Here is a 64015-nt window from a genome sequence, read left to right as displayed (position 1 = left end):
ACGCTAACACTGTTTTTATTAAAATGACACAAAATATATATATATATATATATATATAAAATTATAATAAATTGCTCAGGCAGATTAAGTTATTTATTTAATAATTCATTCGTTCATTTATTTATTTTTTTAAAAAGTGGATCAATATGATCCACTATCACATATGCAATAAACTTTATATGCAATAAACTTGCAACTTCAGATATTTGACATTAATTTAACATTTTCATTGCTTTAATTATTTTGGTACCACTAACATTCTCTTCAGCTTTAGATTAATGATTATATGGACCAAAAAATGGCAGTTGTATCTGTATTATAGCTGTATGTTTGTTTGTTTGTTTATTTATTTTACATACTTTCAAATCCATGCTTATTAACTGGCTCTGGTTGTGTAAACAATTAGACCATGTTTAAAAAAAAATCATATCCAATTAAAAAATTCTAATTTATTTTCCAGATGTTTTTCTTAGAATCAGTAACAATTGTGACTTGTTGGCTTTTGTAAGTTGATGAACAAATCCTAGCCCTGGTGAATAATGATCTTTTCTTTTTAAATAAATAAACAGGGAATTGTATGGTCACTTTATAACTGTTGGGGGTTACAATCCTTCTGTCTAAGTGGACATGTATATACATGAGGTACAGAAGCCATTATTTCCCTGCTAATGTAGTGCACTTATAGCAAGAGTACTGAGCCACTTGGGATTCATTGTCAGCGAGAGTGGTGCCAGTATGAGAGAGCTGGGGTCAACCCCAACAACCCCCCCCCACACACACACACACTCCCTATACATACACCACACAATGGGTCTGCTTATTATCAGACTCGCTCCACAGCAGCACACAAATTAACGACAGGCCTGGGGTTTGTCATAAAGCAGCGTTTATGCCGGATTAGGGCACACGTCGGGGTGAAAAGGCAGACGTTCAGGCTTTTATGGTTTAGCAATAAAAACACAAAGTACAAAAAGTTTTAGCCCAAATTATCCACCTTTCTCTCACACTCAACTACTATACACAGTTTGAAAAGTAAACTTAAAGGTAAAACTATATACTATATAAGGATGATGAGTGCATGTGTGTGTGTGTGTGTGTGAGAGAGAGAGAGAGAGAGAGAGAGAGAGAGAGAGAGATTAGGTGTTTTATTTTTGTCCTCAGTGAATGTGTTATCTAACAACATCATCGAGCTGAAAAATTATGCAAAAAGTGTTAAGTGTAGAACTGAGAAGCGTTTGCACCTGGCACTGCTCTCCTACGTTTGGCAGTCAAATCAAACCACCAACGATAAAAATGTGGCTGGAGAAGTGTGTGTGTGCAGAGCAGATACAGAAGGCACAGAGGAGAGGCTTCCATGTCTCAATTTTGATTGGGCAGAAGGAGTTGATTCATTTCCTATAACAGCACTACAAGTTTAATAAATGTTTAAATAAAAAATTAAAATGTACTACAAATGTAACTGTATAGCACACCACAAAACTTTACAATGTTACAACATACTACAAAACTTAACTGTTCAACACACTGCAAAACTTTATAATGTTTTAATATACTGTACTACTTAAAGTAAATATATAACACATACAAAACTTAATTTTACATCATACTACAAAACTTAAGAACTTTTCTAGAAAACTTTGCAACTTTATAATGCACTATAAACCCCACACTACAAATCCTCCAACTTTATAAAATCATATGAAATTTTACAACATAATACAAAATATACTACAAAATGTAATACAAATCTTAACTGTATAGCACACTACAAAATTGAACTCTACAGCATACTACAAAACTTAACAACTTTACAGCATAATACAAAATGTAACTGTACAACACACTACAAAATCCAACTTTGCAGCAGACTACAACGCATTACAATTTTACAACATACTAATAAACTTGACAGCACACTACAAACCTCATACTACAAAACCTTACAACTTTGCAACATACTACAAAACTTTACATCATTCTACAAACCTAATACTACAAAACCTTACAACATACTATAAAACTTTGCAGCAGACTACGAACCTGATACTACAAAAACTTACCAAACACTACCAAACTTAACATTACAACATATTAAAAAACCATACAAAGTTATAACATACTGCAAAACTTTACAGCTTTACAACACACTAAAAAACACCATACTACAAAACTTAACTGTACAACACAATACAAAACTTTATAATGTTACAACATACTACAAAACATATTTGTACAACATACTACTAAACTTTACAGCATACTACGAACCTCATACTACAAAATCTTACAACTTTACAACATCACAAAACTTAACTTTATAACATATTAAAAACCTTACACAGTTACAACATACTTCAAAACTTTACAACTTTACAACATACTACAAAACATATTGTTACAAAGCAGTGACACTGGTGATGAAAATCATCTAGTTAAAAAAAAACCTTCAACAATCACACACATTTTTAAAATCTGTTCATTTGTAAGCCCGCTGTACAAGTCGCTGTGAATGAGCTGTTAGTACTGTATGGAAAAAATAATGTATTATAATGAGTGCATTAATGTAAACCTGTGACTTGAAATACGGTGACTTGATTACTTGTAAACCGAAACTGTAACTGGATGTGACTGTATGTAGTGAGTATGCTGATGGCCAAGTGTGTGTATGCAACCATTAGCACCATGCCACCATACACATTGCAATGTAATTAAGCCTCATTAAGGGGACAGTGTGCGTTGAGGGTGCTCATGTGTGATGTAAGAGATGTTTTCAGTGTAACTTTTGGAACTTAAATGGCTCACCGTGCTGCACTGTGGATGACTCAGCCACCACCGTTACCACGGAAACCAGCCTCCCTTGCAATGAGTCTCTTGGTAACACTATTGTTGCCAAGTAACAGCATGTGTGTGTGTGTGTGTGTGTGTGTGTGTGTGTGTGTGTGTGTGCGCGTGTGCGTGTGTGTGTGTGTGTGTGTATTTTGAGTTACATTTAGATCTATATCTAATTACGCAGTCATCCTGGCCGACTGTTTTCTGATTAGTTCATTTCAGGTGATAATTATAGAGCAGTTGAGGAAAAGTGTAGAAAGAGAGTTTAGTGTGTGCCATGAAATCACTCGGATTCCTGTCAGAGGCTCAGGTTTGTCCGTGGAATTCCATTTGATTTAATCAAATTAGGAGCAAGCTTTGATTGAGGAATTAATTAGTTAACGCAGCAGTTAATCGCATTATCTGCATGTGGGCATGGACATATATAATTGTAAATGATTTTACACACACGCACACACACACACAGTTCTGTTTACTAATTAGCATTAATAGGTTGTCTTATTATGCTTGTTTTTTCTGTTTTACACTATTGTGACATGTAACATATAACATTTAACATAAATGATATAAATGTATATTCGATATAATGCTATAATTATAATATATAGATTTCTTGATTGATTGATTTTGAGAAATTCCATAGCAATTTAAGTTTTTTATTAGCTCCACCCCAAACCTTGTCATTTACACCCACTATATCTTCTTTTTTGTTGCTGTTTACGTATTTGTTTTGTTTTCTTTTGGCAATTTGACCACTGATTATCAGCAAAATAAAAGTTTTTGAAACGCAACACAAAACATTCAAAACTTTAACTTGAGGATTGTCATGATTTCAAATACATTCAAGTGTATGACATAAGACATGATGGCATGAAAAGATCATGACAAAATGTCTTTGTTTATTTCTTTCTTGTTTCAGGATACACCATCCATCCATCCATCCATCTTCTACCGCTTACTCCTTTTCAGGGTCACGGGGAACCTGGAGCCTATCCCATCAGGCACAAGGCGGGGTACACCCTGAACAGGGTGCCAGTCCATCGCGGGGCACAATCACATACACACTCACACACCCATTCATACACTACAGACACATTAGATATGCCAATCAGCCTACCATGCATGTCTTTGGACTGGGGGAGGAAACCGGAGTACCCGGATGAAACCCCCGAAGCACAGGGAGGTGTGAGGCGAATGTACTAACCACTAAGTCACCGTGTGCCCCAGGATACACCCACATTTATTTCCTTTTCCTTTTTTCCTCACCTAGACAATATTGGAGGTGTAAACTTTTGCACTGGACTGAATGAGATGGACAGAATGTGTGTAGTATTTATAAAAATCATGCATGTTCCAAAGAACATTCCAGAAAATGTTAATTTTCTGCCAGCAAGCTGGTTTAAACCCGGACAGAGCACAAGGGTTAAATATTTTTGTTGTTTTTCCTCTGTTCATTCATAAAGGCCGAGGCGGTCCACCTACACCAATCAATCTCTCTCTCTCTCTCTCTCTCTCTCTCTCAGACGACGTCAGAGATGACGCACGGCGCCCCAAGTGGCTCGCGGATCAAAGGCAATCCATGAGCATGGCTCAAAAAAAAAAAAAAAGAAATATTTTTAGCAAGTGCTAGAGAAGGGAGGGTGGGAGGGAGTGAAGGAGGAAGGGAGGGTGGATGGAGGATGGAGGATGGAGGCGGCTGCTCTTTGTCTAGTCCCCTTTACACAGAATGTGTAGCTGTGCTCCTAGTTTTGCTTTTTTCTCCCTCCTCGATCTGTCCATCTTCCGGTCTCTGTGCATACTAGGTCAAAGTGAACTGGATTTGATCTCCATAGTCTTTACTTTGCTTTCTTCAGCATGAGTGGTTTTGGAAAGAACACACACACACACACACACACACACACACACACACACACACACACACAGAGAGAGAACATAATTTACCCCCAAACAGGCTGTGTGTGTCTGTGTGTGTGTGTGTGTGTGTGTGTGGGTGTGTGTGTGTGTGTGTGTGTGTGTGTGCGCGTGTGGAAGGAAGTGTGTGCGTGCAATTCAAAGAGAACTGTTTATCTTCACTGGAAGAAGAGAAAGCTGGACAGATGGTGTCACTACTCAATAACCGCCTTGCGCCTCACATTGCCAGATTTGTGCAAACATACAGCAAATGGGAAGTTACATGTAATACGACAAATCTGACAATAAAACTGGCGGAATGGAGCATTTTGTAAAGCTGTTGATTCAGAATGTGAGCTCTATAAATCCAGTCATGGTTTTTTTCAAATTGCTATATCTTACCACAACATTTTCGATTTCTCAATTCTGATTGGTTTATATGAATACCTTCAAATACGTTATCGTTTCTGTAGTAACAACTCATGCACAGGGGTTTGTATGGGTGATGCTCCATATTGTGTACTTATTGATATGGTGTTTATAGACTGTTTATAGCTGCTATAACGGAAGAGCTAGCAGGAACAAGAAAATGTAGTGTTACTGTAAATGGATAAAAACTGTTATGTTGTTCTTTAATTAAAAAAAAAAAAAGATTCCTGAGGAAAATGATTAACAACATGGTAATAGCAATAACTCCACTTCATCACACTAATCCAACAATCCTTACTTAACCGCTCCAGTATTTACATCATGCATAATGATTCCTCTCTCTCTCTCTCTCTCTCTCTCTCTCTCTCTCTCTATATATATATATATATATATATATATATATATATATACACATACATACATGTGCATACAGGTATGTATTTACAGATACTGTGTATTATATATAATTATATTGTCTCAGTATTAGTTGTATTGTCCAAGCCACTGTACTGGCTGAAATAGTGAGCTGTATATATGCATATATATATATATATATATATATATATATATATATATATATATATATATATATATATATATATATATATATATATATATATATATATATATATATGTAATTTATTTAGTTTAGTTTATATTATACATAAGTATTTATGCATTATTTTTATGGATGCACAAAAAGCACTGAATTAAACTACAGTCCTAAATAAATAATATATATTCTGGTCTGGGTGTATTAGGTTCTTAAATTAGGTTCAGTAAATAGTACTGAAAGTTTTCCCCGCCCATCCAATTAATCTGTATATATAAATAATCAGCCAACTAATCAATTATGAAAATAATTGTTAGTTGCAGCCCTAACTGTGATATAAGATCATGAAAATCTCAATTTATCTTTTTAAACTGAAATTTAGAAGACAAAAATTATAAGCTTTGAGACTAAAAAGCCAGTTCAGCAAGCAGTGTTGCAGTTTTATGAAAATCAGAGTGCTACTACAAAATGTAAATTCATTGAGAAATTAATAGTTTTACTGACTTTTACAGTAAAAGACATACAGTAGGTGTGTCACTACATTTGTTGATGGTAGTACTGTAGTTATTTGTTTGTTTATTTATTTCATAATGTTTAAATTTTCTTTTAATGATTATTTGGATTCATCTCTCCACTAAAAGTTTCAGTTTTGTTGTAATTATAAATGTATAAATGTAAAAATAAAATATCATTAGGTTATATTAGTGTCATTCTCATATTCATTGTCATGAACACACACAGTCTGTTTACAATGTCTGCCAGGGTGATAAGAATATGTAGTTAAATTAAAGTTAGTGAAGTATTTAAACTAGTCAAATTAGCTCTTGGTGATGTGATTTTTTTTTTTTTTTTTTTTTTTTTACATTTAAGCCCCTGACCCCGAGGAATTCTTTGCATGTGCCTGTGAAAAAACAACATTATTTATGACTAACTGAATCTTCCTTGTGGTTGGTGTCGTATGTCGCAATAGAAATAAACACATTCATGAAGAATGATCTTTCTCATATTATTAAAACTGTGTGTATGCTTATTTAAGATAATTAACAGTGTCACAATGACATCATAATCAGACAAAGAATAACTATATTAAAGGATGGGGTCGGGGATTTATTAAAGCCTGAACACTGTTTAGATATTTTTACTCAGTAATAAAAAGGTAACTAAAAAATAAAATAATAAAAAATAACTGATTGAACCTTTAATGTATGTATGCTGAGAATTATATGTAATAGATTTCTGCAATTACTATATAAATTAGATATGATATGTTCGAATGGTTTCTTGGTCCTATCCCATGGTGCGTCTAGTCCAACGTTTCTTCAGTTTCCCACTCACAAATCTGAGGAATAGTGAAGGTTCTTGGTTTGAGTTTGTTGGGCTAGTTATGAGAGAGTTGTGAAAGCCGTTAAGTGACACCAGCAACTTGACACAAACTAGAAGCTTCACAGCAACAATGGCTTTGCATCATTACATCGTGACAGATGGAAGTCAGTGTAGTCGTTATCCACGGCACTAGATGGCAGCAGAGGAAAGCGCCTGACTTTTTCATTTCCTCCATGAGCAGGACACTTCACTGAAGTTCATAAAGACCTTATTCATAATAAATGATGTCTTTTATAGACTCCGTTTAAATCCCAACATCATGAAATTGCATTGAATTATGGACATAAATGTAGAGCAAAGCAGAGGAGGGACTGAAAGCTCTCTGTTCATTTGAACACTTTCAAGCAAATGTTTAAAAAATATATATTTAAAAAAAAATATATATATATATATATATATAGCCAAATTCTTAAGATGGTACAGAAAATTATGTTGAATTGGTTCTTTTAGATATCCAAATATCACATATTAAATAAATAAATAAATAAATAAATAAATAAATTTTCTGTCTGTAGGAATACCACAAGTTAAAAAAAAAAAAGAGAAAAAAAAGAAAAAAAAGATAAAACATACCTGACATTAAAAAAAGATTCTTCCAAACTTGTTAACATTCAGGTCTAAAGATGACCAAAATGATACAAAATATAACAATATTTTTTGTCATGTACAAAATGTATGCACTTTGGGATTGTTACATGATGTAGCTGATTTTATATGTTTAAAAAAATGATAAAATTTTAAAAATTAAAAAAGCAACAAAAAAAAACCCCCTTGTGCTAATTGGAATCTGAAATATTAATATTTTATAATGATATATCAGATATATCCAGCAAATATTTAAGAGATTGCAGTTTCTTACAATGTAAAATGTTTGCATCTCTGAAAGCTTTAAAGATAAAAAAAAAAAAATTCCTGCAAAAGTTTTGTAGAAACTCTTGTTTTTAGAGTGTAGATGGAAATATAAATCAGTCTGATGTCAGAAAATGATGCTGAAAGAGTGAAGGAAATTTGTGTTCTCGCTGAGTCAGTGTTTGTACTGATTAAATCATCTCTCAGTCATGTTGTTGAATGCACTTCCCCATTTTCTGATTTTACGAATAACTCTGCTTTTTCTGCTTTTTTATGAAATCCTGATTGGTCAGTGTTTACTTAGACCTAACCGTGTACTCTAATGTTTTCAGTTCATCAATTTATCATTATATCAGTTATTATTTAAGATGCTAGATGCCTCTTAATACACGATTACATCTAAATTGTTGAACTTGCATCATTTTACTGGCTCGTGACTTCACATTTCTGAGCAGCAGCATTTACTCCAACCCCCGTGTTGAGCTCTCTAAGAGTGTGTGTGAGTTCATTCGTGATTCTTCCTACAGCTCCTTTCTATTCAGTGGAAATTTGGTCCTGATATCATTATAACAGCTTGATAAAAGCACACCCCAGATGAATAAACGGAGATGCCATTGAGGTAAAGTAGGCTACGGCTCTTAAGTAAGGAGGGCACACTAATGTAAAAGAGGAGAGCTAAAAAGGAGTCTTCTGGGTGCTGATAGTCATCCAATTGAGACAGGTAAGGGAAGAAGGGGAAGTTAAGTTTTTCACTTCCAAGTTTTTTTTTTGTTTTTTTTTAAACCTGCAGGCATTTCCCAAAACTCTCTCCAGTGTGTTCATAAAGTGCTGGCTGAAAAAAAGTTAAAATATGATGGAATTCATTTTGCACTTTAAGCTTTTAACTTCAGCTTCAGGAAGTAAAAGAGAGTTCAGGAAATAATATCCACCTCTTACGAGATAATAACCTAACAAATCTGGAAGCATTTTTTAGTAAAATATAATAATAATAATAATAAAAAAACATTCCAGTATTAGTTTAATTTCTTGCCCCTTACCTAGATTTGCAGTCTCCAGTGTATGTGTTTTGAGAGAGAGAGAGAGAGAGAGAGAGCAAACGAGAAAGAGAATGTCACGTTTTTAACGTAATGAATGTTAGGACGGATGCAAGTGCAGATAAAAGCTTTTAATAAAGAGAGGCAGGCAAACAAATCCAAATCATGAGACAATGGCGTGGTCAAGAAACAGGCAATGGGTCAGGTGATCTGTAAACAGGCATGGCAAGAATTGAGAACGAGGAACAAGAAGCAAGATCAATGAACATAAAACAAAACAAGGAACAGGGTACAAACGCAGGGTACGGTGATAACAGTCAATACTTCGCAAAGTCATAGTGTTAAAAAAGCCTATTACATAGAGTGGAGTGAGGGAGTGTTAGATTGGCAACAGGTGTGTGTGTGATTAGAATTCCAGAGAAGGTGAACGTGTGCGTGTGTGTTCTGGGAATTGCAGTCCATGACAAAGAGGCTGATGAGGGAATGACTGTTTATAACTGCTATAACATAAGTCATAATAGGAAGGAATTTGTCTTTGATGAATCCATTTCAGAATGGTAGCGGTAATTCCGTTTCATCACATCTCTCTGTCACTGATTATTTTCCTATGACAGTAGAACAGTGCACTGTTACGTTACTTACTTCATGCATTGTTAGCATCTTTTCCTTTGAGTACTATACTGCAGTTTTTTTACTTTATTGTAGTGTTGCTTTTTCTGTCATGTCCTCCAAAAAATCTCTTGATTCAATAGCCCCCCCCGCCGCCACACACACACACACACACACACACACACACACACACACACACACACACACACACACACACTCACACTCACACACACTCCAAGTGGCCATCCAAACTAGAGCTTTAACAAACTCTAGCCAGTAAAACAAAAGAAACCGATGCTCTAAATATAGGCAGGCTAAAAGACTAAATGAGAACATAATATTGGTGCCATATGGATAACGGCACTAAGAGAGACTAAAGAGATTAATCCATGCCTGAAATGAATAGTATTCATTAGGCTGCCCAGCTGTTGGAGAACCGCCTAAATAATCATTATAGCATTACTCGGAGCTGGGGGAATATTATTTTAGGCACTGCCTAAAGTGCTGCGATAGTTTGGAAAGCTTCACAAAGCTCCTTTTAAAGGTTAAATAGCCTCATGGCGGCTGCGGCATAGATGAATCACTTGATTCAACTGTTCCTCAGCCTTAAATGTAACAATAAATGGATAAAAAAACATTATATAATTTATTAATAAATTAGAAATTGTAGTCTTTTGTGGTATAACTCTTCAGAAAAAAGAATCCATTTCAATTTGTAAACGGAGCTCCACTGCATCATGCTATCGTTGATTATTTTCCTATCATTGATTATTTTCCTTTAACAGCATGGAACAGAGCATTTTATTTGCTACTTTTTAATCTGCTGGTAGGATTTTTGTTAATTTAAATGAGATTAATAACCAGGTCAAAACTGGACAAAATGGATGAATAACTGAGTCACGAGTCTGAGTTGCTAATGAGTCTCTCAGTCTGACTCATTAAACAATCAAGTCTGTTGATCTGATGAGAGAACAAATGAGAGCCAATAATAATGTTATGATTGATGTCAATTCAGTGTGTAATCTTGCCGTGTTGTGCATTATGCACAGTGACGGGCCATACAGCTGGCTAACAAGTCATCAGTAAGTGGTGCTTCAGTGAGCAAGGACACCTCATGTGGAAAATGTGTCACATCGATTCCTATTTCCTTGAATTCCATTCTTGAATGTCTTCCTGACCTCTTCAGTGAGAGAACCGAAGACAGAAGGAAATGATGCTAGGCAAGAAACAGAGAAGTAGTTAACGAGATGACCAGAAACTTCTGAATCAGAGAGCCAGTGAATCTCTGAATCTAAATCATAGAGCTGGAGAATATCTGAATCGTATAACCAGTGAATTTATGAATCTGAATCAGAGAGCTAGTGAATCTGTGAATCTGAATCAGAGAGCCAGTGAATCTCTGAATATGAATCATACAGTCAGTGAATATCTGATTCTTTTAGCCAGTGATTCTCTGAATCTGAATCTTTTAGCCAGTGAATCTCTGAATCTGAATCATATAGCCAGTGAATTTCTGAATCTGAATCATATAGCCAGTGAATTTCTGAATCTGAATCATATAGCCAGTGAGTCTCTCAATCTGAATCATAGAGCTGGAGAATATCTGAATCGTATAACCAGTGTATTTCTGAATCATTTAAAAAGTGATCTTTGAATCTCTGAGTCTGTATTAGATCCAGCAGAAGATCCTAAACAATTTAGTAGCCATTACCCATCAGACGGTCACTTCGTCTATTGATGTTCTGATCCATGGTTTCACATCAGTGCTCTGTGAGGTCAAAGTTCAGGAGAGGTTGATAACGGCTGGTCTGCTGAAAAATCAGAACACAGCTTTACTCCATAGTGACTGGCAATGATGGCACATGACATGGTAACCTTTAATGTGCCACTGGGCCTCTCTCTATCTCACTTCTGACATTTCAGCTATTATGGAATACACTGAAAACTAACTCATTGTGGCACTTTTTATGGTGATATAAACCTTTTCTTAAGTATTGAAAAAGTAGCATTGTTCCACCTGGACCTCATTAGGTAAAAAGCACCCAGTGACATTTTGCATGATTGGCCAGGTACAGTGGTTTCACAAATGGACAATTTGTATGTAAAATGACACAACATTCCATTGTGGAATGGAAAGGAAGAAGTTATGTGAATCTAACAAATTCTGAAAGTTAATAGATACAATGGTGTAACACTTCCAGTGTCCTTACGCTGCCTTCAAGAGTTCCATTGATTTCTTCCATTGTGAGTTTAAAGTCATAAGATGTCCAGGGAAAATTTCATGTTTGTACAGTTTTGTCACTTATATTGCTTTAAACAGAGGAAGATTTTTGTTACTGCAGTAAAATGAACAACAAATGCTACATACTAGGTGAGTAATGTTTTTATCCCCTTAAAAGCATTGAAATTTCATGGTTTTACCCTTCACATCTCGTTGCCATGGTGACATGCCATGTATTTCATAGCTACACTGTTATGTTACCTTGTCGGAGGCAAGCGTGGACGAACAGGACAGGAGTACTGGGATCAGGCGGAAGATGAAATGCGGAAGCTAGCAGAAGGTCAGGCGATCGGGTGAACAATACAAACTGGGCTATACAGGTAAATGTAATCCAAGGGCAAGTGAAAACTCCAAAGACCTGCTCACTCCGGTGGAAGTCAGTGGGGGTGGCGTTCCAGGGAAATAATGGCGGCTGGTAGCCCAAGACACACTGGAAGGGGGTGAGCTGGGTGGCGGAGTGTCGTAGGGAGTTCTGTGCGTACTCCGCCCACGGGAGGAATTGGCCCCAGTCCTCCAGATGGGTGGCACAAAAGGTTCGGAGGAATCTAATGACTTCTTGGTTAGCCCGTTCTGCCTGTCCATTTTCCTGGGGGTGGTACCCAGAAGTGAGATTAACGGTGACACCAATATTCTCCATGAAGCTGGCCCAGACTCGAGATGTGAATTGCGGGCCCCTGTCACTCACGATCTCTTCTGGGTGCCGAAGTAATTGAAAACACGTATTAGAATAGCAGCTAGGCTGTGGCAAAGGAAGACGGGATGACAAATAGTGGAATAAGGCACAGAGACTTTGAAAAACGATCAACGATCACTAGTATCGCAGTGTTACTTTGTGACTCCGGCAAGTCCGTTATGAAGTCTAGCGCCAAGTGGGACCACGGGCGTACAGGGGTAGTTAGGGGTACCAGTTTACCGGCTGGTAGGGTGCACAGTACTTTAGACTGAGCGCAGGTGGGGCACGAGGATATGATGAGCTGTACTTCCCTAGGTATGTGGGGCCACCAGTATCTCTCGGCCAGTAGTTGGTAAGTACGATGTACTCCCGGATGGCCCATAGCTCGTGTCATGTGGGCCCAAGGGATGAGCTCCAGATGGTATCGTTTCGGGACAAATTTCTTACCGGGAGGACATGCTGCCAGGATTCGTGATCTGGGGATGCGTGGAGGTGCACAGGCGCGACGCTTGCTCATTTAAAAGCGATATCTGGTCCCTCTGTACCGCTATTGCTCGGTTCTGCTCCAGGATGTGGCATAGCCACTCTGGGGCGTCCGCTGCCTCCATAGTAGGTGAAGTAATCTGTTATGTTACCTTGTCAGAGGCAAGCGCTGACGAACAGGACAGGAGTACTGGGGTCAGGTGGAAGACAAAATGCGGAAGCTAGCAGATGGTCAGGCAATCGGGCGAACAATACAAACTGGGCTATACAGGAAAACGTAATCGAAGGGCAAGCGAAAACTCCAAAAACCGTAGAATTCCAAAACGTGAACAAAGGCTTAGTTAACGTCAGGTGAAAGGCAGCTGAGCGTTTACTTCGCAAAGCGCTGAAGTTAAAGAGGCCTGATATAACCTATGATGAAGCACATGTGTTAACACTCAGTACTCCGGCGAACTGGAGCACGTGCATAGCCGGGAAGTGTAGTTCATGTCAGCCATGTTTGTAGTTGGCACTGCATTCTGGGAACTGTAGTTGCGAGTTCGCCGCGACATGACATACACCTTTTCCTTATTTAGTCTTGTCTGTTTCCCCTTGTTTTCTGATTACGAGTTATAACTCGTCTCACCTGTGTTTTACTCTATACTCTGGACTCTGGAATATGAGTAAAAATCCAAGTCAAACAAAATTCTGGAAAAGTATAAACATGGTTTTGGTTATAAAACTATCCCAAACTTTGAACAGTCCTTAAAGTGTCATTAACTCCAATTTTAAAAATGAAACTAATATGACACAATGACAACTCAGTCTGGAGGAGGCTATCCACCAAAAGTCAGTAACTGAGTAAAGAGCAGATTAGGCAGAAAAACAACCAAACGGCCAAGGATAACTCTTAACGCCATGCTTCCACAACCGTGCTTCATAAATCCCAAAGTATTTGATTTCAGTCCCAGTTTGTAATAATACAAAATGTGGAACTGTTAAAGGGGGGTTAATACTTATACTTATATAAGGCACTGTATCGAAAACTGAAAGATGAAAGATTTTTCAGTTACTTTAGTTGGAGCCACAGGTTAAACAGCCACTCTGCTGTTGTCAATCACAACTTTGCAGGCTGAACCTTTAGATAAATATCTTAAAATTTTTACATCTCAAATCAAGAATTCTTTACTTTAAACTTTCTAGCACTGCTTGTCTTTCCACCTTCAGATGAAATACAAGCCCTTGGTTTTGAGAAAGGCACTAATAAAATTAAAAAATTTATTATTATTATTATTATTATTATTATTATTATTATTATTATTATTATAAGCTGAAATTTGGCATTGTGAGTAGTTGTGCCAATCTGTATGTGGATTTATTAACTAAGAATGAGTTATTAAAAAAGCATGGACACCATCAGCTGAGCAGATTTCAGCATGCATTTCAAAGTGTTAGCATTGAACTACCATCACAAAACTTTGTGTTCTGTTTAACTTGGCAGGAACTTGGCACTGGGGGCGGTATTTATGAAGCATGCTTGGTCCCCGCAGATTGGCTCTATTTATTATTATACTCATACTGTGTGCTGCTGATTAATGGAAATTGGAAGCTTAGTGTTAGTGCATGTATATGTGTAGATTAGATGACAGAAAAGGATGTGACCTTGATGTTAATGTTATACAGCCTCACAACATGTTTTCCTTTAGATCCTTGAACTCCTTAAGCTCTATTGGGGTGATGGATCAGAATTTTTTCCTGAGGTAAATTAAACAGTAATAAACGTGCACGTTTAATGCAGGAAACTCATCCTCACCTAGCACACTTGGGACCCTGTATAGAGTCGCAGCTGTTTCCTCCACCTTACAGTTCACCATTTAGGAGATTCACATACTCACACATGAACAGAGATGCAAACATACCTATCCACAGCAGGAATTTGTTTCCTTCACTCAGCCGTCCTTAGCTCAGAGTGATGAAAACCTAATTAGAATTGACTAGTGGGCATCGATTAATTTATTTCTGGAGGATTCCTGTTTTATTTATCAAGCTGTAATCAGTATGTGTGCTGAATTTGATTAGTGTTAATCATACAAGCTTGAGCTTTATATTATTCATACCGGAGGGCTGCGTTTGTCATGCATAAATGAAACCAGTGTGATACCTCGGAGACAGAGATATCCAAGAAGCTGATAAACAACCAATAAAGCAGCTGCGGTGGAGAAAAAAACATAAATTTAAATAAGAATTATTGAGTAAATTGGCTTTGGAGAATATCAGAACTGTTCCATAAATTCAAACACATAATCATTTCACCATAAATAATTAAAAATATAGACAAAACTAAGAAAATTTAGACAAAACTAATAAGCAACAACTAGATGGTGTGACGAAGTGCCTGAGTCACTGTTACCACGTTGAAGTTGATTATTTTCCTTTAACAGCATTTTCTGAAGTGTTTAATTCTTCTTATACCAAAGCAATGATTTATAAATTTTTTTATAAAGGACATGAGCTTCTTCGTATACTCACAATTTTCCAGTGACATTTAACTTCAAATGAATGAGAAATCCAATGTAGAAGTAGTGGAGACATTGGTGCTAACATTATTCTGAGACTCAGCTTGGGAAGTTAGCGATCTACGAGATATTGAGCGTGAAGGTATTGACAGCAATATTAGTGTGAAAGTTGAAGCTTTGGACGCTGATCTGTTTGAGTAGGGTTGAGAGAGCTGTACTGACTAAAAGACTAAAGTGTAGCTGCATCGCTCTCTTTTAGCAAAGGCTATTACCCACTGTTTCTACTGAAGTGAAAATAGACCATGTCAAAGTTGAAACTATAAAACTCAAAATGACTTTTGGAAGCAGTTGAAAATGACATATTAATTGTAAAGATGAATATTTTAGTAATTTTATCCAAAGCGACTTACAAATGAAGAAATACAAGCAAAATCATAGTCATCAATGGTGAGGGTTTTTTTTTTTTTACCTTTAAGTGAAATGAGCACCAGAGAAAAGGAATTCTGGGAGATTCCATTAAGGTCATGTGTCTATTATTTAGACAAACTCATCTGAACTGATTTTCACCAAACTCAGACGAGACACCAAACGCTTCAGCATAATTAACAAACAAGAAATGAGCCAGAGTTTCATCAGTTGTCATTTGGAGGATGGAGGCAAATTGATCTCTCTGAGTAGAGTGGATGTGCATTGGAGTGATTGGAGACTAGAGAAAAGGCATATCTTCAGTTCATTCTAATAAAGCTATTGTTTATGTGTCAATGCTGGAAATTAGTGTGTGGTTGTAAACGTCCTTGTACTTCAGTTCAAAGCTGCAATTGATTTTACTGATACATATGCATCAAGAGGGAAGACTTAAGGTCTTGATGATGATGATGATGATGATGATGATGATGATGATGATAATTAAACAAAAGGAGTGAAGGAGGAATTTTTCTTTGCTGTCAAATGTGTTTTGATGTAACATAATAGCAAAAAATTTAAAAAAAATTAAAAATAAATAAGAGTAATGTGATATGAATAAAAAGATGGTGAAAACTTCTATAAAAATCTAAAAGTATATTGCCAATATATATATTGATACAATACTGATATATTGTGTGGCTACTCAAGGCTGTGGCAGGATGAACATAGACACTCAGGAGGCAGAGCAGATGCAAAGAATAGAGCTGTTTTATTTTAATACATGGAGGAAGGGGAAAGGTGAGGGCGTGAGGTCTTTGAGTGAGGGTGGTGCATGACGCGGCCTTACTGCGGTGAGGACTGGCTATCTGGCTGGAGCAGGCATGAAGCGGGACCCAGGGAGAATGGTGCTGGCTGTGGATACCGGCCGAGGGTGCAGCGGTGGCAGGGGGGGTCTTCTTCAGGGTGGTCGTCTACCATGTTGGCATCTGGAAGGGAAAATGACAAACGTGTCAGTAAAACCACTACTGGAGCCCTTTAATACGTTCCTAATATCTGCTGGATGGTGAGTAGCTGCTGCTCCACTCATTGGCCATCAGCCGTTTGTGTTTCTGCTGCCCCGCCTTGCACCTATGTGTTTTAAGCTGTTCAAAACACTCGGGGTGCTGAAGTGGAGCTGTATGTTCAGCATCCAAGCGGCAGTCATGTGAGGAGCGTGTCACCTTTTCTGTGCGCATGTTCACCGTCACAGTACACCCGTCCCCCCATCCCAGCTCCGAGTCTACTGCCAATGGATGTTGGGCCCATAAGGCATGTCGGCGTGAGAGGCCATCTGCTTTTCCATGGTGGGCCCCTGCCCGGTGCTGCACCTGGAAAGAGAAGTCCTGTAATGACAAAAACCAACTGGTTACTCTGGCGTTGGTGTTCTTTGCTCTGGACATTCATTGCAAAAAAGCATGGTCGGTCACAAGGGTGAAGTGCCACCCAGCAAGGTAATATCACAGCTCTTCTATGGCCCAATTTATTGCCAGGGCTTCTCTCTCCATGGCCGCATACTTTTGTCTCGGAGGATTTCAGCTTTCGGCTCACGTATAGGACCAGGTGCTCTTCTCTGTCGAATGTTTGAGACAGGATGGCCCCTAGTCCTGTCTCGGAGGCGTCGGTGTGGATCATCAAGGGCAGGTTGAAGTCCGGATTCCGCAGGATGGGGGAGCTGGTGAGGGCCTGCTTGAGGGCTTGAAACACCCGCTCTGTTTCCTCGGTCCACCACAACCGGTGCAGCTATCCTTTCTTAGTGAGCTCTGAGAAGGGGAAGGCTAGAGAGGGGAAGTCAGGTACAAATCTTCTGTAGTATCCCGCCAACCGCAAAAAGGCACGTACCTGTTTCTTCAGTGTTGGTCGGGGATACTTCTTCACTGTCTCTATCTTCTTTTCTTAGGGTTTTAGGAGACACTGGCCAATATGATACCCCAAGTACAACAGCCCCAGATGGCACTTCATCTGGTTGGTCATCAGCCGAGCTTTTCGGAGGCTCCCCAAGACTTCCCCCAGATAGTATAGGTCGTCCAACCTGGTGGAGGAGTGGATGATTACATCGTCCAGATAGGCCTGTGTGGTCTTAGGACAATGTCCATCAGTCACTGAGGCTCCGTGGAGGCCAAAAGTGAGCATCATCTTGGAGATGAACCAATAATGGTGTGGCATTTAAAGACAGCAGATAGAGTCCTAATGAAGGGAAAATCATAATGGTTATGTTCTGAGACAAATCCTTTCGCTAACTAAAGTTCATTTGGATACCTTACAAAGTGCTTGCTCATGATGTAGCAAGATGTGAAAAACACAGAAGACAAAAAGTTTCAGAATAAATTCCCAGTGTGGTGTTTTTGCTTGCATGCACACATTTGTTAAATCATGTTAAAACATTGTAGGTAGATAAAAGTCTTCAAAACAGAAGCCAATGCCAAGTAGCTCCTGGGCTCCTGGGCTGGGCAGGTCGGTTGTAGGCCGTTTGCTAGTCTCATTTGACTGCCTCCATATGCTACCGAACAATTGGTGTCACTTGGTTGATTTGCTCTTGCATTTCTTGCACATTACCAAGGAGTGAAATGGGGAAAGCTGCTCCTTCCAGGCCTTCCAGAGCATGTCCAACAATCGTCAATTAAGCCTATGGATGCTTAGGGGCTTCTTGGATAGTGAAGAGCATGTAGGGCAGGAGAAGGTCCCAGTTTCTACCGTCCTCATCTGCCACCCATAGCAGCATACACTGGGTCTGGTTAAACATCTCCACAAGGCCATCAGTCTGGAGGTGGTAGATGTCGTTATACAGGACACTAATTTATGAATATTAGAAGATGAAAATTAGACTCATGGGAATAAATCCTGTGCGTCATAGAATTGTGGTAGCAGAATATCAGAATTGGCTTATTTACTTGCTTGCTTACTTACTTACTTATTTACTTACCAGGACTCCCTGGATGGTCCTGGCAAAACGTTTGCAAAATAAGCAAAAAATAAATCTTGCAAGAACATGTTTTGTATGTATTTACTGTTAAATAAAGTTAAATAATGTCCAAAAGTGTATTTTAAGTACTAAATTTAAAGTCAATGTATAATGTATTTATGTATTTGCACCATATACTGTATATCCTCCCACCTGCCAAATGGCTAGCGGAACGGTTTGACCTCCTAGAGACACATACGACCTTCCAGAATTTTCTGTTTTGAAGACTTTTATCTACCCACAATGTTTTAACATGATTTAACAAATGTGTGCATGCAAGCAAAAACACCACACTGGGAATTTATTCTGAAACGTTTTGTCTTCTGCGTTTTTCACATCTTGCTACATCATGAGCAAGCACTTTGTAATGTATCCAAATGAACTTTAGTTAGCGAAAGGATTTGTCTCAGAACATAATCATTACGATTTTCCCTTCATTAGGACTCTATCTGCTGTCTTTAAATGCCACACCACTATTGGTTCATCTCCAAGACTGAAATTAAGCTCCCCCAGCCATGTCACAAGGTCTAATGAAATAAAGACCATTTCAGTATGAAAAACTCAATAGGGACAAATGAAGTCCTCTTTATTCCTGTGCTGAGAGATAATCATCCATCGTTGCTGTCGCACTCCGTTTTTTAATTGGAACATTTCCCTCGGCTGTTGTAACTCTTGTGTCGGCAGTGACCCTTGTCAGACAGGACAAATTGTTACTCCTTTTCACTTTAAGCTGTGGATAAAGTCTCTGACAGTTCACAGTTCAGACACGGGCCAAATGCTGAAATGCTAACAGGACTCCATTTATTAGTTCTCTCTAGTTTTTGCTCAAATAATGAATACATGAACATGCTGCGTCATGCTGTTCTAGGAAGATAATCAACAACAGGGTGGTGTGAGGAAGCAGAGTTACACTTAACACCCTATAACAGCATTACTCATTTTCTCTTATACCACAGCTTCTTGCCACTGCTTACAATATATATTTGTTAATGAATGATATTGTATTATTATCCATTTTTAGTTACATTTATTGTTTTGGGACGTCCATGAAGCAAGTTAGACTTTTACTAGTTTCCTTCCAAATACTCAATGTTTCTAGTTCCTCCAGGCAAAGTACAATAATAGGTTACAAAGACAAAAATATTATACATTGACATTTATTTATTGAAGAATATGATCCAGTATTTCATATCTGTGAGTGGCAAAAAATATGTGCTTTTTCTTTTGCTTTCAGTATCTGGTGTGACCCACTTGTGCAGCAATAAATGCAACAAACTGTAACTGTTGATCAGTCCTGCATATTGGCTTGGAGGAATTTTAGCCAGTTCCTCAGTACAGAAGATCTTCAACTCTGGAATGTTGGTGGATTTCCTCACATGAACTGCTTGCTTCAGGTCCTTCCACAACATTTTCCTATAGAATTCACTGTTATAATTCAGAATTCATTGTTCCATCAATGATGGAAAGTTATCCTGGCCCAGATGCAGCAAAACAGGCCAAAACCATGATACTGCCACCACCATGTTTCATGGATGTGATAAGGTTCTTATGCTGGAATGCAGTGTTTTCCTTTCTCCAAACCTAACGCTTTTCATTTAAACCAAAAAGTTATATTTTGGTCTCATCCATCCACAAAACACATGATCACATGATCACATTGTTCACATGATCTTTAGCAAATACAGACAGCATTAAAAAAAATTTTTCAGCCAGTGGTTTTCTCTTCACAACCCTGCCATAAACACCACTGTTGTTCAGTATTCTCCTGATGGTGGACTCTTGAACATTAACATTAGCCAATGTGAGAGAGGCCATTAGTTGCTCAGTAGTTACCCTGGGTTCCTTTGTGACCTCATGGACTATTACACATCTTGCTCTAGGAATGATCTTTGTTGGTCAACCACTACTGGGGAGGGTAACAATGGTCTTAAATTTCCTCCATTTGTACATACAGTCTGATGAGCATCAACAACTCTTTTTTCCGAGGTCCTCAGAAATCTCCTTTGTTCATGCCATGATACATTTTCACAAGCATGTGTTGTTGACTTTGATAAATCCCTGTTCTTTAAATAAAACAGGGCGCTCACTCATACCTGATTATCATCCCATTAATTGAAATCACCTGACTCTAATTTCACCTTCAAATTAACTGATAATCCTAGAGGTTCACATACTTTTGCCTCTCACAGATATGTAACATTGGATCATTTTCCTCAATAAATAAATGATCAAGTATAATATTTTTTGTCTCATTTGTTTAATTTGGTTCTCTTTATCTGCTTTTAGGGCTTCTGATGATGTTTTAGGTCATATTTGTGCAGAAATATAGAAAATTCTAACAAAATTTCAAACACCACTGTAGCCAAAATGTTTCTGCAATGAGTGTCTAAGATTCACTGTAGCAATGTAAGGTTGTGACAATGTAACGTTGTGACAAGTAGAAAAGTGCAAATTCTAGCTACATCGTAACAACATATCTCCACAATGTTGTGAATCCGTACTAGTGAAATTTTTTCAAGAATTTTTTGGCATCATACACTGGGGTTCACCCACAGCAGGCCTCCTGGTACATAATGCGTTTGCATTTTTCAGACTGAAAAGAACTCAATCTAGGTGAAACTAAATAGTCATGAATTCCCCGTGCAATTCTCAGTGCAAATCGTAGTTTCTAGCATGACAAGTGCTTCCTCCTTGTCGTATGTTTTCTTTTGGGTCCTTTATGTGCCTTTGTTTCTGTCATTTTTTTGCCCTATTGTGTTTACCTGTTCTGTGTTATAACCCTCAATTCATTTATCAATTTATGTCCTGTTGTGTCGAAGCATTTTTGCGAAGTCAGATCGTATACATCTGTGTCAAATTATAAGCCTGTTTTCTGGTTATTTTGACTCTTGCTTGTGTGTTGACTTCTAAGCAACCGCAAAGATTTCTGAATTCACTGTAATAAACCACATACTGACTGTGTGCACATGCGTCCTGCCTCTAACAGCACGTTACAACGATAGCCAGGGGACTAAATACAGCTAAAAGCATTATGTATTTCTGCCAAAGATTAAGATTACAACAAAAAAAACAAATAAGCCATTAAAATGAACACTGGAGGACTGACAGATGGATGAGTAGATGAATGGATGAAAGGATAGATGAGGGTTTCAGGGTTAAGATGGTGCATGATGCTTCCTCAGCTGCAGATCTTCTCTGTATGATTGTGAAACGTGTCAACATCATGTGGACACATGATGAACATTCATCGGTTGGTCCACTATGAGTGTGTGTGCGTGTGCGTGTGCGTGTGTGTGTTACTGCAATGATTGAAAGCAACTGATGAAGCGAGAGGGAATGTAATCAAAAGCGCCCAAGAGGGTATCAATCAGCCTAACAGTTCCTTTGCAGGCATGAAAGTACAAAATATGCCACCATCTGTGTCACAGGTGGGGGAAGCATTGTTTGTTTTTTGGCACAAGGCCCATAAACTTCTAAAATCAGAAGCAATCTACTTCTCAGTCCAAGATGCTGTATTTGTTTACTCTGCTACAAAAGAGAGTATCTCAAAGGAAATAGACCATAATGCCATTCAAGTCATCAATGTAAAAATGTTTTCGAGAAAATTGCTGGGTTCAGGTGTATACAAGAAGCCCCACCCATCATTGTGCTGAAGTCTTGCATTTGCATGAAGTGGTATACATTGTAATGATTCTTGAGGATTCTTGAACGATTCATCCCCTTGAACGAAAATGCACTTAATTGGGATTATATGTCATGAATCTACACAAAATTGCCTATAATATTAAAATGATGAGGGAGGAGTTGTCATGTCTGGGACAAAATTCTAGAAAAGTATCAGGGTTCCAAAAAGCGATCCAAAAGTGAACATTGTAAATGGTCTGCACTTTATCCAAAGCGCTTTACACTGTGTCTCATTCACCCATACACAGTAGCAGAGCTGCCATGCAAGACGCTAACTTGCTATCAGGAGCAACTTGGGGTACAGCGTCTTGCCCGAGGACACTTCAGCATGTGGAGACATGTGGGTCGGGAGTTGAACCGCCAACCCTATGATTAGTGGACAACTCGCGCTACCACCTGAGCCACAGTGACACCCAAGTGACACCACTGACATTGACATTGTCTAGAGACAGCATTAAAATATATCATTTAAAAAATCTAAACAACATAACACAACCATATGACAACTCTGCCTATAGGAGGCCATCTGCCAAAATTCACTAAATGAGTAAAATGGGGATTAGACAGAGAAGAACCAAGCGGCCAGGGATAAAGCTGAACATGATGCTACCACCACCATGCTTCATGAATTCCAATTAAGTCCATTTCAGTTCCAGGTTGTAACACAAGATGTGGAAAATCTCAATGGTGGGTGAAAATGTATGCAAGGCACTGTATATACAAGCACAATTTCAATCAGATGATGTTAACCCAAGATTAAGTTTTGTCTCTGTGGTTCTGCCGAATACAGGATCTTCAACATGTTGCTACTCACTATTTTTATGACTTCCAGTAAATTTTGTGGAAATCAAGGGTTTCACATGCCATAAATCCTTTTCAGAAATGAAACACACACTCTCTCTCTCTCACACACACACACTCACACACACACATTACTTGGCCGTAGATTACTGCAGATGACGGATGAAAAGAAAGGTGTGCTTTTCTTCTGAGATGTGTCTGTTATTGCTTTTCTATCCTGAAACCCTGGTAACAACAGACGATACCTGAAGATATCACATACCAGTTTACTAAAAAACAGTCCTGAGCTGCTTTTTTGCGCTAATATAGCAACATATGATGTGGAATGCCGTCACACTTCATGTTGTGTGTGTGCATATGTGTGTGTGTGTGTGTGTGTGTGGTTGGGTGTGTGTGTGTTTAACACATAGAGCTGAATAGACACTTTTCAAGAAAAACACAAAAGCTGTAAGTCAGTCTGAAACTGGTTTTCATCAAATGGTTACATACATAGATAAATAGATTTTAATACGTTCAAAAGCAAAAGAATGTATTAAATTACATATACATTTAAGAGTAAGATCATAAAAATATTATAAATAAATAAATAAATAAATAAATAGATAGATAGATAAATAAATAAATAAATAAAAGGAACAGGCTTGGCCCATAACCGCCATTGCTCAACAATTCAGTAATGCATACGAAAGTCACAAAATCAAGAACAGGCTAATCTAATCAATGGTTCAAGATGCTGAAAGTATCAAGCTGTGCTTCTGTGGGGATCGAATGTAAACACTGTGCTAATCTGCTGTTTTCAACACAAAGGCATATTCAGCGATGGAGGACATTCGATATATATTTATATATAGACAGATAATGCAACACTTGCATGTCTGGCAGTGCCTATAAAACCATTCTTCAGATTTCTGTTTCACAGGGTGTCTGCAGGAAACCTCAAGATATTTCCATAAACGTAACAAAATGGTGTCCTTAGAACGTCCTCACAATGTCCTCAAAAGTTATCTCAACGTAACTTGCATATGAAAAAACTTTTTTAAAATATAGAGATGAGTTTGACGATTTAGTACTTCAGGCTGCAAATCCGTAAAATGTCATTTCAGACTACTTAAATAAAAACCTGCAGGCACCCTGTTAATACCCAATGCATTGTTATTTGTGTGGCAGTGTTAGTGCACCTTTCATAGCTATGTTCAGAAACTGTCCCTGTTCTCAATTCACAATTGACTACCAAGCTCTTATCACAGTTTTAGTATCATTTTCATTTCCTTCCTTTTCAGATATGCAGAAAATATTTCACCTTTGTTTGTATAATTAAATATAAACCCACTTTTTATACCCGCCCCAAGAAAATAGGTCCATCACAATGTCACGTGTCTTCCGGAGAGTTCTTAGATGCAGTTCGCAATCCTCAATGTTGGTATATATTCAGATCATAAAAAGGTCTTTGCGAGTAGGCATCCTCAGCATTGCTCCTCTCCCAGAGAATCCGCGTTGTCCGCCATGTCCACGGAAGTTGAAGGCGCATGTATTTTCCCACGGCCACTGCTATATGCACTGCCATGGGTGTTGCTGTGGCCTGGGTACAGGTCCACCGAGCTAGAGATGGACTGCACAGAGCGATCCTGGAAGTAGTGGAAGGCCTCTTGGTCGAGGAAGGCTTGTTCTTCACGAAGACCCTGCTCGAAGAGCTTGCGCTTGTGCCGGAACTCGATGACCGTCTTCGTGTAGGAGTTGAGTGTGGTGACGGAGGCGGCCATGCAGCAGGTGAAAGATCCCCATGCCATGCTGAGAGAAGACAAAACAGAGAAACTTTTCATCTTAGCAGCTCTAGGTAATTTAGGAAAATCTAGCATTTTTAGATCTATGTTGCAGTCATAACTGGTACAAACCAAACGTTTAGCTTATCAGTAAAAATCTATTAATTCAAACTGGAGCTATAAATGAAGAATCTCTCCAGCTTTGGGTTCAAGCTTGTCAGTATTCAGGCATAACTACCAATTTAAGGAGTATTAAGAATTTGTGTGAATGTTATGCATGCATGAGTGTTACGTGTGCTTATCCTTCAAATTGTATTGTTTGTTCTTATTACCTAAGAACAGTTTTTTTTTTTACATTTATAATTGCCTGAATACTGAGTTACAGTCAGTAGCATAACAACTGACAGAAAACCTAATAACAAGAAATTCTTGCTTAATTTCCTTAAACATCCTGGACGGGGAAAAAAATATCCGTGACTTGAGTTCATGCTTGAGAAATTAACTCCATCCAAAAGTCCCAAAAGTGCCGGAATAGCTTGTGAAGTTGAAAAAATTAACACAATACCCTGATGGATTTCAACCAGCCTTAACTGCAATTATCTCCTGATTTACAGAGTTCTAGCTTACTGCTTTCAAAGCGGCAGGAAAAAACTAACATGAAAAAGAAGTGGGGGAGAAAAAAAACGCTAAAAGAAATTGGCCAGATGGCAAAAAACAAATGAAGCAATTTCATCCTGGGTTAATGGATGGCAGTAGAGCATCTGTGGTAATTCAGCCATTGTAAATACCACTTTCATGCCTGTCAGAACCTAGTGCATGTCTCAAGAGCTTCTTATCCAAGCACCAAAATAACACAAATCATTCTCATAATACAATCACTATATGAACAGAGAGGCTAATACATACATATATTTTTTCAATGCAACATTCCCAGTAAACACTGCTGGACTTGTTTCCTCCTTTAGTTTTTGGCATGTGACATTGATCCAGATGAAAGACTGTGCAGAAGTGCTCAGTGCTCGCAGAACTGAACTGCACTCATTCATTATGTGAAATTCATGGCACCTTGTACTACTCATTTTAAAAAGTTTTCATTCTTTCATATAAAGCAATCAATTTTTTTTCTATTCAACTCAAAGTTGTAACATAAGTCAGCTATGAAAATGTCATGACACAGCCTTACATCACTTGACTCATAGGTTATGTCAACTTAATATGAAAACTGTCATACACAATCTGTATATTAGCTTCCACCTATTATAATAAGCTTTTATAAATATTTTTGTAGATCAGTAGTCATGAAGAGTTTATGCAGGTGTTATATAACCCTATAAATACTACCCTTAGTGTAAAGTGTTACCATTTGTTCTATACAAAAAAAGTATTTAAAAGGTTCCACATCTTTAAAATAGATCAATTAATTAATAACAATAATCTCACAATGATTCAATATGATGGAAAGTTTGCGATGTACAGCATTTTTTAAATACATTCTTTTGTCCAAATTTAAAGCTTTTTCCACAAAGTGCCATCAAGAGAGTAAAAAAAAAACATTTAAGCGTGCACTTGGTGATGTGGGCATTTTGTTGTTGGGCAGTGTTGTGAGGAATGTGCACGTTAATGGGAATGGATTTTCAGTGATAGAAGTCCATTAGAGCGTGCTGCGTGTGCTGCAGAATAAGGTCCAAACACCTACACACTTGTGACAGCTCCTTCTTTAGTACGATTCATTAGCCCAGATTTACATTCAGTGTGTGGCACAAAATGCCTTTTACTTCTTACCCTTTTCCTTTGTGGTAAGATGTTGGTACTAGCAGAGTGGAAATAAAACTGAGGAACCAGTTAAAATGGGAGCACACTGTCATCTTAATCAGAGACATTGCTAATTTCCAACCAAATTTATTATAAACAACACACAAAGTGAGTTGGATGTGTAGTAGATGAATGCTTGGTCAACTTATCCTTCAAACCATTGCACAATTTTCTTTAGACAATAGTGTATTCAATAAACAAAATCAATTAAAAGTGTCTAGATTTTATCCTGCGCACACATTATGTTGACAATTCATGACACCAATTTAGAATCTCATAGCTTCACCCGGTTGTGCGCAAAATTAAATGTTGAAGCATGGTGTAAAAAAAATTTAATGCAAAATAAGTTGACGAACAATGAGTATGGAAGCCATATTGGGAGGCCATGAAATCAACTTAAGCAACTGCATAACTGGACTCTAAATATGTGTAACTTTCCCTGAGTAAATATTGGACTTAAGTCGGGGAGTCTGAATACAGCCCTAAGAACACCAAAAAACATTCTTTAAAAATACAGCTCATCTATGCTAGCAGATTCCTAGCAGGATACCTCATTCAACAAAATGTTTTTTTATACAATTGCATCCAGATCTGAGCTATACAGTATTACTAAGTTAAAAAGAAGTTGTTCATAGTGTAGGGTGCATAATGATAAGAAGAAACACTGACCAGAAGGACCAGCCGTAGTCCCAGGTGTGCGGTCTCCAGTCTTCGGGTCCCAGACTGACTGTGATCTGGAACACCTGGGTGTACATCATGTGAGCCACCATTCCCAAAAGTCCTGGACATAGTGACACATTAATGATTTATAATTATAATTCTTTGAGTTTGATGAAGCATAAAGATATTTCTAGATTGTCTACCTCACTTTCACTTTAGCTTTAGTAAGCCAGCTAGCTGTTACTACTAACTCTGAAAGGTGATCATGAAGTTGGTCAAAGTTTCTTTTTGGGTTAAAATGCTTCCCACCTCAAATGATGGAGCTACCAAGCCAGATGTTATCAGAAAAAAGAAACCTCATAAAAACAGCAAAAGTGATTAAAACAATTGGATATTTTGTGCATTTCAATGTTTGTGTCCAGCTGGACTGTAGGTGTGATTCCACACCGGGGACTTCTCAGTGTAGGGAGGACTCAGGATTCTGAGGATGTGGGTGTGCGTGTGCGTTGAGAAGTGTGTGTGTGGCTTCAGGTTTATATATTCAATATGCCAGAAGCCTACATAAAGCAAGGCGTTATGAGTCACTGTAAAAACACTATTTCTCTGAGTTTTTTTTAGAAAGCTCACACAGCATAGTGTTCAAAAGTTAATTAGATGAGAAGATCATATGCATTAAGGCTGCAGCAATTTTGGACTGAAATCCATGAAGAAAACAGTTCTGAAACCAAACTAATCAATAAACTTGGGGTTAAAACACAATTTTTTGTCTTTTACCAGCACAAAGTGTATGAAATTCATTATGTGAACCTAACTGACTCAACTATTTGTTGCACTTACTTATGGAAAGCAGGTTTCAGTGCTGTTATAAGCATCTAATCAAAGTAAAGATCTAGGTTGAGACGAAATGCACGCTTTCAACTACACTGCCTGACTCTGATACGTATGCTGCAGTGTGACGCACAAGCCCAGTCCGGCAGAATTTCAGTCCTTGAAAATTGGGTCAGTACACAAAAAAGCTTGAGAACCCCTGTGTTATGTTGTAAACAGACGTTTACAGCTGATAACTGTTATTGACGCAGGTTCTCAGATTATAATCCAGGATTTTGAATCGAGACAGCAGTGAGTATATAAAATGAATATTGGTATTTGTTAGAGGAAGTGAAGGTCAGCCAGCATACACTCTCATTCCTTCAGATGCTGATTGATAGCACCAGCGTGAATCTCTTTAATCTGTGTCAGCTGGCTGAACCGAGGCTCATGTCTGGGTCGGAGATCTCTCCCCGACCGGATGCTGCGTCTGGAATTAGTGAGTATTAAATGCCCAAATGAACAGAGCTGGGGACCAGCTGGGCAAATCGAATAATCTCAATTCAAAAAGGAGCAGCTGTTCTTGGCAATCTGACAGTGAGGGATCAGGGAATGAGGCAACCAGGGCTAAAATGCTTTATTTTCAAAAGTTTAAAAAAAAAAAATCTTAGACAAAAAAGTTGACACTTTGCTTAAACTCTCTACTCATTTTTACATCTGAATAAATCTAAACAGTTTTTTTAATCACAATTTGGACAAACCACTTCTCTTTTCTATACATACAATAGGTATACTCTCTGACAGCAAGGTTCCATCTAGTGCCATAAATGGTTCTTTGGTTTGTCATGCCTAAAATGTTATACGTAGGTTCTAGTTTCTATATTTATTATAAATATGTAGATAGACCCCTAGACCTTTTTTTTTTTTTTGGGGGGGGGGGGGGGGGGGGGGGGGGGGGTGTTAAGTAAAAGAGTTTGTCTTAGGTGGAACCCTTAAAGGTTCTATGCAGAACTTAACAACAGAGTTATTCTATCAGAGAGCATGCCATATATAATCACTTTATGAATCGTATAAGACCTGTGAATGTTACTGACCTCCAAGGGTAAACTAGGTGCTATGCAAACCTAGAGGTTTGGCCCTCTAGAAGAACCTTTAAAGGCCCTGTGCAGTACTCAACAACAGAGGGTTGTCTCCAAATGGAATTCCTTTAGAAATCCAGATCAGTTAAATGACTCATAATCATCCCTTTCTAGGAAGAATGTAGATAGATAATGTCTTGGGGTAAAGTTAAATCAAGAACCCTTAAGGGTTGTTCAGTTTGTCACTCGTGGGGAACCCAAAACATTTCTCTAATAAAGACTGCTAGATTAAAACCCCTTTAACAAACTAAGTACCCTTGATAAGGATGGATGAATGGAGAGATGAACTTGAACATGAAGTATAAAACTGGGTGCTATACAATCTTTTTAAAAAAAAAACTTAATTTAAAACCATACAAGGTTCTTCAGTTTGCACTTCTGAAGGAACCTTTAAAGGCTCAGGCTGTGTAGAACCTGACAACAGAGAATTGTTTTCAGTAAGCTGCTGTTTCCAAATAGTACCCCTTTAGCAAGCTAGAACAGTTAAACATTCAAAGGAACCCTGGGGATCTCTTTTTTATAATAATGTATATCTATAGCTTCTATAGACTCTATAGATTATGTCTTGGGGTTGAGGTGGGGGGTTATGGGTTGGAGGCTAAATCTAGAACCCTTACTGCTTTTTCAGCTTACCTCTCAATTGGAACCCTTAATGGATCTATGTAGAATCCTACAACAATCTTTATCTATTAGAGAACATTGAAAGTAGAACCCCTTTAACAAGCTAAGAACTCTTGAAAAGTGTAGATGATGGATGGATGGAGAGGTGAACATTATTGATCTCCAATGATAAAACAAGATAATATGCACTCTTAAAAACGGTTCGTCGGTTTGGTGCTCAGGGGAAATTTTCGGTTGAGGGAACTCTTAAAGAACAGGCTATGAACTCCTGATGAGTGTAGATGTGTGAATGAAAGGGTGGGTGGATGAAGTTTATTGGTCTCCAATGGTAAAAGTAGATGCACTCTTTTAAAAAGGTTCATCTAGCAGTCTAAAGGGTTCTTTAGTTTTCCCCTCTGTGGGAACCTTTAATGGTTCTGTGTAGTATCCAACAACATAGGATTGTTTCCAAATAGAATCCTTTTGAGAGATATAATAGTTGAACATTCACCCTGAGGATCCTTTCTACATTGAGGACACTTAAGTCGTACTTGGGTTTGTCATGTTCTTCAATTTATTTAAAATATCCAACTAGCATACACTTCAGGTCAGTGTAGGTATCATCACTTGGAGCTGTAGCCTATGTGTAAGGTGGAAATGTATAAACAGGTTTTTTGGATTACCTGACAGCACCGTGAAGACGGCAGCAAAGGCGTTCAGCTTCAAGCCATCGATCACGTTGCTGGAGTGAAAGAGCTCCAAGCACATTAGGCTGAAGCCAACCACCAGCAGCATGATGTATAGCACCTCGGAGACCACTGACAGCCAAAGGACACCTGCAAACCCACACACACACATACTTGTGAGCACTCCACCACTGTGTAATAAATGTAGTCATTTCTGTACACATACTCATACAATAGTGAATGGCTCAGCCTTCATTATTAGCAAACAAAATCACATTTGACATTGTGAGTTTAAAGGATGCTGCCATGGTTTATTTTATTTGAAAGACCACTGAAATGGTGGGTATCTGCAAATTTGTAGGAATTCACACTTACAAACGGTTAAGCTAAGGATGAGCAGTGAGAGTAGCAAGCTTAGACTGTCTTATATACCAACATTTCCCCCTTCACATTGCAATGAAATCCACATGCTCATGTTTTTGTTTCTGTTATAGATCTGGCTCCACCACTGAACTGGCATTGTTTTTTTGTGTTTTTTTTGCCCTTTTGTGTTCACCTGTTCTGTGTTAAATTCTTAAACAGTTTGCCTATTTATTCCCTTTTGTGTTATAGTATCTTGGAAAAGTTGTGTTTCGCATTTTCTACAGTCGGAGTCTTGTTGTCTGAGCCCTGTTCTCTTTATACTTCCTTATGTTGAATTGTACATTATAACTATCATGGACTAAAACACTTGCATTTTCTAAGCACCAGTTCTACCTACTCAGAAACTTAATATACCACCCTGTTGCTGTTTTCATTATCTCAAATGTGGACTTGCTTATGATAAACCTAATTATACTCTGCTTCGGTAAAGTGGAATGATACTTTGAGACAACATAACTTTACCTACCTCCTCTCTGACTTCCACATGTTGAGAAATTGATTTTTATTTCTAAGTGAGCTGGGAAAAGCTTTTATCAGACGGTCCCAAGAGTGTTCCCAAAGTTATCAGCGTTCTACATTTACTCATCACCTCATAGCACGGGTGAGAAGACAGTTGGTCATATCTGTAGTCTTATTTGAATGGTATTAAGTTTACATGGTGTGCCTCAGACCAATATACCTGCTGATTGTTGACAAAATGTCAATGTCTTATAATATTACTCCTGTCCAGATACATAGATAAATAGATAGATAGATAAAGGATTTTACAAACAAATGGTATCCCTATAATATTTACATTATGTTTCCTTATTTAATGCTTAATTAATCAAGTATTACACTGTAGTTCCTGATTAATTACCTATAATCACAATAAGTTACTATAGAGACTAATTTGTAATAAATAAGTCTATTTCATTACAACCACTATCCAAGCGCAAACAATAAGTCGCTGTATGGTACAGTAGGACAGCAGCTTATTAAAATATTCTACTTTTTTCTAAATTGTAGTAATATTTAAATATATTTATTTGAAGTAGCAATGAACATGAATCCACATCTGAATGGCCCACTATCATTATGTGACATTAAACTCACCCATGACCATATCTCCAGAGTTCAGGGCTTCATTTGGGAGCAGGACAGCAGAGCTTTAGGAGGAAATGTGGAGGAGAAGGAGGAGAAGCGGGGTGTATACATATGAGAGTATGTGCATGTATGTGTGTATGTATATACATTCACACACGCACACACACACACACACACACACACTATATATATATATGTGTGTGTGTGTGTGTGTGTGTGTGTGTGTGTGTGTGTGTGTGTGTGTGTGTGTGTGTATATATATAACGTGGATGAGAAAATGTATATTTGAAAAAGCATGTGTATGTGTGTGTGAGACAGAGAGAGAGTGAGAGAGAAAAAGAGAGAGAGAGCTTGAACCCTGCTGTCTCTCCCGACCTCGCTGTTCTTCGGCTGTAATGCTAGATCCGTCAGCACCTACAAAACTGCAACTTGCCTTCACAAACACTCCACAGGCTTTCCTCCTGCTTTCTCCTTTTTTCAGCAACACTGGGGTACCTTTGCTTAATTTTTGCTCTGTCTGTACACTACATGTGACCTCGCCGATGTTTGCATGAGTTGGCTACTTTCTTCCTGAATCATTTCCACAGATGCGCATTAAAACTGTGGAATAGTCCAATGTAGTGGGTACATTAGAACATTTTTAGAAAAACATCATTAAAAATAAAACTTTCTTAACCATAAATTTATGCAGCGTTTTGCTGGCCCTTGGTAACTCAGAACCCAAGGCAATTGCCGACCTTTGCCTAATGGTAAAGTCCACCCCTGCACAGAGCATACCAATCCAGAAAATTTCAAAATACTTTTACAATATAAGTAAAGGGTGGGCGCACGGTGACTTAGTGGTTAGCACGTTCGCCTCACACCTCCAGGGTCCAGGGTTCACACACATGTGTGTGCGGAGTTTGCATGTTCTCCCTGTGCTGCGGGGGTTCCCTCCGGGTACTCCGGTTTCCTCCCCCAGTCCAAAGACATGCATGGTAGGCTGATTGGCATGTCTAAAGTGTCCGTAGTGTATGAATGGGTGTGTGAGTGTATATGTGATTGTGCCCTGTCCAGGGTGTACCCTGCCTTGTGCCTGATGCTGCCTGTGATAGGCTCCAGGTTCCCCGTGACCCTGAAAAGGAGTGAGCGGTAGAAGATGGATGGATGGATAGTAAAGGGAAGGCCCTCTATTTTTTTACAGCTCACATGACTTTCCATTCCATCTTCACTAGAAGCTTGTAGGTATGCCACAATGTCATGATTGTAGCGTTTTAGAAAAAGATTCAATATGCGATCATATCACCATGTAGGATACAAACATCTGGCTAGGATACAGAACTCGCGGCCTTCCAAACACATACATGACAGAAATGACCAATATTTCAGGAGTGATGTCACTCTGAGAAGCTAATCCCATCCAAATAGGGCCATGGTTTGCTTCTTATCTTTCTTATATTTGTTTACTCATGTAGATCCTCAAAGGGTTTGGATCTTCTCATACTTGCTTTTGGTTAAAAAAGAAGTGTATGAGAATTAAAAAGTGGGAGAAGAACTGAGTGTTAGGATGTGATGAAAAGAACTTGAGATGTGACAGTAACATGCAATATTTATGTCCGAAAGCAGTTATCTTTGAGAGTTCAAGACGCAGTGGTATATCTTTGAGAATCCAGCCTTTATTCTTCAAAAGCCAGCAAAACAAAAGTTCAATCTTCCCTCAAAGCATAGAGATCTTGAAGGCTCTATCATTTTTCCAGTAGAGCCAGAGAAAATGGTAGAAATTAAACTTTTCTTTTGGCATGAGTGAGACAGTTGAGAATGGAGAAAGTTTGAATCCACTACCAAGAACTATCATAGTTCAAAATGGAAATTGAAAATTGTAGTCATCTTATACATATTACTGTTTACATTCTTCATTTTTTTCAAGCAGTTGTGACATCACATAATCTGTGATCGGATCAGGATTCGGATTTAAAACCTAAAGCGGGTGTGGTTGTAACCATCCATTCATGCTTATGCTACACAGGGTCGTGGGGAGCCTGGAGCCTATCCCAGGGAATTCGGGGCACAAGGCGGGGGTCAACCTGGACAGGGTGCCAACCCATCGCAGGGCACAATCGCGCACACATTCACACACCCATTCACACACTATGGATAATTTGGAAATGTCAATTAGCCTACAACACATGCCTTTGGACTGGTGGAGGAATCCGGACTACCCGGAGGAAGCCCCGAAGCACGAGGAGAACATGCAAGTTGCAAGCTTGCATGTTCTCCATATTAATATGGTCAAGTTTCCTGCAAAGTCAGCATCTCACCCCAGCAACACACTGGACAACGAACAAAACAATGAAACCAATGCTTCGGCCAAGGCGAGGTCAAACCCACCTGCCTGTGGCTGGAGAACAATAATTTTTGTGAGCAACCCAGCCTTGGCAGCTCATTCGGGGATAGATAAGAGCCTCTGGACGAAAGAATCGAGACAACAAATGGGCTGTATGAGAGTGATACCATGCATTAATGCTTCTCTCTCACACAAACACACACACACACACACACACACACACACACACACACACACACACACACTGCCCTCCAGCCTTTCACTAAGTGTTCTACCCTGCTTCATACCTCTTCATAAGCACTTCCTGCATGGATGCCCCAACACCAAACACTCCCACGCATAAAAAAAACTCTTCCCATTTTTGGGACAAAAATAATCCCCTCCAGGACTAACCTAATCTCAGTGGCTCTTTACCGCCTTAAAATATCCGTCTCTGTCATTTGATATACTTTATGCATGGAGCTAAATGCTGACTGAGACGCTGACGTTATTCACAGTCAGCAGGTTCTTCTAGAACTTACCGTACCAGTTCAGACACTTCAGACTCATTTGTAATGTTTATATCTCTCATATATCACTCTGGATAGTTGCTGAGGTTCTGCATATTCTAAAGGAGCTGTCAGAGCTGTCTGATCAAATATTCATTGTAATAAATACACCTCCATCTCATTGCTTCCTCCTCTGTCTTTCCACAAAATGCTGGTTCTCTTCTGCAGCTCCACACCTCACAGAACCAAAAACACGAGCTAAGGATTGCATAGTCACCTCCCAACATCACTGTAAACTACAAAAGTTGTACTAACAACTCATTTACTATCTACTCATATGGTAACTCATTTACTAACATACTAACAACCTCATTTCCTTGTTTAGCTCCTACTTCCTGTTTTCCTCCTTGAGTTCTATCCTGAGCTATGCTTGTACCTGGTGTATTCAGGGTTGTGTTGTTTTCATACACACTGAATAGGGTTCCTCAAGGCTTCTTTGAATGTCTAATGTTTCTGCAAGCTTAAAAAGGTTCCTAAAGGGCTCTTAGGATGGTCATTTCTATTACAGTATTATGGAAGGTGTTCCTCAAGGGTTTTTTAGATGGCTAGTTTTTTTACAGTCATAAAAAGGGTTCCTCAAATGTTGTTAAGATATGTAATTTTTCTCCAATCTTAAAAAAAAGGGTTTCCTCAGTGGCCCTTTGCATGGTTAATGGTTCTAAATTCTGAGGACAAGGGTGCATCAAGGGTTCTTTGAAAGAGTAATTTTTCTGCAGTCCTAAAAAGGATTTAGATTTCCTATTTTAAAATATCTAACAAAAAGGGTTCCTCGAGGGTCCTTTGAATTGATATGCTTTCTACAATATTTTTTTTTTTTTAAATGTTTCCTTAGTTGTTCTTTGGGTGTTCCACAGGTTCCTCTGACAAATGGATTCCTCAAGGGTTCTTTGGGTGGCTAGGATTTCTGCAATGTGACAAAAAAGGGTTCCTCATTGGTTATTTGCGTGTCTAATGGTTTTATACTCTTGGAACAAATGTTCCAGAAAGGTTATTTGAGTCTATAAACGTTTTTAAGTCTTAAAAAGGGTTCTTAAATGGCAACAACGATTATGTTACCTGGATGGATAATTTTTCTACCATCTTACCAAAGGATTCCTCAATGGTTTTTTAGATGGCTAATGATTCTTCACTCTTAGAACAAAAGTTCCTACATAGTATTTTGGATAATTAAGGGTTGTTGTAGCCATGTCTCATAGGCAAATGCTACCATAAAGAACATTTACGAAGCAAAGAACCCTGCAAAGTGCTATATGCAACCTAGGTGGAAAAAACGCAGCTTGTCATGTTATAGAGAAACTGCAAAGCCGTAAACTCCTCTGTCCTGAGGTTACAGTTTTATCTCTGACTGTTACAAAGAGCTAACACTGGGGAGTCCTTCCTAAATGTTAAATAAATATCTGGTTAATGGAAACTCACTATCAAAGATTATACAGATTTTTAAAATCTGCTTATCTGGGGCATCTGCCATGCAAGTCTTTGTGATTTACTGTTACCATTTAAACCGTAATGCAATAAAACATATCTTTAAAAGAAATAGCATGCCCGTGTTGTTTTTGGTTTTAACGCCGAGCCCTCAGAGGAGAAAACGTTGCTCGAAAGCTGCCGTCGCTGCAGTTTCTTCTCCATTTTTCTTGTGAGTCTGACAGAGTTGCACGTGATAGGATCAATTGGTTGTGAATGTGATTAGCACCAGTCATTTGACATGACCTTTGACCTCCTAGCATAAATCTTACATACACATGGAAACCTGTGCAAAGTAAGCTTGTTTCTGATGCAGTCTTATTTCTAATGTACTATAAGTCCTAGTGAAGCCTTAATCTGTACATTTTTAGCATTGCATACATTTCAGTGGTCTTAAATACGAAAAGGTCAGGTGTGAGTCAGCATATTGTGAATATTAAGCTTGTGCATGTATTTCATTGCATAAATATATATCTTATTGCAAATATGGATAGTAATAGAAAGCTTAATACCCAAGTTTAATACCCAGTATACATCGTTTCTGATAAGCCTACAAAACTTTTTGTAATAACATGGAGGACTGAAATGGGAAAAAAAGGTAATATAATATATTAATAATAATAAAAATATAATATATTGTACACATATAGCTATAAATGAAGCCACAATCAGAACAGATACTAAATGTACTGTTTTTGAGGGGTGTGATATCAGACGAGCCACGACGATGCTCTAATGACACTCATTACTCACCTCTCTCCGACGCTGGTGCCAGATCGATAAAGCTCCTGCATTTCTCACCTGAAAAAAAGAAAAGAACCCCAAGGTAACCACGGTGTCAACATGTGTGCTCTCAGAACACCAATCTTCATCATCAGCCTTCATCGACTTCAGTCGCTTAGCATGTCCAAACTTAACTCTTGTGTCAAAACGACCTACTTTTATGCCATTTACACCAGTGTGATTGATTGATTGACTGATTGTTTTTCTATAACAGGACATCCCAAAGTGTTTTATTCCTTTTATACTACAGCAATTTGCCAACGATTACAAACGTTTAGTAAAGAACAACACATCATCCTCATTATCTATGTCTAGTTACATTTAATGTTGTGAAACATACAAGAAACTAATTAGTTTATGTTCTTACTTACATACGTTATAGCAGCTATTAACAGTCATTCTCTTACCAGTCTCTCCTTTTTTTTTTTTACGTTAAAGACAAAAAACGCAGATTGACATTTAACCTAGAAGCTACGAAACTTCAACATTTCTATCCTCAAGACTTTGTTGGAAAACATAGTTATTTAGTTACTAGCGCAAACCAGGATGCTTCTGTGTTTTATGCTATTCTTTATATAGCCATGTTCATTTTTTTTGGTGTATGTCTCATCACTGCCATGTCATGTGATTGATTTAGCTTACTAATGTGTCATGAATGTTCTCACCTGTTTTGTGTGCATTCTTGATTAGTTTGTGTATTTAAGTTTATGCTTCCATTCTTGTTCAGTTTATGTCCAATATTAAGGGTGCATCTTATCAGCTCCCTAGTTCAGTAGTCAGGGCATTGATCAGGGAGTCAGCCAATTTAAGGGCTGTCTCAATTGCAAAATCCTTCCAGTGCACTGGAAAATTCGCCCCTAAAAATTACACAATGCACCGCAGAAAGCAGGGAGAATTCATACTCACTATGCTCCCTTACAGGAAATTACGTCATATTTCTGAAGATGAACTCTCAGCCAACTGTAAGTGTCTTGCTATTGTTGTTGTGGCTCTCAAATGATTACTTACATTAGCATTTTTTAACTTTATTTGACATTCTATATACATATATATATATATATATATATATATATATATATATATATATATATATATATATATATATATATATATAATATGAAATATAATGTCAGAAATATATTGGTCCTGCCTGTTGTTGATAAATGCCAGTGGTGATGTTTTACAACACGATTACATAGTTATGTTGCCAGAAATTGAGTCATTAAAGCCTTGTTTCTTGGTTCATGTTTATGTCTTCACTTCCTGGATTTAACCCATACCCGTGTTCAAGTATTTTTAAATACATTTTATTATTTAATTTCAGATTGTTTAGATCAAAGAGCTATGCTTTGGTATGAGTGTGCAATAAATGATAATATCTTCGGGGTGGGGTGTGGGGGGAGTGCGGATGGGGGGAATTATACTTAAGTTGTAATTCTGTTACTATATTTCTGGAGACAGGCAAGCGAAACAAACCCAGAAGGCACAAACAAAAAGAGATAACTAGATTGGTTTTTGGCAAGAGCCCCAATCCTGTCTCAAGCTAGACTTTCAATTATATTTGTGAGAGCGATGAGCAGGACTTTTTTGTCTTCTCAGACCTTTTGATTCCTAGGCTATAATCGAAAAGTCAGCCCATGGAGCCTGACTGAAACTGTGCGATCGCTCTCTGGGGATGAGGGCTGAGGTCAGACAGAAGTCAACATGAGTGTAATGCTCCTCCTTCAGCGCTCCCCAGAGAGGACGCTTACAGACAAAAGGAGCTCATCTACACGCTCAGTCAATGTAGATCTTCATTCATCGACAGAGTCTAATAGGAATTGCAAATGCAGTACTCATACAAAGCTGTAGTTTGTATTCAAACAGCCTCAGGTGCATAGTACAATATTATGTGGAGGATTTCTATTTTTAAAGTTCATCTTCTAATGCATCTGTTGGTTTTGTTTTTTTTACAGGACAGTCGTTTAAAATTTGTCCAGAACAACTTGGCTGTCCTTGCAAGGTGAGTTTCTTTAAGAGATAGAAGCTTGTTAAAGTATTTTATTTCTATAAGTCACTTTGTCTGTGGAAGGAACACTTAAAATTTTGCAATATGTCAACAAAGTGCAAAATAAAGACAACAAATCTAAGCAGATTATTTTTGGCACAAGTCACAGCTTTGATACGGAATTTAAAGAATGTTGTGTTAGCTTGGAAGATGATTTGAAGAATATTTCTTTTATATTTATATCTTTTATAAATATATCTGTTATATAATATTTATATATCTCTGTTCGGGAAATTAAGTTATAAAAAACTTATGAAAAATCTCAACAATTTAAATTCTTTGAAATGTATAATCAGAAAAAAACAGAAGTAAAACTATATATAAAAAAACTACAAATGATTTAAAAGATATAAATTGATTTTTTTTTAAATCTATATGCATTTTATCCATACTTTGTGGATTCAGCTCATCAGCATGGCTGAGATTTTCTCTGTTAAAGTTTAGAATTCCCAAAGGTGAACGTAATCCCTCTTCCAGCTGGCTAAATGATGCAAAGCATGTTCATTACAATAAAATGCAATCTTTCCAGTAAGTAAGAACATATCACACTTTTCTGTGGGGGTTTTATGGGTTAACACTGTTTCCTCATATTTACAGTATAGGAAAAGCATCAATGACTGCAAGGAGTTACTGTTACCACCCCCAAAGTTACTTATTTTCTTATAACAGCACCTGCCCAAGTTTTTTTTACAGTCCCTCCAGGATTAAGCGATTTTGTGATCGCAGAAATAAGTACAAAATCAATCAAATTCTGCAATATTCGGAGGGGCTTGTAATTTTTTCCAAATTACGCTTTAAAATATTTTTCAAAATATACAAATTAACAGATTTGGGCCAAGACACGTCATGTCACATCATCACAACGAGCATTCAGTCAAAGCCCTCTTTTATTCACATGCATCGAACATGAGTAAAGCTAAAACTTCTCATTTACCAACAAACATCACTGTGCAAAACAATTTCACACAAGTGAGATTTCGCCAATTCAAGTAGTAATAAGCAGCACAAAATCAAGCATTTTTGGCTGCAACAATAACAAAAAAATCCTGTATGGACTAAAAGTTTTATTCCTCTTATACTACAGCAATATGCCAGTATTACCTTTTTTATTAAGGAAAATAACATAACATCGTCTCTGTGAATGAGCTGTTACTATAGAAATGATAACATATTAGAACGAGTACATTAATGTACACCTGTAATTTGCAGATGCATTATTGTAAGAGCTGCTGTTATAGAAAATTAATCAACACCTTCTGGAGAATCAGAATTGAGAATTCAGCAGCGCTGTGCTATAAATGCCCAAGCCGATTCATGATTGATGCCAAGATAGAGGACGTGTTTTAGCTTTGTGATACATTTGCTTTTTTATATTCTCTGCATATCACTGTTCTTTGTGACGTCTTGCCAACTGTATTCATGCCTTTCTAAGCTTCTCGTTTCTGTGTTCTTGTTTCTCTTGGTTTTGGTCCGTGTCTGTTGACCTAGAAATAGGGATATGCCTGACCTCGCGATGCTACATGTGTACTATAGTACTGTAGCATCAGTATGTGATGGGCAATTTAAAAAACGATTCATGAAGGTGGTTTCATCTTCTTACAACCGTCACAGACGTCGTATTCTGAGGCCTTTCAATTTCGATTCCAAGTGAGTTATTTTATCCTTTCTCACTGCAGAGAAATGTGTTGAAATTCTTCTCTGTCATAATCACACATACACTGCAGATGCTGTAGATTAGAAATTAGGTTGAAAACACTGCAACTTTTCTTGAAATCACTATGCTCCAGCTCCATGTTTTAAGCTTTTAAGCATTTATTCCACTCTGATGATGCTACGACTACGACTTGTGTGATCTCTCTCTCTGTCAGTGCCATGTTAAATATCAATTAACCAACTGCACTATAGTGACACCAGCACGATGCATTACAAATCAGTCTAATCTTGCTAATATAATTTACTGCCTGAACACCTCACATGCAGAATTAATGAGGCTGCCTGGCCTTCGATCGGGTTACAATGACTTAATCTCCTATTTCTGAGTGGGTAGCTGTCTAAATAATGAGCATGACTGATTTATTTATTTAATTATTAGCAATTGCTACACTTTTTATATGCTTTTGAGTGAGAATATCATTCAAGAACGTATTGGTATGTTTCTATACTGTATGATTGTGTGTGTTATATATGAATGTGTCTTTTTTTAAATAAAATACTAAACAATAAAACGTGTATAAATTATATATAAATTATATGTTCCTTTAACATTTTTTTTTTTTGAGAAATTCCGAGTTACGAGTTTACGAGTGCTGGCAACATTTTTTTTGAAGAAAAAAAACCCCACCAAATCCTACAAGTCAATCCTTATAAATGTGATCACTCCATAGTCTTCTCTCGTCTTTTTCGCTCTCCATCCTCCCTTAACCCTGGTTTATTGGATTTATCGCCATGTTGGACGTCATTCCATCAGTCAAACGTGTTCAGTGTTTAGACTATTTTAGCGATAACGTCATGTCAAGTCATGTATATTTCTTACTTTCTCTGCCTCTGACTTGTACTAATGAACACTCAGGGTGTAATGTCAGTGTACAGTCTGCTCACCACACCATGTTAACCATTAAAACCCACTTGACAGCAATTTGTAGGCATTTTCTGCAGCGATGCTGTTGTGAAACGTTTCCCAGGATGTCTGGTGGTGTTTTGACTATAATGAGTTGCAGTAACACTGAGAGCATGTGAAAACTGTACCTAGTGCTGGTTCTTCAGTATGGAGATAACAAGACTTCCTATTCCTTTTACGTTATATAACTGGCCCATGGTAGCCACTCAACATTCAGCATATCATCGCCGTTTAGTACACTCATATGCAAGTTGGGACGATACACACAGCTCTCAGATTAATTCTATAATCTACAAACTTTTCCTCAGGTTCAAAACACCACCAGATGACAACAGACTTTTTTTATTCTGGCCTCCAAAATCCAGAAATCCATTCATCCATCTAGTCATCTATTCATCCATCTATTTATCAGTTTATCTGCCATTCCAACCATTCATTCACTCATTCATCCATCACATCTTTCCATCCATCATTCTATCCATTCATCCATCAATCTATTTATCTATCATTCCATTCATCTATACATCCATACATTCATCCTTATATCCATTGTGTTTGACAATGCTGTATCTATTCATCCATCATTCCATCCAATTCATCCATCTGTTTATTTATCTATTTATCTGTCATTCCATCCATTCATTCAGCCATCCTTCCATTCACCCATCACTCTATTTATATATCATTCCATATATCCATTATTCCATACACTGTTTGGCATTACTGTGTCCATCCATCAATTACTCCATCCATCCATTACTCAAACCATCAATCTATTCAATCATGCATTCTTTCATTCATTCATTCATCCATCTGTTCATTTACCTACGCTTTCATCCATGAATCAATCATAATTTCAGTATACTACTTTGGCAATACAGTAGCCATACATCCATCCATTCATCAGTCTGTCTATCTATCATTCCTACCATTGATCCATCCATCGATCCATCCATCATTCCATACATTCATCCTTCCATTTACTGCATTTGACAATACTCCATCCATTCATCGATCCATCTAGTGGGTGCTCTTCTGGAAAATTGGCTGTGAGTTAGAGTTGTTAATTAAAAACAATTTGATTTTTCCATGTAAAATAGAGTTTTCTGCCAAACACAAGTGATTATGAAACTGAAAGTGAGTAAGGGGATTATGTGATCTGACCACAGACTTTTGGATTTTGTAGCTTTTAACTAATTAAGCTTATCAGTAGTCTTTCATTTGAGCAAAACTTTTGAGATGTGTGTGGGATGAGGATCAGGGCAAGGATCAGTAGGAAAAAGGTTACTAATGACAACCCTGATGTAAACAGACTGCGTGCTCAAGGCCAGCATTCAGACTGATCATAATTGTGTAATAAATAAAACTGAACATTATTATGTGCTTATATTTATTTCTACTGTATTTCATGAAAATTTAGAGGTGAAAAAGGTGCAAATGCTAACCGTTTATACTTTATACACTGAAACAAAGCCATATTATTCTATTATCTCTACAAAACTAAGGAATCTCAACTGACTTGGCACAGGGGGGAAAATCCGAGAAGAAAAAGCGTTGCTTTATGTGATGCTTTATGTTTCTGTTCATTTGCATGTCTGATATTTTCCTAGCTTAAACTTTAAATCCCATTCAAATATGTTGTTTGATGCTATATCTAGCTATATTTAGAAACAAAGGTGTTTTTTTTTTATGAGAGCAGAAACTGTAATGGGTTATAACATGTAACTGTATATAAATGTAAGAAGTGTCATACATTTACAGAATAAAGAAATGTTACTGTGTTCAGATGAGTGAATGTGTTTTACTGCAGAACATTCACCCTCTTACTAGTTAACACTTAGTTTGTGCTGTTGTTTTTGTTTTTAGGATTTTTATTATAGTGGTTTAACTTTTGCTTTAAAGCTTGTGGACAATCAGTTGTTTTCAAAATATGTTGTTAATATTTTTTTTAAATCCCTTGCACAATGTATAGCATAGCCCAGATAGATACATTTTATACCTCTTTCATAGCCTTCAATTTGCACAATGTTGAAGGACAACATTGGACAGAATGTCAAATAACATGGTTTTTCTGACATACAGAAAATAAACATTGGCAAAGAATTAATCGTCAGATTAATTGATTATCAGAATAACACACACACACACATATATATATATATATATATATATATATATATATATATATATATATATATATATATATATATATATATATATATATATATATATTGTTGTGGGGACTTCCCATTGAATGAGGAATGATGTGAATGTGGGCAATTAAAAAAACTGCCCATAATGCTCTTTGCTGTTTGTAGGAAAAAGGGAGTAAGGTGCCATTTTGGACATTTTTCAAAACGGTTGCTCTGGGCAAGAAATTAAATATTAATGCTGCCACTGCTGTGTTAGCAAATACAGCACAATATTTCCATTTGTAGCAGGATGATAGTAAAATTATGCGTAGAGTATGTAATAATTACACACTGCAATAAAAAAAATTATTAGTAGAAATATGATAGTTAACCAACTTCCTGCACAAAATGCAAAAGAAAAGTAAACTTGTAAAGAAAGTAAACATGCGCAAATCTGTGATGAAGTAAGACTTTTACATATTTTTGATCATTTACAGGTTTATTTCCTGAAACACATCTGATTTAATAATTTAATAGAATTTAATGACCAATTTATGGTTGCATGACGAGGTAAGCTAGCCATTATAAATAAATAAAAAAGTGGGAAAAAATCTATTTGTGGCTGCAGTAATTCAATACTACTTCTACTTCTTCTACTACTAATATCTACAAGCAGTGATTTGCGGGGTCCATGCACCCTTCACAAACAGCGCCTGGTTTGGTGGCCAGTTCTACAACGGCGTTTTAGTGGCACATCCATTTTTTATTATTTATTACGTTTATGAGAAGAAAGTCATAATATTTTGAGAATAACCTCAAAATTACAAGAATAAAGTCATAATAATACGAGAATAAAGTTATAATTGTAATATTTTGTAATATATTACAAAAGCTGTAATATTTTGAGAATATTGGCTGATGGTTGCCATGTTTCATGAGTAAGACAGTCATCATTAGCAATCCATATACAGGACTCCCTTGTGGCACAAGTCAGCTTTTCTTCCAAAAATTGCAAGTTTGAATCTCAATGCGGATGACACAGCCATGCATGACCGGAAGTCCAAGAGAACAAAACTGGTCAAGCTGTGTGAGTGGGAGGGGCTTACAATGTATCAACTGTCAATCACAGCAACGCTAGACAATTGTGGTTGTCTATGAGCTCATGTGTGCGGAAGAGGGTAGATATATGTAATAGGACAATATTTACTGTCACATCTATGTATTGGCACCATTACAGCTTTTCTTTTCTGACCTCTAAAGAAGTTACGTGTAAAAAAAAAAAAATTAGATTTGAAACATTTTTTCATTAACATTGTTGTTAATATCTATTGTTTATAAGTCACTGAGGTTTACATGAAATCCTGTCAATTTAACCAAACAATTAGGCTTAGTACTTGCACAAAAGCTTCGATTAAGGCCTTGTGCACTTGAGAGTTATCTTAATAATTCCTGAAAATCACATGACTCACATGAACTTCACATGTAAATAATGAGAAATTAAAATGCACATAGGTTTAGACACTATGTTATATTTCACATGTTCAAGTTCATGGCATAACGCTGAAGTGCACCTTCACATGTTTTTTTTTTTTATAGATGAGTACATATTAATCACGTAGTCATATGTGGCAAAAAATATGATCACTTGTGAAATGTGATGCGAAAGGTGTTTTACGCAATTCGGCAGGTGCGTTTGAGCGGGCAAATAAGTCATCAGACCTTTACTTAAATGCAATCCAATTTTATGATTAGTGATGCATAATTTTGTAACATTTACTATATTATTGTCGGAAGTGATGACAGTAACAGTTGTAACGCGTTATAATAAGTTAGTGAAGTGTAACTCCCACCTGCGCTGTGGATGTTCTCCTCGCACGAGTACCAGATGCCCGCGTGGAAGCGGCGGAACAGGAAGCGGTCGTCTCCGGTCTCCCAGCTGTAGTGCACTTTGCTCGGGTCGGTGTCGTTGGCTCCGTAGTCGATGCAGTGGTGGCGTCGCTCCTTGCTGCAGCTCGGTTTGGGGACGCGCTGCGTGCCCTGGCACCAATACGCCGTGGCGAACGCCGTGCTCGAGAGCAACAGCGCGAGCAGATTCAAGCCCACGGAGAGCAGCGCGCGACACCGCCGGCTCGTCTTCATGGCGCACGAGAGATTAAACGCGCGGGGCTCATGCGCGGGACGGTTCAGACCGGATACGGAGAGACAGCGTGCGCGAGCTCATTCAACAACGCGTTAAAGGTTTAACGCGGTAGTAACGGTGCTCTTCAAGGGCATGAGGAGCGCGCGCGACTTTCCGGTAGGAAGCTGGAAACGTGGAGATGTGAGTTCAGTAAGAGCGCGCGCAGATATGAGACCGCTCTAACCGCGCGCACGGTGTGCTCTCTCTCTCTCTCTCTCTCTCTCTCTCTCTCTCTCTCTCTATCATTCCCTCCCTTTCTTTCTTCACCTTTCGCACTCCCTACATGTCTGACTTCTCTCTCTCCCTCCCTGTCTCTTCCTTTGTCTCTCAAATACTCTTTCTTACGATTCCCTATCTTTTTGTTTCTCTCCCTCTCTCTTTCTTCCTCCATTTATCAGTCTTTCACTCTGTCGCTGTCTGTCTCTTCTATCTCTCTGTCCCTCCAATTTTCACGTATTTATCTCTTTTTCTCTCTCTACCTGTTTTTGTATTTGACCATTCTCTCTCTCTCTCTCTCTCTCTCTCTCTCTCTCTCTCTCTCTCTCTCTCTCTCTTTATCTATCTATCCATCTCTCTCTCGCTCTCAAACCTTTTTTTTTTATCTTTGGCTATTGTTTTCTGGCTCTGTATCTTTTTTCTAATCTTATTATATTTCCTAACATAAACCTCTCTCTCTCTCTCTCTCTTGCTCTCTTTCTCTCTCTTGCTCTCTTTCTCTCTATATATTTGTCTTCCCCTTTTCAATGTCTTTCACATGGTTTCCCCTCTACCTCTCTCATACTTCCTCTTCCTCCCATTCGATGCCTATCTTCCTCAGACTGTTTTCTCTCTTTGCTGTCTTTAACTTTTTCACACACTCTTTCTCTCCATCTCTCTTCATTTTGTTTCATCAGTCTTTGTCATTTGTCTCTCTCTCTCTCTCTCTCTCTCTCTCTCTCTCTCTCTCTCTCTCTCTCACACACACACACACATGATTCGACTTTCTTCAATTTCATTCATGTCACAAGAAAAGGTGGCACTCTCTATTTCTCGATTCAACTTCTAACTTGCAATTTCACAACTAAGTGCACAATTCATGGTTAAAATTAGGAAAGAGATAGAAATAGAGAGAGAGAGAATGTGTGTGTGTGTGTATGTGTGTGTGTGTATCTTCTGACATAAGAAGAAGAAGAAGAAGCCTTTATTTGTCACATTTGTGCTTTAATGTCACATACATTAAAGCAAAGTGAAATATTTTTTTTGCATATCCCAGCTTTTTAGGAAGTTGGGGTCAGAGTGCAGTTCAGCCATGATACGCACTCCTGGAGCAGAGAGGGATAAGGGCCTTGCTCAAGGGCTCAACAGTGGTAGCTTGGTGGTGCTGGGGCTTGAACCACCGACCTGCAGATCATGTTTTATCACAAACAAAACGATAGAAACAATAGAATGCTAATTAAACAGTATTACTTTGAGGGGAAATTCAGGCACTTTTGTTTTTGTTATTTAATATATAGTGCGTACTGTATATCCACGGCACATTTACCCATATACTGCCTTGACTTACAATATGTCCTTATAAAGATGAACAAAAAGTATGTATTAGTGAGCATTAAAAAAAAGAAGCCAAAAATGGAATTTGCAGAATTGAATTTATTTATAATGTCACACTCCTCAGTAGGGGTTAATGGCTCATATGAAAGTAGACATTCAGCACTTTTTTGCCTAGCCTATTAGGTTTAAATGTTTTCATTTCATTGTGGAAGTTGTATACCGTGTTTTGCTATCAAAAAAAGCTTTAGTTGCGATGTCCATTATATTTCTGTGCCAGCGTTATTATGGAGAGGTGTGAATTTTTTGCCCAGCAGGGGGCTCACACCCCTCCACTTTCCCATTCCCTTGCTCACCAGCAATTAAAAACACAGTCACAATACTCTATACACAGAAACCCAACAATGTCCTGACTAATCTTATAACAGACAAATAATTTGTTTGTACTAATTGAAAATGTCATTGGACTGCGAGAAACAAAAGTATTCAGACACCACAAATCACCATCATTGTTTTAAAGCCATTGTTGGCAATTGTAGCTTTGGTAAAAAATAATACTTTTTACAGCGCTGTGGTTAAATTTTTTGCGCACTCCTTTTGGGCAAAGTCCCCAAGGTTATGAGGATCCCTCGCAATATCATAAAATCAAGAGATTAGCTATGCTATGCTAGCTCCATCTTCTACTTCTTGAATTATTTTGGCTGTATGTTTGGGGTTCGTCATGTTGTTGAAAAGTCTGTTTTCTTCTCGGATTCGGTTTCTGAAGGCCAGTGTGTGAATCTCTATTGAGTGCACTGCAGTTCATTGCTTATTCTTCTCTGTCTGAATTGTTGTTCCTGCTGCTTTCAGGTCGCCCTGTAACTCTTTTTGAATTACTGCAGGCTTCTCTCTTACCTTCTTTAGCATCACTCTGAGTGCACATTGTGAAATCTTACATGGCGGACATGTCCGGGGATTATTATTTACACCAGTAATACTGACAGCAATGTTTAAGACCTTTTCTATGGCTCTGTAGCTTTTTTTCCGCATTTGTTTAATAATTTTGTCCCTGAGAACTTTAGAAATCTCCTTCATTTTCCATCATCATTCAGTTCCATGACCCCTGATAACCTGAAGATAACTATACGCTATTTTATTCTTCCTCACTTTCTATTCCTGTCTGTTTTAAAGAACAGTAAATATATAACCACACTTCCAGTACTGGTCTATTCATAGTGTCTCATTACGACCACTGTTTTGAAAATTTGAGCGTTGCAAAATGGATGCTGTTTGACCCCAGCCGCCTTGCGCTTCTCATTATTTCGTGGCCGTACACCAGCGCTGGCGCTTGACAAGCATGTGGGCTGTAAGACAGAAACTGAGTAAACAAACAGCTTAAACCTATCTCGCCATCATTTCCATAAAGACAATGCGCCATTTATCGATTCGAACAAAACCTTTCGTCTCATGCCATCCTCCCACAACACAAATTTATCACTTCACCCTTAATGGTCACTTTCTGATCAATAAAAAGGCTCAGTGTATGAGATACACTCTGTGAAAAAACAAACCGCATCACTGCAAACATCTCGTAATGGTGTAATAGACATTCAGAATACCAGCGACCCCGATGGTCTGCTGTAAGGGATCTTATTAGAGATGCACCAGTACTAAATTTCTCAGCCGATGCTGATAACCGATTATTCAGCGTGATATCCGCCGATACCGATAACCGATACCGATAGTTCTGTCTTTTATACCTTCTTTTAGTTTAATAATAATTAATTCCACAATTCTGAAGGAAATGCAAATAAAAACTTTATTGTCTCCATTTCAACAAGTTGTTTCACAGTAACTGGTCTCATAAACAGAAAACACATTACTCACATTAACATTAACACATGAACTAAATTCTGAAGATTCAAGTAAGATTCCTTAACTTATTGAATGTTATTAATTCATATTAACATTGACTGAATTCTAAAAATTCAAAAAATAAAAATTCGACTCGACACCAAAACTCTCATTTTCACTTCCGGTGTAAAATTTGAACAGTGCAGAGATTACAGAGTTTACAAACTGCACTTTTGTCATCATTCCACACAAGTGACATATTCTTCACACACGGCACCAAATCGATGTGCTTTCTTTTGATTGACAGGATATAATCGGCCCTGATCATCGGATGTTTTTAAACTCTCGGCCGATGGCCCGTAGAGTGAAAAATTGCCTTTATACATCAGTACATCGGTGCAACTCTATATTTTATAACACATCGCTTTTGTGTTTTGGTTTCTGATTGGCAGTCGTGCAGCTGCAAATCACAGATTTTGTTAATTATCAATGTGTTTGTTCTAATTTTAGTTCGAGTTTAGTTTTTAGTTTAAAAATGGTGGGGGTTTTTGGTGAAGGCTTCTTTAAGGAGATGTGTCTGTTAAGCTGTTTCTTTAAGTTTACTGTAACATGGAAAGCTGCATCTGTATGTAACCATAAACGGATAAAAAGTGTCATTCTTTAATAAATTAATAGAAATGTGCATGTAATTGTTAGCAAATTGCTGTGGTATAAGAAGAATAAAACACTTCAGGATGTGATGTTATGGGAAAATAATCAACTTTGCATTGATATATGTAACTGCCTTTCATCACACCACCATGTCGTTGATTAATTTCCTATAACAGCATGACCACAGAGTGTTTTATTCCTTACTTATCTAAAATAAATGTCTGTTACATGATGTCACTTTTGTGGCTGTAATTATTTTCTGGGGAGTTTTTCTAATTAAAAAACTATTTATAAATCTGACATAAACATAAAAATAAAACTACATAAATTATTCATTTTACTATTCACTAAATCTCCGACACTTCCAGTCACGTGATATTAATATTACAGTCAATGAAAACTAAAACGTTGCTGGGAATCGATTATATTTCATTCAATTTTATTTCTACACTCAAAAGTCTCTTTAATTTCAAAGTTGATTTGACACACAGTGTGAGTTGAAGCTCGGGAGAAATAAACGAGACAGGTAGTAAATTGAACACACTGGGAAATGCAAGGTGACTGTTACGGCTGTCGCATCGGATGGCATAATATCTTTGTCCCAAACACACACACAACACTAGCTAGCAGCAACACTGCAGCCTTTTTTATATTCTAAGATTACCAAATGTCAACAAATACGAAGTTTTTTTGTCAGAAAAAAAAGTTTTGTGATTAATTTAAACACAAAAATGCTTACATCTACCTATAGTCATAGACTCTGTATCGCTCGCTCTCTCTCTCTCTCTCTCTCTCTCTCTCTCTCTCATATTTTCTCACAGCAGACTATAAAATGAAACTGTGGAAGTCATCTGGAGCTAATGCCACATCCAGGAGTCATTTTCAGTACAATTTTCACTAAAAGTGCATCAGCAAAATAGAGGAAATTGATCATTTCCACTTAATGATATTTATCCAAATCGTGCAATTTTATTTATTTATTTATTTTTTGTGGAAAACATTGATAGGCTGAGTCATTCACAGTTTTTTTCCATTTCAGAATTTTTTAGCAAAGTCATACAGTTTATTACTGTTCAGGGTCAAATTCATTGCATAATGGAGTAATGGAGTGGAGCAAGCGTGGCAGCAGGTTTATTTAATATCAGAACCATGTTCTGATGTTCTGATATCAATGTTCTTGTCCCTTTCAATAACATACAGTGAGGGAAAAAAGTATTTGATCCCCTGCTGATTTTGTACGTTTGCCCACTGACAAAGAAATGATCATTCTAAAATTTTAAGGGTAGATTTATTTGAACAGTGAGAGACAGAATAACAACAAAATAAATCCAGAAAAACGCATGTCAAAAATGTTATAAATTGATTTGCATTTTAATGAGGGAAATAAGTATTTGACCCCTCTGCAAAACATGACTTAGTACTTGGTGGCAAAATCCTTGTTGGCAGTCACAGAGGTCAGACGTTTCTTGTAGTTGGCCACCAGGTTTGCACACATCTCAGGAGGGTTTTTGTCCCACTCCTCTTTGCAGATCTTCTCCAAGTCATTAAGGTTTCGAGGCTGACGTTTGGCAACTCAAACCTTCAGCTCCCTCCACAGATTTTCTATGGGATTAAGGTCTGGAGACTGGCTAGGCCACTCCAGGACCTTAATGTGCTTCTTCTTGAGCCACTCCTTTGTTGCCTTGGCCATGTGTTTTGGGTCATTGTCATGCTAGAATACCCATCCACGACCCATTTTCATTGCCCTGGCTGAGGGAAGGAGGTTCTCACCCAAGATTTGACGGTACATGGCCCCGTCCATCGTCCCTTTCATGCAGTGAAGTTGTCCTGTCCCCTTAGCAGAAAAACACCCCCAAAGCATAATGTTTCCACCTCCATGTTTGATGGTGGGGATGGTGTTCTTGGGGTCATAGGCAGCATTCCTCCTCCTCCAAACACGGCAAGTTGAGTTGATGCCAAAGAGCTCCATTTTGGTCTCATCTGACCACAACACTTTCACCCAGTTGTCCTCTGAATCATTCAGATGTTCACTGGCAAACTTCAGACGGGCATGTATATGTGCTTTCTTGAACAGCGGACCTTGCGGGTGCTGCAGGATTTCAGTCCTTCACGGCGTAGTGTGTTACCAATTGTTTTCTTGGTGACTATGGTCCCAGCTGCCTTGAGATCATTGACAAGATCCTCCCGTGTAGTTCTGGGCTGATTCCTCACTGTTCTCATGATCAATGCAACTCCACGAGGTGAGATCTTGCATGGAGCCCCAGGCCGAGGGAGATTGACAGTTCTTTTGTGTTTCTTCCATTTGCGAATAATCGCACCAACTGTTGTCACCTTCTCACCAAGCTGCTTGGCAATGGTCTTGTAGCCCATTCCAGACATGTGTAGGTCTACAGTCTTGTCCCTGACATCCTTGGAGAGCTCTTTGGTCTTGGCCATGGTGGAGAGTTCGGAATCTGATTGATTGATTGCTTCTGTGGACAGGTGTCTTTTATACAGGTAACAAGCTAAGATTAGGAGCACTCCCTTTAAGAGTGTTCTCCTAATCTCAGCTCGTTACCTGTATAAAAGACACCTGGGAGCCAGAAATCTTTCTGATTGAGAGGGGGTCAAATACTTATTTCCCTCATTAAAATGCAAATCAATTTATAACATTTTTGACATGCGTTTTTTTGGATTTTTTTTTGTTGTTATTCTGTCTCTCACCGTTCAAATACAACTACCATTAAAATTATAGAATGATCATTTCTTTGTCAGTCGGCAAACGTACAAAATCAGCAGGGGATCAAATACTTTTTTCCCTCACTGTAATGATTCATTACAGCATGGATATCAATCCATTTATTATTCTCTGAATCCTGATCAGAGTAAATAAAACAAGAATTCACAAGTTAATTTCCTTTGATTTCCTTGTTTCAATGCATACATAGGGTAAGGTTGTTTTATACAAACAAAGAAACAATCATAAAAGTGTTTAAAGGTGCAATGGTGATTTCAAATTTCTTGGTACCCATACAGTTAATATTAGGTGCATGTAAATAAAAAAAAATCATATATATATATATTCTGTGCATCAATCTGTTGATACACAACAGAGACAAACAGGAAATTCAGGAATTGGTAGTCGATGGGATCTTAGAGAATATATATATATATATATTGTGTATGTTGTGTATCAAATATGAAATGTATCCAACTAACAATGATTATGCCACTTTTCATCCATACTATTAAAAAAGGAAATTAAAAAGGGATTATTAAACTACTACTAACAATGACATGCAGTTGGTCAATGATGTGAAGCAGCACTCTTAAAGATAACCCTGGTGTGTGTTTTTTTCTGACCCTACTCATCACCACACCCCAGCTGAAGTATGCAGGTCGAGGCTGAATGTTGTGAATGTTTGTAGATGAGATCATTGAAGCCTGTCCTTTAAATGTGGAAGTTGTTCTGCCTTCAAAAGCAATGCTGTAATGAAAATGAACCAATTATAATACAGGGGAGTTGCTCAATATTTCTGTTTAGAGACTATTGACAGCTCTGTGTATATAATAGGAGAAACACTTCTAAAAGTGTTTGTGTTGTTTTCAGTGTCATTCAGATGAGAAAACGGTGTATTATGTTCAAAAGTGATTTAGTGCCGACATACCGCAGTGAGCACTTTTATCAATATCAGTAAAAAAAAAGTCATTTGTAGTACTGTTGCAGCAGCAGAATCAAATATAGCCTGTGTTTGTGTTTCAGGCTTTTTGTGTCATACACATGCACACACACACACACACACACACACACACACACACACACACACACACACACACACAATTCACTGGCTCTATGATTCAGATCTAGCTGCTGTTGACACTGTTATTCAGATTCAGAGACTAATCGGCTCTGTGATTCAGATTCAAAATAATTTTTGCGCTATGATTCAGTTTCAGAGGCTCACTGGCTCTCTGGATCAGATCCAATAACTCATTGGCTCTATGAGTCAGATTCAGAGGCTCACTGGCTCTATGATTCGGATCTAGCTGCTCGTTGACACTGTTATTGAGATTGAGAAGCTAAATGGCTCTGTGATTCAGATTCAGAATCATATTGGCCCTATGATTTATTTTCAAAAGCTCATTAGTTGTTTTTTTTTTTTTAATTCAAATTCAGAGACTCATTGAATCTGTGATTCAGACACAGAGGCTCATTGGCTCTGTGAGTGAGATTCATTGGCTCATTGGATCAGCAATTCTGATTTATATGTAAATTGGCTCTATGATTCAGATCCAGAAGCTTATTGACTCTATGATTCAGATTCAAATGATCATTGCCACTATGATTCAGAATTAGAGGCTCATTAGTTTATTTTTTTATTCACATTCAGAGATTCATCAACTCTGTGATTCAGACGCAGAGGCTAATTGGTTCAATGATTCAGATTCAGAGGTTTGTTGGCTTTGACTCAGTTTCAGAGACTTATTGGCTTTGTGATTCATATCCAGCTGCTCGTTGACAAAATGATTCAGATGCAAAGGCTCATTGGTTCTACGGTTCAGATTTAAATGTTAGTTGGCTTTATGATTCAGATGCACTTACTCTCAGAGGCTCATTGACTGTATGATTTATATTCAGATACTCATTTGTTTTGTGGTTCAGAGATTTTTATTGATATCAGTAAAAAATAGTCATCTGTTGGACTTGAATCAAACGTAAGAGCTTTGTGGTGAATCTTCTGCATGAGTAAGTGAGTGAGTGAGTGAGGATTAGATCAATTTTCTGGACCTTGTCACAGCTTGTGAACATTTATTGCAAAAAAAAATGGTCAGTGTGATTTAAGCCCTGGGCAATCCAGCATGTGCAGTGAGGCATTGCAAGGTGCCAATCACATAAAAGGCCAGTGAGTGCATTTTGTTACCTAATGAGGTCCAGGTGGATTAGCCTTGCGTTTAGGCTCTAGGTTTAGGCCACAACAAGAAAGAAAACACACTGGGAATTCAAATGTTATGATAAGTTAGACAGAGAGCCATTAGCACACTGCAGGCAGTCATGTCATGTGTCATGTCATGTCAGAATTGCCAGTCACTATGTAATGAAGTTGTACCATTATTCTGCAAAACTGCAGGACAAATGAGCAACAAGGATCGCGTCTCTATGTCCTGACCTTTAACTTCACAGAGCACCAGTATGACCCTTTAGATCACAGTATCAGGAGAGTTCATGATTCTGTCTGAATCATTTCTGCAGGAACGAGAGAATGTCACATAAAGGATTCAGAGGTTCCATGATTCTAATTCAGATGCTCACTGACATCATGGTTCAGATCCAGAGGCTCATCGCTATGACTGAGTTTCAGAATTATTTTGACTCTTTGATTCAAATCCAGAGCCCCCTTACACTTGGGATTCAAATACTCATTGGCTCTTTGATTCAGATTCAGAATAATATTGACTCTTTTATTCATATCTAGATGCTCAGTAGCTCTATGATTTAGATTTAGAGGCTCATTGGCACTATAATTCAGCTTCAGAATTATATTTGCTCTTTGAATCAGATCCAAAGACACATCGACTTTCTGATTTGGATTTAATATCATATTGTCTCTATGATTCAGATCCAGAAGCTCCTTAGATCCGTGATTCAAAGGCTCATTGGCTCTATGATTCACATATCATACTGCCTCTTTGATTCAGATCCAGAGGCTCATTAGATCTGTGATTCAAAGGCTCATTGGCATTATGATTCACATTTAGAATCATATTTACTCTTTGATTCAGATCCTGAGGCTCATTTGGATTATGATTCAGGTTTAGAATCTGACTGGCTGTATGATTTAGACCTAGAGGCTCACAGGCTCTATGATTCAGTTTTAGGGTTAGCTATATGATTAAGATTCAGAGGCTTACTGGATCTATAATTCAGTTTTAGATTTAGATTCAAAGGACCATTGGCTTTATGATTTGGATAGGCTCATTGTTTCTTGATTTAAATTCATCAGTTAAATGGCTCAGTGATTCTGATTTAGAGGCTTGTTGGCTTCATGGTTAATTTTTTGAGCTTGTTGGCTGTGTGATTCAGATTTAGATGCTCATAGCTTCTGTAATTCAAACTAACCAGTTAATTGGCTCAATGATTCTGAATTGCTGACTCTATGACTCATATTATGAGGCTCATTTGGTTTTATTTTTCAGATTCGGAGCATCATTGGCTGTATGATCCAGGGTGGCAGAATGATCAAGCAAGCGGTAGCTCATAAAATGGGATGTTTGTGTTGTGATCTTCGTGTTGCTTTCATTTATGTGCTGCTACCATACATCACATGGAAGATGAAAGCAGAGAGGAAAGAAGAGAAGTGAAGAAAGGAGATCAAATTAGAGGTGATGAGTGAAGAGAACGTATGAGAGGAAAGAGAAGATGAGAGAGGACAGATGAGCGGGAAAGACAGAGGAGAGGAAAGAAGAAAAGAGGAGAGGACAGTGGCGAGGAGAACATCTGCTCTCTTGTCTCCGTTAATAACCCCTGTGGATTGAAGGAGAGGTGCCAACAGCTGCTTGCACGTCAGTTTCACTCTCTTTAAAAAAAAACAGGTTAGAGGGATAAATCCGGCTCTGACATGAGCCATGAGTTGAGCTCAGACACTCACTCCTCTGCTGAAGCCTCGGCTGATCTGTTTCCCCATCCACTGATTGCTGCTTTCTTAACTTCAGTCTGTTCCTTCATCAGAAATTCAGATGTGTCTTTATTTTGATTGCTCCATATGGTGGATGAGGCAATTGTGTAATATTGTCAGTGAATCTGTCTGCTCTGATGGATGAGGGAGCTTCATGTTAATTTTATTTTGATGAAAATTGCTTATGTAAGCACAGCGCCAGCCGTACGTGAGAGTAAAATAACCAGAATGGCGCACTATTGTGGCTAGAGATATGAAATAGGTAAAGCAAGGAGAAACGCCTTCTGGCTAATCAGATTTGAGAATTCAGCAGTGCTGTGATATAATGTAATAGCACACCAACTTTCCAATAGTTAGATATATCGTGTAATTATTACAATTAAGCTTCAGACAGACATATTATTCATTTCTTAATGTTAACTCAATGTGAAGTCACTCTTTGAGTTGATTTGTTATTCAGGAATAATACTGCTCAGTATAGTACATAAAGTTATGTGCGTGTGAAATTTTAAAAAAACAAATATGACTCAGCCATATAAGCACTTGCTATAACATGCTGTCTGAGGAACGCTATGATTCTGTCACAGCTGATGCGTTTGCTGCTTTACAGCTTGCAGATAATCAAATTTCCATTTTCGGCGTTGTAGTTCTCAAGAAGGCATCTCTATAACTCCCACACATTTCACCCACCTCCTACACACGGCGGATTTCGGCAGGCGTCGCTGCTTTATAACCCTGCATATCAGGCGCGGCTTGAGAGAATTAGCTGCCAGGAGCTCATATTTGTCTCTGAAATAGGGCGAGGAGACCCGGCCGAACAAACACACAGAGACATCCATCAGGTTGTAGGAGAGCAAGTGTAAATCTCCTCCTTTTCCTCTGGCCAGCCTGACAAGGCCATTACAATACCATCCACTGATTTGCACAACCAGACTAGGATTAAAAAAGAAGAAAAAGCCCTACCATCTACCATAATTTCTATGATTTTAGTAAGGTTTGTGGTAACACATGAACGTAGCATCATAAGGCTAGCATAGCCATGTCATAAACATGTAACTGTTGTACGCTTATTAGTGTGTTTCTGCATGAGTGCGGGAATTACATGCGAACAACAGTCATTAAAGTCCCCATGAAATCAAAATTGTTAAATGTTTTGTGGATTTTAATAAATGTTTGTTTTTTAGAGCGCCTTTCATGACACCCAAGGTCACTTCACAAATACAACATGCAAATACAATTCACAAAACACTAAAACACAATATTATATATATACATTACATAATATTATACATAAAACACTAAAACACATATTATAATTAAGTATTATGTAACCATGTCACAGAGAATATGCAAGCCTGAAGAGATGAGTTTTTAAAGAACTTTTGAATCTTGAAATGGATTCACAGTTGTGGATGTGATAGGGAAATGAATTCCAGAGCTTAGGGGCAATGTGACAAAAGGCTTTTCCACCCATGGTGGTAAAGTTCATGTCCGGTATTGCTAGTAGACCTGCTGAGGAGGCTTGCAGTAAGTGGGGAGGAGTGTAGTTCTCCAAGAGGTTAGTGAAGTAAGTGGGAGCATGATTATGTAGGGCCTTAAATGTGAGAAATAGAATTTTATTCAATAGGCAACAGGAAGTCAGTGAAGCTGGATGAGCAGAGGTGTTACATGGCTGGTTAATTTGGAGCATATAATGATCCTTGCTGCAGAATTTTGAATCATTTGGAGCTGGTGAAGTAGTTTACTAGGGATGCCAGACAGGATGGAATTTCAGTAGTCAATGCGGGATGTAACATAAGCATTGACCAAGACTCCTGTGCTGTGTTGATTGAGGGATGGGCATAGTCTTGCAATGTTCTGTAGATGGAAAAAGGCACTGCGAGAAACATTGATTATGTGTGCAGCAACGGAGCGAGTGCTATCTAAAATGACACCCAGGCTCTTAACCTGAGTGGAGCAGGGTATGGTGCAGCCGTCGATGGAGAGGATGAAGGTGTTCATCTTTGCAAGTGATGTTTTAGAGCCAAAAATGAGTAGCTCAGACTTACTGCTGTTTAATTTCAGATAGTTCTTAGTCATCCATAAATTGATGTCATGAAGACAGGCTATGATCGTACTGGGAGGAAGAGAGGCTGAGGGATTATTGGACATGTAAAGCTGAGTATCCTCAACATAACAGTGAAAGTGAACATCATGATGTTGAAGGATATTGCCGAGTGGGATGAGATAGATGATAAATAAGAGAGGCCCCAAAACTGAGCCCTGGGGAACCCCCTTGGTGACAGCAGAGCTCTCTGACTTGCAGCTCATTATTTGGACAAATTGTGTCCTGTCAGTGAGGTAGGATGTGAACCACTGATGTACAGTGCCAAGGACTCCAGTGTTAGCTAAACGTTATAGAAGAATCCGATGAGAGATGGTGTCAAAGGCTGCACTGAGGTCTAGGAGGATGAGAATGGAGAGTAGTCCAGAGGTCATTGGTTATCTTAACCATGGCAATTTCTGAGCTGTGTTTTTGGGGCGAAATCCAGATGAATGGCTCAAACAGATTATTGTTTTTCGGTGATCCTGGAGCTGAGATGCCACTATCCTCTCAAGGACTTTTAATATAAATGGTAGGTTAGAGATCGGTCAATAATTATTGAAGTCATCAGGATCCAGTCCTGGCTTTTTCAGTGTTGGCCTGCTAATGGCAGTTTTTAATGAAGGGGGGACTGCACCAGTGGTGAGAGAAGTGTTAATTATTGAGGTTATCAGAGTGGAGGTAGAGGGCAAGCACACTTTGAGTAAGTTGGTTGGAGCAGGATCCAGTTGACAGGTGAAGGAATTGTAATTCATGATGAGATTCAAGAAGTGACTTTCCACTGGGAGAATGAAATGACTAAATGCACTGGTATGTGGAGGGCCCGCAATATTCAGGGAGCATGGTTCCTTTTGCTCATTAATTGAACAAGTCAATTGTTGATGAATGGTCAGAATTTTAAAGTGAAAAATTTCATTAAGGCTGAACAGCGTTCATCAGAGAGATTCAGATGAATGAAGTTAACAGGCGGTTTAAGTAGTCCATGTACGGTGGCAAAAAAAACCTCTGGTGTTTCCTTCTCCCACACTGATGATATTTGCATAATATGAAAAGGGCATTCTTTGACTGAAGTATTTGATCAGAATACATTTCTTTATGTACCACAAGACCAGTCCTTTTTGATAACCGCTCCAGATGCCGACCCATGGACTTCATTTGGCGGAGCTTAGATGTATACCAAGGAGCAGTGTGAACAAATGAAATGGTCTAAGTCTTCGGGGAGCAAGACTATTAAGTGCAGAAGACAAGCAGTAGTTGTAATGACTCACTAGATCCAGTAATGAAGCATTAGGAGCAAGGAAGGGATAGGAGTTAATTAGAGCAGTAAACTCCTCTGGCTTGACCTTTTTAATGTTTCGATATGACATGATGTGCAGAGCTTTTGATTTCATGACAGGCAGGTAGGTGTCAAACAGCACAGCTTTGTGGTCTGAGATGGGTAGTTCAGCAGCATTGATGTGGCAGGGTGTAATACCAGTGCAGCAGACCAGATCTAAAATATTGGGTAATACCATAGCAATCAAGCATGGCCATAAAGTCTCTTGTAAATAGGTTGGAAGAATTATCCAAATGGAGGTTAAAATCACCCATCAGGATCACATTCATAGACATTGTGTTCAGAGTCGTTAGTATAGTTGAAAGTTCAGATATGAACACATTTGATGGGTTAGGTGGTCTTTACAGTACGACAATAGCAGTGGGTGTAGGTATACGGAGTTTGACAGCCAGCAGTTCAAAGGAGCATTGATCAGGCAAGACGAGTGGAGTCAGTTTTTACATTCTCACAATATAGGAGTGTAAGACCGCCTTCTCTCCCAGAAGGACAGGATTTACAGATGTAAACAAATCCTGGTGGGGCTGCTTGATTAAGATGTAGAAAATCATTGTTTTGCTGGCAGGTTTCCGTGAGGCCTAGAAAATCCAGTTTATGGTCAGTCACTGACCAGGGCAGCTTTGTTGGTGAGAGAACGAATATTGTATAATCCAAATTTCAGGCAGTTAGTGTGCGTGTGCACATCTGACCTAGGCAGAGAGGCTAGTACACTACAATCAACACTGCGTCGGTCAGAGATCATTGAGTGACGATGGTTTACAGACCAGAGGGAGGGAATAGCATTGAAATAATTTTTGTTGATCACTTTTTTGACGAGATCCTCGATCCTCGATATTTTGGATGCCAAGGAATGTCGCGTTAGCAGAGGAGCTCTGCAGGAGGCTCATAGTTCCCTCACAGCTGGTAAAGTTCGCCTGCTGAGTATTTCCGCATCTTTAATAATCAGATGGAGTGTTTTCAGAGTGGACAGCAGCCAACTTCAGCCAGACTTCACTGTAATCCACCTGAAGCAGTTCGATGTTTATCAGCAAAGAAATCTCAAAGCTATCTCGGTGATTTGAATCGTAACGTCTCCAGGCAGAACACAGTAAAATGCGACAAAAGACAAATACAAATGTCACTAACTTACAACGATCTAACTTAACTAAAATACTACATAAATAAATCAAGCAAAATTTACACTGAATTTGCAATTCATTTAAAAAATACCAAATAAAAACAAGCCAGCCGGAGCGGCGTTAAACTCTCCAGCGTCCTTGTTACATTTTTAGTAGGAATATGTTCGCCTTAAGGTTATCTATATGCTAGTGCACTCCAAAACAATGACAAATTCGCATTTAGAAGGTACATGCATTCAAAATTTACAGTCTTTCTCTACCACCAATATGGATCAACAATTTTGATGACATCATTCTGCACTTCTGATCTGATTTTCAGTTCAATCAAATGGTCTCTAGCACCTGAAGTGTCCTGCCCCCAAGTTGCCGTTGTTGAGCAAGTGAAATCATATCAGTGTCTGAACCCTGGCTGTGAGGTAAACTAAACGCTATTGGCATTTTTAAAAGTGGTAGGAGCCACTTGATATGACTTCTTGTTTCAGTGGAACACATCAACACAATGAATAATGCTGCGCGTTTCAAGTCACTTCACAGGACACAAGGCACTTCATAGAATGGTGCGTAAAAAAAAAAACATCCAGAAAGCCTTGCTGATAAGAGAATGCCCAGACTGGTTCAAGCTGACAGGAAGGTTACGGTTGTTCAAATAATCATGCTTTACAACCTTTGTGTGCAGAAAAGCATCTCAATACACACAGCATGCCAGACCTAGAGGTGGATGGGCTAGAACAGCAGGAGAGAACACTGGGTTCCACTCCTGTCAGCCAACAACAGTGGGCACAGGAACACCCAAACTGGACAGTTGAAGACTGGAAAAACGTCACCTGGTCTAATAAGTCTGGATGTCTGCTGCAACATGCAAACGGTAGGGTCAGAATTTGGTGTCAAGAGTTCAGGCTGGTGGTGGTGGTGTAATAGTGTGGGGAATGTTTTTGCAGCACAGTTAATTGAGCATCATTTGAATGCCATAGCCTAACTAAGTATTGTTGCATTCGCAACATGAATGTGCAGCTGACAAATCTTCAGCAATCATAATCAGTCATGTTAACACATACCAGAATCTCAAAGCAACGTTTCTAATACCTTGTGGAATCCATGCCATGAAGAACTGAAGGTTTTTCTGAGAGCAAACCGGGGGTCCTATCCAGTATTAGCATGGTGCACATTATGATGCCTACTTTTGGAGGCCAAAAGCAGACGTTGAACTTATTTCCTCAAGTGTTCTGATTAAAATTGTTTCCCAAGATGTATAATGATGGAAAAATGATGGTATGCGCCATGACACATTTATGACCTTCTTATGCAAGTCTTATGATGCAGCAGTGTAGATTGAAGTGTAAAGCATACCAGTCTGGTACGATACAGCTTTCTCCATTGACAGTGCATTGGTATATTTGTGTATGTATGCAAATGTAAAAAGAAAAAGAAAAAAAAAAAAAAAAGGGTGGCAGAACTAAATTTACAACGAAACAAAACAAAACACCTTTCAGGCATGCATACACATGCATTCCTCTTAGTCCTAATGTACCCCCCCCCCCCCCAACCCCCCCCCCCCCAAAAAAAATAAAATAAATAAATTAGAACACTAATTGACATTTGAAACAGTTGTGTCCAAACACTCTCTGATTTTACTTTGTAATGAAAGTGCCTGGATCGCAGGCCAAATCCCACCCTGGAGTCACTTATCAAATCTTTTTTCCCCCAGAGCTTTATGCTTGAGACGTCTCTTTGACTTTAATTTGCTTCAGTAAGCCATGTTTTATTCATTGCTCTGAGATTGAATGCGTCTCTGCTATTGTTGTTCTGGATTTTATAGGAGTGCTTTATTTCATGGATTAGGCATCACATGCATTGTATCAGATTCATAAATCATTATACCTGTGCTTTGAATTCTTTATGATGTATTAACTCATGTATTAAGGCTCATTAATGGCTCATTAAAGTGCTATAAGGAATGCACCGAAGACTCATAATGCATCATTATCTGCCATTAAGGTATTAAAATCCAAGCTAGACAAGGATATGTGGCAAGTAGGTATACCTGTATATTCTTAATTTTTTTTAAAAAAAAAAAAGAAAAAAAAAGAACTGAAGTTGCAATATTGTGTCTATATTTATTGACATGTTTTGTAATTAGATCACTGTCATTTTATTAGTTTATTTTTCCACTTAAATTTATAAATGTATATATTTTCACTTATAAATGTATGAGAATATATAATTTATATAAATATAAATATAAAATCTACCCTTTGACATTACCTCTTTATGTGTATGTATATACTTTATTTATTTATTTATTAACCCACCCACCACAATTCTCTTGAGGACAATAACTTCTTCGCTTTGCAATTTATA

General features: G+C 38.1%; 1 protein-coding gene across 1 annotated transcript; it reads right to left on the bottom strand.

The window, feature by feature from the left end:
* Nucleotides 1–24038: 24038 nt before the first annotated feature.
* Nucleotides 24039–46965, bottom strand: gsg1l (gsg1-like). The gene is made up of 5 exons (XM_017486521.3): nucleotides 46131–46965; nucleotides 37455–37502; nucleotides 30858–31010; nucleotides 27638–27749; nucleotides 24039–25184 (listed from the first exon to the last, which is right to left on the bottom strand). The coding sequence occupies exons 1-5, from the start codon at nucleotides 46417–46419 to the stop codon at nucleotides 24860–24862; spliced, it is 927 nt and encodes a 308-aa protein (XP_017342010.1). The 5' UTR covers nucleotides 46420–46965; the 3' UTR covers nucleotides 24039–24859.
* Nucleotides 46966–64015: the final 17050 nt, after the last annotated feature.

The sequence above is a fragment of the Ictalurus punctatus genome, chromosome 2 (genome assembly GCF_001660625.3).
Source record: "Ictalurus punctatus breed USDA103 chromosome 2, Coco_2.0, whole genome shotgun sequence".
Taxonomy (NCBI): domain Eukaryota; kingdom Metazoa; phylum Chordata; class Actinopteri; order Siluriformes; family Ictaluridae; genus Ictalurus; species Ictalurus punctatus.
Note: the sequence above shows the minus strand (reverse complement) of the source record. Positions and strands in the feature narration are given on the sequence as shown.

Bases quoted from the DNA above. Each gene is read 5' to 3' on its own strand.
- gsg1l (XM_017486521.3), bottom strand. From the start codon at position 46,419: ATGAAGACGAGCCGGCGGTGTCGCGCGCTGCTCTCCGTGGGCTTGAAT. The intron at 31,011-37,454 runs GTGAGTAATGAG...GTGGGTTTGCAG, and splicing joins GGCACCAGCGTCGGAGAGAG to GTGTCCTTTGGCTGTCAGTG. The intron at 25,185-27,637 runs GTCAGTGTTTCT...GTCTTCTCTCAG, and splicing joins GACTACGGCTGGTCCTTCTG to CATGGCATGGGGATCTTTCA.